The 72,089-nt window shown below is 46.9% G+C and overlaps 2 protein-coding genes and 1 pseudogene across 2 annotated transcripts in view; 1 reads left to right on the top strand and 2 right to left on the bottom strand.

The window, feature by feature from the left end:
• LOC130115323 (segment polarity protein dishevelled homolog DVL-3-like) overlaps positions 1 to 32,913 on the bottom strand; it is a 34,022-nt gene extending 1,109 nt beyond the window's left edge. Inside the window, exons 1-14 of the mRNA XM_056282930.1 lie at positions 32,529 to 32,913; positions 24,619 to 24,688; positions 20,483 to 20,598; positions 19,715 to 19,758; positions 19,329 to 19,497; positions 16,152 to 16,242; positions 15,743 to 15,812; positions 15,431 to 15,570; positions 13,979 to 14,055; positions 9,214 to 9,281; positions 8,877 to 8,954; positions 7,340 to 7,474; positions 3,471 to 3,638; positions 741 to 929 (exon numbers count right to left, since the gene is read on the bottom strand). Coding sequence (XP_056138905.1) covers positions 741 to 929; positions 3,471 to 3,638; positions 7,340 to 7,474; positions 8,877 to 8,954; positions 9,214 to 9,281; positions 13,979 to 14,055; positions 15,431 to 15,570; positions 15,743 to 15,812; positions 16,152 to 16,242; positions 19,329 to 19,497; positions 19,715 to 19,758; positions 20,483 to 20,598; positions 24,619 to 24,688; positions 32,529 to 32,689 — 1,576 coding nt within the window. The 5' untranslated portion in view covers positions 32,690 to 32,913. The remainder of the gene's footprint in view (positions 1 to 740; positions 930 to 3,470; positions 3,639 to 7,339; positions 7,475 to 8,876; positions 8,955 to 9,213; positions 9,282 to 13,978; positions 14,056 to 15,430; positions 15,571 to 15,742; positions 15,813 to 16,151; positions 16,243 to 19,328; positions 19,498 to 19,714; positions 19,759 to 20,482; positions 20,599 to 24,618; positions 24,689 to 32,528) is intronic.
• Positions 32,914 to 41,278: 8,365 nt separating this feature from the next.
• rnpepl1 (arginyl aminopeptidase like 1) lies at positions 41,279 to 67,507 on the bottom strand. The gene is made up of 11 exons (XM_056283287.1): positions 66,722 to 67,507; positions 66,229 to 66,369; positions 61,709 to 61,860; positions 58,881 to 58,997; positions 57,417 to 57,652; positions 56,345 to 56,458; positions 52,839 to 52,951; positions 52,353 to 52,461; positions 48,606 to 48,833; positions 46,097 to 46,239; positions 41,279 to 41,555 (listed from the first exon to the last, which is right to left on the bottom strand). The coding sequence occupies exons 1-11, from the start codon at positions 67,193 to 67,195 to the stop codon at positions 41,304 to 41,306; spliced, it is 2,079 nt and encodes a 692-aa protein (XP_056139262.1). The 5' UTR covers positions 67,196 to 67,507; the 3' UTR covers positions 41,279 to 41,303.
• Positions 67,508 to 67,907: 400 nt separating this feature from the next.
• Positions 67,908 to 70,655, top strand: LOC130115322 (uncharacterized; annotated as a pseudogene).
• The last annotated feature ends 1,434 nt before the right edge of the window (positions 70,656 to 72,089 follow it).

Raw genomic sequence — 72,089 nt, 5'->3', positions numbered from 1 at the left:
GATCTGGCCAACAGGAGTGGACCGCCCGAGTGCCATCATTCCACTCGGTATGTGGGCTGGATGAAAGTGTCGGGTGAGGGACAGATCCAGGCCACAGCAATTTAGCTATCTGGGGCGGGACTTCCTGATCCTGATTTCAGTGGAAATGCTAATGGAAACAAACCACAAGCATGCAGACGACCCCTCAGCGATATGACAGAATTAATGAAAGCCACTTTATCTGACATTGTGTTCGTACAACGAATTGTATTCTTACAATGAAATGTGTTCTCTAACCCATCCTATTGTATAGGGGCAGTGGGCAGCCGCAGCACCCAGGGACCAACTCCAGTTCTTCTTTCCATTGCCTTGCTCAGGGGCACAGACAGGAGTATGAACCCTAACATGCATGTCTTTTTGATGGTGGGAGGAAACCGCAGCACCCGGAGGAAACCCACGCAGACACGGGGAGAACATGCAAATGCCACACAGAAAGGACCTGGGATGGCCTGGGTTTTGAACCCAGAACCTTCTTGCTGTGAGGCAACAGTGCTAAGCACTGGGCCACTGTGCCACCATGACGTGGTGCATGGCAGCCTCGTTATGACTTCAGTACGATAACGGGAAAAAAGGCCATTGTCTCATTCGGTGTTTGAATAAAAGGTGAATTTCTGTTTGTTTTCCTCAGAAACACCAAGTTACAGTGAAAAGCTGAATGACTGACATAAAGTAGAAAAGGAGAAAGGAGGAGGCGCTCTCACCCTCACTGTGTTGGCTTCCTGCTGCTCCCCAATGAGGGAGCGTGTGTGAGAGGGGGAGGGGGTACTGGTAGGGGAAGGCGGGGGGCCAGGGTGGGGCAGCAGCTCCAGGATGGGGAAGAGGAGCCAATATGTCCTGGTCACCTCCAACGGAACCTCCTTCAGGATCAGCAAGAGACAGGAGCCCCATGCCTGAGAGGAGATGGGCATTTTTTATTGTCAGGTTGTGCAAGTCATGTATCTCGGTCTGTGTTTCCGGCTGCAGTTTCTGAGCTCAGACTCTGGACTTAATCTCTTTACATTTCTTGTTCAACACCACAGTAAAGCACGGACAACACAGACAGGATGACAGAATGTGATCGTTTAGTCCGTTTCAGATCAGTGTGAGCATTACAAGTTGTTTCATAGTCCTGGTGTGGTTTGTAGCTCTATAATGTTATTTAATCAGTTTGTAAAAACGTGTAATCTGAATACGGAGGACGGGGAAAATAATTCAAATTTCTTTATTGAGCTTTATGTGAAATTTGGAATCAGAAATCATAATTACATTAATCAACTCTAATGTTCCCATGTTCTCCGTCAGGCATTTTCAAGTGTATTCACATGTGTTCAGGTATGTTTGTGTCTATTTCCTTGTGTTCAGGTGTGTTCACATGAGTTTGGGTGTGTTCAGATGTCATCATGTGTGGTTGGGTGTGTTCGGTGTGTTCAGGTGTGATCGTGTGCGATCAGATGTGTTCAGGTGTGTTCATGTGTGTTCAGGTGCATTCGGGTATGTTCAGGTGTGATCGTGTGTGTTCAGGTGTTACCATGGGTGTGCAGGTACATTCGGGTGTGTTCAGGTGTCATCATGAGTGCTTGGGTGTGTTCAGGCGTGATCATGTGTGGTCCGGTACATTCGGCTGTGTTCAGGTGTGATGATGTGTGTTCAGGTGTGATTGTGTTCAGGTGTCATCATGTGTGTTCAGGTGTTTTAATGGGTATTCAGGTACATTCGGGTGTGTTCAGGTGTGATCATGTGTGTTCAGGTGTGATTGTGTTCAGGTGTCATCATGTGTGTTCAGGTGTTTTAATGGGTATTTAGGTACATTCGGGTGTGTTCAGATGTGATCATGTGTGTTCAGGTGTGATTGTGTTCAGGTGTCATCATGTGTGTTCAGGTGTTTGAATGGGTATTCAGGTACATTCGGGTGTGTTCAGGTGTCATGTCTGTTCAGGTACATTCGGGTGTGTTCAGGTGTCATCATGAGTGTTCGGGTGTGTTTAGGTGTGATCATGTGTGTTCGGGTGTGTTCAGGTGTCATCATGAGTATTCGGGTGTGTTTAGGTGTCATCATGTGTGTTCAGGTGTTATCATGGGTTTGATCATGTGTGTTCAGGTGTGATCATGTGTGTTCAGGTGTGATCATGTGTGTTCGGGTGTGTTTAGGTGTCATCATGTGTGTTCAGGTGTTATCATGGGTGTGATCATGTGTGTTCAGGTGTGATCATGTGTGTTCAGTTGTGATCATGTGTGTTCAGGTGTCATCATGAGTGTCCGGGTGTGTTTAGGTGTCATCATGTGTGTTCAGGTGTTATCATGGGTGTGATCATGTGTGTTCAGGTGTGATCATGTGTGTTCAGTTGTGATCATGTGTGTTCAGGTGTCATCATGTGTGTTCAGGTGTTTGAATGGGTATTCAGGTACATTCGGGTGTGTTCAGGTGTCATGTCTGTTCAGGTACATTCGGGTGTGTTCAGGTGTCATCATGAGTGTTCGGGTGTGTTTAGGTGTGATCATGTGTGTTCGGGTGTGTTCAGGTGTCATCATGAGTGTTCGGGTGTGTTTAGGTGTCATCATGTGTGTTCAGGTGTTATCATGGGTTTGATCATGTGTGTTCAGGTGTGATCATGTGTGTTCAGTTGTGATCATGTGTGTTCAGGTGTCATCATGAGTGTCCGGGTGTGTTTAGGTGTCATCATGTGTGTTCAGGTGTTATCATGGGTGTGATCATGTGTGTTCAGGTGTGATCATGTGTGTTCAGTTGTGATCATGTGTGTTCAGGTGTCATCATGTGTGTTCAGGTGTTTGAATGGGTATTCAGGTACATTCGGGTGTGTTCAGGTGTCATGTCTGTTCAGGTACATTCGGGTGTGTTCAGGTGTCATCATGAGTGTTCGGGTGTGTTTAGGTGTGATCATGTGTGTTCGGGTGTGTTCAGGTGTCATCATGAGTGTTCGGGTGTGTTTAGGTGTCATCATGTGTGTTCAGGTGTTATCATGGGTTTGATCATGTGTGTTCAGGTGTGATCATGTGTGTTCAGGTGTGATCATGTGTGTTCGGGTGTGTTTAGGTGTCATCATGTGTGTTCAGGTGTTATCATGGGTGTGATCATGTGTGTTCAGGTGTGATCATGTGTGTTCAGTTGTGATCATGTGTGTTCAGGTGTCATCATGAGTGTCCGGGTGTGTTTAGGTGTCATCATGTGTGTTCAGGTGTTATCATGGGTGTGATCATGTGTGTTCAGGTGTGATCATGTGTGTTCAGGTGTCATCATGAGTGTTTGGGTGTGTTTAGGTGTGATCATGTGTGTTCAGGTGTTATCATGGGTGTGATCATGTGTGTTCAGGTGTTATCATGGGTGTGATCATGTGTGTTCAGGTGTGATCATGTGTGTTCAGTTGTGATCATGTGTGTTCAGGTGTGTTCATGTGTGTTCAGATATAATCTCAGTGTGGGTAAGTCTCACTCACTTGCACAGAGATCTCCAAAGACATAGTAGCACTGCTCAGAGAAGGTGATCTTGTTGACGGTGTGTTTGATGTAACCCGCCTTCAGCAGGTTGCTGGCATATTTTCGTGCCTCACGCCGATCGGTGAATCCTTCGAGGTGGCGGTGCAGCCAGTCCACAACGTCAGAGCCTGAGGAAATACCACAAAGCAGCTGTTCAACAAAAACGTTTACAAAGCAGCTTCACAGATTGAATTAAACCTAATAGAATTTATCTACAGGGGATATTAAAAGTCTACACCCCTGTTAAAATGGCAGGCTTTTGTGGCGTAAAAAAATGAAACCGAGAGAAATCATGTCAGAACTTTTTTCATTCTCTTTTTTTTCTTTTGAAACTGCAACCTATAAAAGTGGAAAAACAATCAGAAACATTTTAAGGGGGAAAAGTACAAAACTTACAATAACCTGGTTGTATAAGTGTGTACACCCTTTTATAATTGGGGGCGTGGCTATGTTCAGAATGACCCAATCACATTCAAACTCATGTTAGATAGTAGTTAGCATACACCTGCCATCAGTTGACGTGACTGTGATTAACCCAAATGAAGTTCAGCCGTTCCTGTAGGAGTTTTATGACATCTTCTAGGCTGCAAAGGCCATGGTCCACATGGTCCACAAAGATCTTACAAAGCATGAACGGGTCTCATTGTTGAAAGATATCGATCAAGAGAGGAGTACAAAAGCGTTTCCAAGGCATCAGATATACCATGGAACACAATGAAGACCATCATCAACAAGGCATTAGATCTACCATGGAACACAATGAAGACCATCATCAACAAGGCATTAGATCTACCATGGAACAGAGTGAAGACCATCATCAACAAGGCATTAGATCTACCATGGAACACAAAGAAGACCATTGTCAACAAGGCATTAGATCCACCATGGAACACAATGAAGACCATCATCAACAAGGCATTAGATCCACCATGGAACAGAGTGAAGACCATCATCAACAAGGCATTAGATCTACCATGGAACACAAAGAAGACCATCATCAACAAGACATTAGATCCACCATGGAACACAATGAAGACCATCATCAACAAGGCATTAGATCTACCATGGAACACAGTTAAGACCATCATCAACAAGGCATTAGATCTACCATGGAACACAGTGAAGACCATCATCAACAAGGCATTAGATCTACCATGGAACACAGTGAAGACCATCATCAACAAGGCATTAGATCCACCATGGAACAGAGTGAAGACCATCATCAACAAGGCATTAGATCTACCATGGAACACAGTGAAGACCATCATCAACAAGGCATTAGATCTACCATGGAACACAGTGAAGACCATCATCAACAAGGCATTAGATCCACCATGGAACAGAGTGAAGACCATCATCAACAAGGTATTAGATCTACCATGGAACAGAGTGAAGACCATCATCAGCAAGGCATTAGATCTACCATGGAACAGAGTGAAGACCATCATCAACAAGGCATTAGATCTACCATGGAACACAGTGAAGACCATCATCAACAAGGCATTAGATCTACCATGGAACACAGTGAAGACCATCATCAACAAGGCATTAGATCCACCATGGAACAGAGTGAAGACCATCATCAACAAGGTATTAGATCTACCATGGAACAGAGTGAAGACCGTCATCAGCAAGGCATTAGATCTACCATGGAACACAGTGAAGACCATCATCAACAAGGCATTAGATCCACCATGGAACACAGTGAAGACCATCATCAACAAGTGGAGGAAATCTGGCACAACAGTGACATTACCAAGAACAGGACGTCCCTCCAAAATGGATGAGAAGACAAGGAGAAACCTGGTCAGGGAGGCTGCCAAGATGCCTACAGCAACATTAAAGGAGCTGCAGGAACTTCTGCCAAGTCCTGGTTGTTCCCTACATGTGACAACAATCTCCTGTATTCTTCATATGTCTGGGCTATGGGGCAGGGTGGCAAGACAGAAGACTCTTCACACGAGAAAAAATCCCATCCAAGCCCAGTTAAATGCTGCATAAAGATACATCCAGTCTTCCAAAACCATGTGGAAAAATGTGTTCTGGTCTGATGAGGACAAGGTTGAACTTTTTGGCCATAATTCCAAAAGGTATGTTTGGTACTAGAACAACACAGCACGTCAGCAGAAGAACAGCAGACCCACAGAGAAGCATGGTGGTGGTGGAGCATCAGGCTTTTTTGGCTGCTTTTCTTCAGCTGGAACTGAGGCTTTAGTCAGGGTGGAGGGAATCATGAAGAGCTCCAAACACCAGTCGAATCTGGCTAAAAACTGTCAGGTGTTTACTAGAAGGATGAAGCTGAAGAGGAATTTCACCTTTCAGCACGACAATGAGCCAAAGCACACATCCAGATCCACAGAAGGAATGGCTTCACCAAAAGAATATGGTTTTGGAAAGACCCCGCCAGAGTCCAGAACCTGAATCCAACTGAAAATCTGTGGGCTGACCTGAAGAGGGAGGGCTGTGCACAGGACAGGCCCTCACAATCTGGTGGCTCTAGAACGTTTTTGCAAGGAAGAGTGGGAAAATATTGCCAAGTCAAGACGTGCCAAGCTGAGAGACTCTCACCCAGAAAGACTGAGTGCTGTAATAAAACCAGGAGGTGCTTCAACAAAGTAATAGTTTAGGGGTGTGCACACAGGAGTGAGCATGTTAATAAAGTTCACATTTTAATTTGGGTTTACAGGTTGGTTCATTTCACTGAACCGAGTGGAGAACCAACAGCAAGGTTTTAAACTTTATCTGGGAGGTGAATGGGAGTCGGTATAAAGACACAAATAGACATCTTGTCCAGTTAAAAACCACACACACAGCATGAGTCCAGGCTCTTCACAGGGGTTGGGCTACGTGGACTCAGAGACCAGAGTGTGTTATAATGGTCTAGCTGGGAAATGACTAGTGTGGTCCAACACCATTGTCTTGTTAACAATGCCCCTCAACTCTACTCGCTCTATTTGCTTTTCCATTGGGTAAAAGTGAGGGATAGCACCTGGTACCAGGTACTATTTTTTTTTTTTGGTATCACCTCCGTCGAGGTTCCAAGTGAGCTGAGCCGATACTAAAAGGTGACATGAAAATACCGCTATAAATAAATAAATAAAATAAAATAGAAATAAATGCACGTATATGTATATTTATTTATATTTATTTAAATATAAATAAAATCTTAGAAAATAAATAAATACAAATATTCAAATGTAAATATAAAATAGAAATAAATAAAAAAATGTAAACAAAAATATAAATAAAATGTATTTATATTCATTTAAATCTAAATAAAATCTGACCACTGGTTGGTCAGAGAGAAAGTGAACAGCTGTGTTTATAACAGGAAATGCCAGAGTGAGTCTTATGAAGCCTGTGTTATAGCTGATCATGTGTCCATGTCAAACATGAATCTCTTAGTTACACTAATACTGTTCATGGGAACCCACATTTAGAGTCAGTCTTGCTGATTTTTGTGAAAATAAAACACTGGTGTGTGTGTGTGTGTGGAGGGGGCTGGTAGACAAGGGAGGACAAACTAGTCAACACGCCCACAAATGACCAGCGGGGCTTCACCGTGAGGGGGCGCTATCTGCAGTGGACAACCACATCCCATCACATAAAGCCAGTAGAGTCGAACAGAGTAGAGTCCAGCTGAGCCGGTACCATACAGGGGAAGAGGGCATCAGTCTGGTTCCATGGTGTTTGTACTGCTCAGAAAACCTCCTCGTGGTAGCAGGAAGTCCCTGGTTTGATTTCCTGTTGTGCTGGTGAGGACGGGTGGGGTTGCTGTAATGACTGGGTGGGGGTGGACAGGCTGGACAGGGTGTGTGTGTGTGATCACCTATGAAGGCGTTAGGAATGGTAATTTTCAGCCACATCCGGTCTCGCACCTCCAGCCCAGATGCTGGATTGGCCATTGCCTTAGCAACGGTCGCCATGTCACTGTGGATGGTCAGATGATAGTCTTCCTGTAAGTCTGAAAAAATGAGAAACCAAGAGAGGTTAGTGGCTGATCTCTGGAGGCAGCGATGAGGACAGGCGGATGGGGTGATGGAGCTCATGATGTAGTATATCTGGTGCGCTCAGGGTGGTGCACAGCTCCAGGAAACCAGCGCTGCAGGATCAAACGAGGGGTTTATTTACACATCACATCACCGAAAAGGAGCAGGGAGGCGGAAATCTTATTTTGCCTGTCCCTCAAAATATAAATGCATCCACCCACTGAAGAATAAGCACTAAGCCTTATAACGCTACAGCGACAAACACGTGGTACTCGCCATAAAAAGGGAAAGGGTGGACGTTGAGTCTCCAACTAATAAACAATCCATATATCGGCCCCAAATATCGGCCCCAAATATCGGCCCCAAATATCGGCCCCAGATATCGGCCACCGGCCCCCATCACTTACCGATAACCAGTATCAGCCCTGACAAAAACCACATCGGTTGTCCCCTATCTAAAACAATCCACATATCGGCCCCAAGTATCGGCCCCAAATATCGGCCCCAGATATCGGCCACCGGCCCCCATCACTTAGCGATAACCAGTATCAGCCCTGACAAAAACCACATCGGTTGTCCCCTAATTTAGACACCATTAACTCGGTGTTGAGCCGAGTGACAAGGTAAACAACAGAAACAGGGGCGCCCGGGTGGCGCGGCGGTCTGTTCTACTGCCTCCCAACACGAGGAACTCAGGTTCGAGTCCCCGTGTTGCCTCCGGCTTGGTCAGCCATCCCTCCAGACACAACTGGCCGTGTGTGCGGGTGGGAAGCCGGATGTGGGTATGTGTCCTGGTCGCTGCACTAGCGCCTCCTCTGGCCAGTAGGGGCGCCTGTTCAGGGGGGAGGGGGAACTGGGGGGAATAGCGTGATCCTCCCACGCGCTATGCCCCCCCTGGTGAAACTCCTCACTGTCAGGTGAAAAGAAGCGGCTGGTGACTCCACATGTATGGGAGGAGGCATGTGGTAGTCTGCAGCCCTCCCCGGATCGGCAGGGGAGGTGGAGCAGAGACCGGGACGGCTCGGAAGAGTGGGGTAACTGGCCGGGTACAATTGGGGAGAAAAAGGAGGAACAATTCCAAACCCCCCCCCCCCAATAGAAACAGATGATAAATACTTTATCGGTGTGTGTGTGTGTGTGTGTGTGTGTGTGTGTGTGTGTGTGTGTGTGTGTGTGTGTGTGTGTGTGTGTGTGTGAAGAGGCATGCTCGCAAAGCTACCCCCCCCCCCAGCACCACTTTTACATGCCCGGTCTGCAACCGCAACTGTGCATCCAGGATCGGACTACTCAGCCACCAAAGGACCCACAAACAGAAGAAGATGGTCGCCATCGGGCACGATGGACAACCAGCTAGCAAGCAAGTGTGTGTGTTCTTACCATAGTGTGGAGCAAGTCCTGTCAGGGCTGCCGTGTGAGACACCCAGGCAGCAGGATCAATGGGCCGCACTGGCTCGCCTGACACACAACCACGCACACACCACGCACACGCACACACACACACAGAAACACACACACAGAAACACAAGAGCACCTAAATCCATACAGTGATAAGGGTGTGTGTTTATTTGTTTCGCCATCTGTGTGTGTGTGTGTGTGTGTATGTGTGTGTGTGTGTGTGTGTGTGTGTGTGTGTGTGTGTGTATGTGTGTGTGTGTGTGTGTGTGTGTGTGTGTGTGTGTGTGTGTGTGTGTGTGTGTGTGTGTTGCTGACTCACTCCTAGGGAGCGTGAAGCAGCCTCGTGGGTTTGGGTCCCAGCACTTGGCCACCGTCAGTGTGACAGACCTGAAGCAGACACAGATCATCATCATCAGACACTCCATATGAACATTTACAGTCTTTATTACACTTTACTACAAGATCTCACAGTCTTTATTACACTTTACTACAAGATCTCACAGTCTTTATTACACTTTACTGCAAGATCTCACAGTCTTTATTACACTTTACTACAAGATCTCACCGTCTTTATTACACTTTACTACAAGATCTCACAGTCTTTATTACACTTTACTACAAGATCTCACAGTCTTTATTACACTTTACTACAAGATCTCACAGTCTTTATTACACTTTACTACACGATCTCACCGTCTTTATTACACTTTACTACAAGATCTCACAGTCTTTATTACACTTTACTACAAGATCTCACAGTCTTTATTACACTTTACTACAAGATCTCACAGTCTTTATTACACTTTACTACAAGATCTCACAGTCTTTATTACACTTTACTACAAGATCTCACCGTCTTTATTACACTTTACTACAAGATCTCACAGTCTTTATTACACTTTACTACAAGATCTCACAGTCTTTATTACACTTTACTACAAGATCTCACAGTCTTTATTACACTTTACTACAAGATCTCACCGTCTTTATTACACTTTACTACAAGATCTCACAGTCTTTATTACACTTTACTACAAGATCTCACAGTCTTTATTACACTTTACTACAAGATCTCACAGTCTTTATTACACTTTACTACAAGATCTCACAGTCTTTATTACACTTTACTACAAGATCTCACCGTCTTTATTACACTTTACTACAAGATCTCACTGTCTTTATTACACTTTACTACAAGATCTCACAGTCTTTATTACACTTTACTGCAAGATCTTACTGTCTTTATTACACTTTACTACAAGATCTTACTGTCTTTATTACACTTTACTACAAGATCTCACAGTCTTTATTACACTTTACTACAAGAGCTTACTGTCTTTATTACCCTTTACTTCAAGATCTCACAGTCTTTATTACCCTTTACTACAAGATCTCACAGTCTTTATTACACTTTACTACAAGATCTCACAGTCTTTATTACACTTTACTACAAGATCTCACAGTCTTTATTACCCTTTACTACAAGATCTTACCGTCTTTATTACACTTTACTACAAGATCTCACAGTCTTTATTACCCTTTACTACAAGATCTTACCGTCTTTATTACACTTTACTACAAGAGCTTACTGTCTTTATTACACTTTACTACAATATCTCACAGTCTTTATTACACTTTACTACAAGATCTCACAGTCTTTATTACCCTACTGTCTTTATTACACTTTACTACAAGATCTCACTGTCTTTATTACACTTTACTACAAGATCTCACAGTCTTTATTACACTTTACTACAAGATCTCACTGTCTTTATTACACTTTACTACAAGAGCTTACTGTCTTTATTATCCTTTACTACAAGATCTCACAGTCTTTATTACACTTTACTACAAGATCTCACAGTCTTTATTACCCTTTACTACAAGATCTCACTGTCTTTATTACCCTTTACTACAAGATCTCACTGTCTTTATTACACTTTACTACAAGATCTCACTGTCTTTATTACACTTTACTACAAGATCTCACAGTCTTTATTACACTTTACTACAAGATCTCACTGTCTTTATTACACTTTACTACAAGAGCTTACTGTCTTTATTATCCTTTACTACAAGATCTCACAGTCTTTATTACCCTTTACTACAAGATCTCACAGTCTTTATTACCCTTTACTACAAGATCTCACAGTCTTTATTACCCTTTACTACAAGATCTCACTGTCTTTATTACCCTTTACTACAAGATCTCACAGTCTTTATTACCCTTTACTACAAGAGCTTACTGTCTTTATTACCCTTTACTAGAAGATCTCACTGTCTTTATTACCCTTTACTACAAGATCTCACAGTCTTTATTACCCTTTACTACAAGATCTCACAGTCTTTATTACCCTTTACTACAAGATCTCACAGTCTTTATTACCCTTTACTACAAGAGCTTACTGTCTTTATTACCCTTTACTAGAAGATCTCACTGTCTTTATTACCCTTTACTACAAGATCTCACAGTCTTTATTACCCTTTACTACAAGAGCTTACTGTCTTTATTACCCTTTACTACAAGATCTCACAGTCTTTATTACACTTTACTACAAGATCTCACCGTCTTTATTACCCTTTACTACAAGATCTCACAGTCTTTATTACCCTTTACTACAAGATCTCACAGTCTTTATTACCCTTTACTACAAGATCTCACAGTCTTTATTACCCTTTACTACAAGATCTCACAGTCTTTATTACCCTTTACTACAAGATCTCACAGTCTTTATTACCCTTTACTACAAGAGCTTACTGTCTTTATTACCCTTTACTAGAAGATCTCACTGTCTTTATTACCCTTTACTACAAGATCTCACAGTCTTTATTACCCTTTACTACAAGATCTCACAGTCTTTATTACCCTTTACTACAAGATCTCACAGTCTTTATTACACTTTACTACAAGATCTCACTGTCTTTATTACCCTTTACTAGAAGATCTCACTGTCTTTATTACCCTTTACTACAAGATCTCACAGTCTTTATTACCCTTTACTACAAGAGCTTACTGTCTTTATTACCCTTTACTACAAGAGCTTACTGTCTTTATTACACTTTACTACAAGATCTCACAGTCTTTATTACCCTTTACTACAAGATCTCACAGTCTTTATTACCCTTTACTACAAGATCTCACAGTCTTTATTACCCTTTACTACAAGATCTTACTGTCTTTATTACACTTTACTACAAGATCTCAGTCTTTATTACGCTTTACTACAAGAGCTCACAGTCTTTATTACCCTTTACTACAAGATCTTACTGTCTTTATTACACTTTACTACAAGATCTCACAGTCTTTATTACACGTTACTACAAAATCTCACAGTCTTTATTACACGTTACTACAAAATCTCACAGTCTTTATTACACGTTACTACAAAATCTCACAGTCTTTATCACCCTTTACTACAAGATCTCACTGTCTTTATTACACTTTACTACAAGATCTCACAGTCTTTATTACACTTTACTACAAGATCTCACAGTCTTTATTACCCTTTACTACAAGATCTCACAGTCTTTATTACCCTTTACTACAAGATCTCACAGTCTTTATTACCCTTTACTACAAGATCTCACAGTCTTTATTACCCTTTACTACAAGAGCTTACTGTCTTTATTACCCTTTACTACAAGATCTCACCGTCTTTATTACCCTTTACTACAAGATCTCACAGTCTTTATTACACTTTACTACAAGATCTCACAGTCTTTATTACCCTTTACTACAAGATCTCACAGTCTTTATTACCCTTTACTACAAGATCTCACCGTCTTTATTACCCTTTACTACAAGAGCTTACCGTCTTTATTACCCTTTACTACAAGAGCTTACTGTCTTTATTACACGTTACTACAAAATCTCACAGTCTTTATTACACGTTACTACAAAATCTCACAGTCTTTATTACACGTTACTACAAAATCTCACAGTCTTTATCACCCTTTACTACAAGATCTCACTGTCTTTATTACACTTTACTACAAGATCTCACAGTCTTTATTACACTTTACTACAAGATCTCACAGTCTTTATTACCCTTTACTACAAGATCTCACAGTCTTTATTACCCTTTACTACAAGATCTCACAGTCTTTATTACCCTTTACTACAAGATCTCACAGTCTTTATTACCCTTTACTACAAGAGCTTACTGTCTTTATTACCCTTTACTACAAGATCTCACCGTCTTTATTACCCTTTACTACAAGATCTCACAGTCTTTATTACACTTTACTACAAGATCTCACAGTCTTTATTACCCTTTACTACAAGATCTCACAGTCTTTATTACCCTTTACTACAAGATCTCACCGTCTTTATTACCCTTTACTACAAGATCTCACAGTCTTTATTACCCTTTACTACAAGAGCTTACCGTCTTTATTACCCTTTACTACAAGATCTCACTGTCTTTATTACCCTTTACTACAAGAGCTTACTGTCTTTATTACCCTTTACTACAAGAGCTTACCGTCTTTATTACCCTTTACTACAAGATCTCACAGTCTTTATTACCCTTTACTACAAGAGCTTACCGTCTTTATCACCCTTTACTACAAGATCTCACTGTCTTTATTACCCTTTACTACAAGATCTCACAGTCTTTATTACACTTTACTACAAGATCTTACTGTCTTTATTACCCTTTACTACAAGATCTCACTGTCTTTATTACCCTTTACTACAAGATCTCACAGTCCTTATTACACTTTACTACAAGATCTCACAGTCTTTATTACCCTTTACTACAAGATTTTACTGTCTTTATTACCCTTTACTACAAGATCTCACTGTCTTTATTACACTTTACTACAAGATCTTACTGTCTTTATTACCCTTTACTACAAGATCTCACTGTCTTTATTACACTTTACTACAAGAGCTTACTGTCTTTATTACCCTTTACTACAAGATCTCACAGTCTTTATTACCCTTTACTACAAGATCTCACAGTCTTTATTACCCTTTACTACAAGAGCTCACAGTCTTTATTACCCTTTACTACAAGATCTCACAGTCTTTATTACCCTTTACTAGAAGATCATTATAGGGCTTTGAGAAGGGATCTTACCCTGGCTGATGGACAACCTCCCGGAGGACTTTGACAGCATCATCGTTACTCATGTTTTCAAAGTTGATGTCATTCACCTGACAGACACACAGTCAGCAACAACAACAACAACTTAGTTTGATCCGACATGTGTCCACAAACAGTGAATGGAGTATGTGTGTGTGTGTGTGTGTGTGTGTGTGTGTGTGTGTGTGTGTGTGTGTGTGTGTGTGGGCAGATATGGGAGGTTTTGTTCATCTTGGTTAAATGTGAACAGTTGTTTTCTGCACTGAGGTGTGTGAGCAGAGCAGCAGCCATGCAGCAGCCATGCAGAGGACACTCAAAAGACATGCAGCTGTCATGCAGTATATATTCAGCAGCCATGCAGAAGACATGCAGAAGACACACAGCAGCCATGCAGAATACACGCAGCAGCCATGCAGAAGACATGCAGCAGCCATGCAGCAGCCATGCAGAAGACACACAGCAGCCATGCAGAAGACACACAGCAGCCATGCAGAAGACACACAGCAGCCATGCAGAAGACACGCAGCAGCCATGCAGAAGACACACAGCAGCCATGCAGAAGACACACAGCAGCCATGCAGAAGACATGCAGCAGCCATGCAGAAGACACACAGCAGCCATGCAGAAGACACGCAGCAGCCATGCAGAAGACACACAGCAGCCATGCAGAAGACATGCAGCAGCCATGCAGAAGACATGCAGCAGCCATGCAGAAGACATGCAGCAGCCATGCAGAAGACATGCAGCAGCCATGCAGAAGACACACAGCAGCCATGCAGAAGACACGCAGCAGCCATGCAGAAGACACGCAGCAGCCATGCAGAAGACATGCAGAAGACACACAGCAGCCATGCAGAAGACACACAGCAGCCATGCAGAAGACATGCAGCAGCCATGCAGAAGACACACAGCAGCCATGCAGAAGACACGCAGCAGCCATGCAGAAGACATGCAGCAGCCATGCAGAAGACATGCAGCAGCCATGCAGAAGACATGCAGCAGCCATGCAGCAGCCATGCAGAAGACACACAGCAGCCATGCAGCAGATGTGCAGAAGATATGCAGCAGATATTCAACAGCCATGCATAAGACACACAGCAGACATGCAGCAGACATGCGGAAGACACACAGCAGACACACAGCAGACACACAGCAGACACACAGCAGACATGCGGAAGACACACAGCAGACACACAGCAGACATGCGGAAGACACACAGCAGCTGTGCAGAAGACACACAGCAGACATGCATGGCTCTCCATCTGGAGGGACAAGTCTGGCTTTTTCATGACTAAACATCAAACCTCCCCAGAGTTCAACTGAGATCTCAGAACACACACACACACACACACACACACACACACACACACACACACACACACACACACACACACACACACACACACACACACACACACACACACACACACACACAAAAACAGGCACCTGAAGTAACATGTCCCCGGGTTCGATGCGTCCGTCTGATGCCACAGCTCCACCCTTCATGATGGAGCCGATGTAGATCCCGCCATCTCCTCTGTCGTTACTCTGGCCCACAATACTGATTCCTAGAAAATTATACTTCTCTGGAGGGAGGGAGAGAGGGAGAGAGAGGGAGAGAGAGGGGGGGAGAGAGGGAGGGGGGTACACACACACACACACACACACACACACAGTGTGGGACTGGTGTGATTTGGTTGGTGGTGGTGTGACAGCAGGCGGAGCAGGCAGGTTATGAGGGAATGAGGTGGGACTCACCCATGTTTAAAGTGACAGTGATGATGTTGAGGGACATGGTGGAGTCAGTGACACTGCTGAGAGACACAGACTGGACAGACACAGAGACAGACAGACGGACAGACAGACAGACAGACGGACAGACAGACAGACAGACAGACGGACAGACAGACAGACAGACAGGAAAACAAAAAGAGATAGAAGAGGGGGGAAATGACCATCAAGTGACAGAAGAAGAAGAAGAGAGAGGAACATGGAGGAAAGGGGGAGGGGAGACATCAGAAATCATGTAACCACAGATATACACAGATAAACACATACAACTTCCTGTTTGGACTATGACGTCATCATGGGCGGTGTGTGTGTGTGTGTGTGTGTGTGTGTGTGTGTGTGTGTGTGTGTGTGTGTGTGTGTGTGTGTGTGCTCTCACCCTCTCCATCCGTGGTGCTTTTGGTTTCCGGCGACGACGGCGTTGTCGTCTGAGGAGGCGCGTGCCGCTCTGCTCCGTTGATTGGCTGATCCTGCCGGGACACCGCAGAAGGTTTAAGCGTTAGCACGACCCTCAGCGCTCATCGGAATATAAACATCTCCATGGCAACCAGGTGTCCTACCTGGAACCTCTGGAACCTCTGGACACGAGCATCAAGCAGACTGCTAAAACGTGGATTCAGTGTTAAAACTCAGAAGAGCTCTGGTAACGTGAAAGGAGAGGAGCAGGAGGCAGGAGGAGTATGCTCTGGGAATGTGAAAGGAGCGGAGTAGGAGGAAGGAGGAGTATGCTCTGGTAATGTGAAAGGAGCGGAGTAGGAGGAAGGAGGAGTATGCTCTGGGAATGTGAAAGGAGCGGAGCAGGAGGCAGGAGGAGTATGCTCTGGGAATGTGAAAGGAGCGGAGTAGGAGGAAGGAGGAGTATGCTCTGGTAATGTGAAAGGAGCGGAGTAGGAGGAAGGAGGAGTATGCTCTGGGAATGTGAAAGGAGCGGAGCAGGAGGCAGGAGGAGTATGCTCTGGTAAAGTGAAAGGAGAGGAGCAGGAGGCAGGAGGAGTATGCTCTGGTAATGTGAAAGGAGCGGAGTAGGTGGAAGGAGGAGTATGCTCTGGGAATGTGAAAGGAGCGGAGCAGGAGGCAGGAGGAGTATGCTCTGGTAAAGTGAAAGGAGTGGAACAGGAGGCAGGAGGAGTATGCTCTGGTAAAGTGAAAGGAGAGGAGCAGGAGGCAGGAGGAGTATGCTCTGGTAAAGTGAAAGGAGAGGCGCAGGAGGAAGGAGGAGTATGCTCTGGTAAAGTGAAAGCAGAGGAGCAGGAGGAAGGAGGAGTATGCTCCGGTAAAGTGAAGCAGAGGAGCAGGAGGAAGGAGGAGTATGCTCTGGTAAAGTGAAAGCAGAGGAGCAGGAGGAAGGAGGAGTATGAAATATAGATTTTAAAGTAGAAGAATGATGGGAAAGAAACAGAAGACCTCCCCCTCCTCCTCCTCTTCAGATGATGCTCTGCACCCAGGACAGATGAGGCATCATCAGGGATGCCTGTGCTCTGCCTGTGTCTGTTAATGATAACCCCGTCCTGGCTGGACAATGCATGCTGCTCCACCATTGGCTGGTTCCCGTCACGTGACCACTCCGAGCCAACTGGGGGCGTGGCCCCACAGAAGCAGGAGGCCATGTCTCTGTACAAGATTACTAGAGCGAATGATCAGAGCAGCTCACCAATGGTGTGTGTGTGTGTGTGTGTCATTGTGTCTCTTTGTAAGGTTTTGTATGTATGTGTGTTGTGTGTGTATGTGTGTGTTGTGTGTGCTGGGTGTGTGTATGTATGGGTGTGTGTTGTGTGTGTATGTATGGGTGTGTGTTGTGTGGGTGTGTGTGTGTGTGTGTCGTGGGTGTTTGTATTTAGGGTGTACATGTGTGTAGGGTGTCATTGTGTGTGTCTTTGTAAGGTTTTGTATGTATGTGTATTGTGTGTGCTGGGTGTGTGTATGTATGGGTGTGTGTTGTGTGTGTATGTATGGGTGTGTGTTGTGTGGGTGTGTGTGTTTGTATTTAGAGTGTACATGTGTGTAGGGTGTCATTGTGTGTGTCTTTGTAAGGTTTTTGTGTGTGTGTGTGTGTGTGTGTGTGTGTGTGTGTGTGTGTGTGTGTGTGTGTGTGTGTTTGTGTGTCAGGCACACACTGAGTTTGATAGTAGATAGGCATCAATTATTTAACGTGCAAAAAATAGTGTAAAATTATTCCTATGATGAAGACATCATCAATACACGTGTATTACAGGTGTATTACAGGTGTATTACAGGTGTATTACAGGTGTATTACAGGTCAGTGAGCGGCAGTCTTACTTGTTCATGTCATAAAGAAACGATGACTATAAGAATACACAACATAAAAATGCATCGACATTTTGATTTACTCAGAAATAGAAAACTTCAGAGGCAGCCTGGAGGCCGGCGGTTCACAGAGGAAACGGAACCCACCGCCTCTCCGGACCAGAGGCTGGGTCAGGCGTCGGTCACACTTCCACCTGCAGGTGGCGCCAAACTAACACGAACGATGCCTGCTTTGAACAAAAATGACGAACGTGCTTCTGTCATTGTGGGAGCACCTGTCCTGACATACCACACGGTGTTCTGCCCACCTGACCAGCTCCAGGTATTAATCAAGTAATTAATTAATTAATTAATTAGCTAGCTAATTGATTTACTTATTGTCTTTTTACCCGTCTCCTTCCCCTAATAGTACCCGTTCAATCACCCACCTCTTCCGAGACGTCCCGCTCTCTGTTCCACCCCCTCTGCTGATCCGGGGAGGGCTGCAGACTACCACCTGCCTCCTCCCATACATGTGGAGTCACCAGCCGCTTCTTTTCACCTGACAGTGAGGAGTTTCACCAGGGGGACGTAGCGCGTGGGAGGATCACGCTATTCCACAATTATGAGGATGAGGGGATGGACGGACGGACGGACTTGTGGGCGTAACTTGATGTGTACAACTTGAAACGCTCCACCCGTGTGCTGGTGGGTGCAGGTGGAGTGTGTGGACAGTTGTGTGCATGTGGTGGACATGTATCCATGGTAACTCTGGCAGGCATCGCCGAAAATAGGCCATTGTCAACGGCACACGCCGACAAACAGGAAACTGATGTGACCGCTGCAGTAGAAACCGGAAGTCGGCGGGCCACATTTTATACACAGAGCCGATTGTGTCTGTGTACACCCGACCAAGCCGGAGGTAACACGGGGATTCGAACCGGGATCCCCGTGTTGGTAGGCAACGGAATAGACCACCACGCCACCCGGACGCCCCCGAGGTCTCTATTTATAAAGACAACACCATCCTAACGTCTTTTCTATTTCTGTACGCGTCTATGTGCACGTGTATAAATGTGTATAGTAGCGAATTCGAGGGGCAGCCCGGGAACCGCCGCAGCCAGGACGCGAACCAGCATCTCCCGCACCACGGGCCACAACGTTAACCAGTCGGCTAAAGGGTCCGAACCGTTTGCCAAAGGCTAGCGAGTCTATTTATCCGCGATCGTTACAGTATGTGTGTAGGTGTGTGTGTAGGTGTGTGTGTCTGTGTGTGTGTAGGTGTGTGAGTCTGTGTGTAAAACTGTCTCACCTGCCTCCTGAGTCTTCCTCGTCAGAATCGCAGAAGCTCGTCGTCTCTAATTCGCTGCTCTGCAAGGTTGACGAGCTGTCGTAACCAACCACCTCCGTCCCTTGACCCGCCCTCAGACCCGCCCCGCTCTCATCGATTGGCTGAGGGGCGTGTCCATTCAACCTCCCGTCTGTAGGGGTTGGACACAAAGTGGCGCCAACGTCAACAACGTCCATGAGGTGCCAGCAGACAGGAAGTGTTATAGAAAGTAAGTTGAGGTTGAAATGAGAGGAGGTACTGCTGTTTCACCGACAGTTGACTGACAGAAGCTATCACACAGAAGCTGTCAGACAGAAGCTGTCAGTCAACAGAGTGGTTCTCTCTCCGCAGACAAACACCCGACTCACCCTCCGACTTGTCCAGCTCGTCCTGGCGGATGACAGCATTGCCACTGAAAGAGACAGACAGGCAGACGGAGTGACAGACAGACAATGGGATAAAAATGTGAGGACTGATTTCAAATTGTCTTCGTGCAAGTTTTGGGTCCAGAGCCATGCTTTGGACCCACGCTGACTACGTTTACATAATCTATTGTGTTAGTGCGACTAAACCGGGACTTTTAAAACACACGTGAAGATGTTAGTCCGACTGAAATCCTGCTACATGGACTTTCTGGGAGTGGGACTAACACACTAGATGATGCGGTTGGGGGTGGATGTACTCTGGCATGTATACGCTTCAATCGGCCCCGAACTGGCCTAGGCGTTCTGCGCATGCTCCATAGTTCCCGCGGCGGTCTTACGTCCAATAGCAACCAGCTGAAAGGGGGCATATCGCCACCTACCGTACCGGGGTGGGACATACTTCTGTCAATAAATCGATTCTCCCCCGGTTCTTGTGTACCGGGACAACGGCAGTAGTCATCACCCAGTCTCCTAATGAGCTTCACACTTGTAACAACGTCTGCTAACTCATCTGCCACGTGTAGAGGACAGACAGACGGACGGACGGACGGACAGACGAACGGTCAGATAAACAGACAGAAGAACAGAAAGACAGGCAGACAGACATATGGGCACACCGACAGGCATGCTACCACCAGACAAGAGGCAGAAACAGACAGATAGACAAGGACACGGGCAGATGGTCAATTTGAGAGACAGACAGGTACCTACTGGAAAGATGGAGGTCTTGAGTCTCCTATGCCTCCAGTTCTCTCTGTAGAGGGTGGGGCTTCAGCCTGGCTGTCCGGCCCCCCACAGTCTGAGTGACAGCCCTCTGCTGACACCAACTATAGAGAAAGGAGAAAAAAGGAGAGAATCTGGTGGACAGCCGAGACGACACGGATCCATTTATAGTAGAAGTGAATCAGTTTAGGAAGCGGCAGGTTCTTCTAAGGAGGGGGTGGGCCATCTTGGCTGAGGAACTTGATTAGGACACAGGTCTGTAATTGCTTGGTTGGAACAAAAACCTTCACCCACACTGACCCTTTGTAGATAAGATTGCCCACCCCTGTTCTAAGGTATGATAAATTTACTTTATGCATGCTCAGTAATCCAGGTAAGAAAATCCCAGAAAGGTGAATCAGTTCATTGGGACAACGTTTAGTGGTAGAAACGTTTCATCACTCATCCAAGTGACTTCGTCAGTCTCAGCTGACTGCAGGCGTCTCCACCCTTATAAACAATACAGTGGTATAACGACCGAAATCAACCACCAGTTTCATATGCAAATATGGGTGTGACCATTAACTAGAGTTACAGTGTTCATGTGTACTATTCACAGAGGGTTGGGGAATAGTTGCAATCACAGCATTGTGAGATGAGAGTGCACTACATCCTGCAACACCTGACTGTCCAGTGAAATATGCAAGCATCCTGTTTGTGGACTTCAGCTCAGCGTTCAACACCATTCCAGAAATCCTCTCCTCCAAACTCTCCCAGCTCATTGTAAACCTTGCCATCTGTCAGTGGATCACCAGCTTCCTGACAGGCGAGAAACAGTAGATGAGGCTGGGGGACGTCACTTACGGTATGGACAATCAGCACTGTTGCTCCGTAGGAAAGTGTCATTTCCCATTGCTCTTCTCCATCTACACCAACAACTGCAGTTCCAAGGACCCAGTAGTTAAACTCCTAAAGTTTACACTATGGTCATCGGACTCATCCAGGATGGGGACGAGTCTGCATATCGGCGGGAGGTTGAGCGGCTGGTGTTCTGGTGTAATCAGAGCAATGTGGAGCTGAACATGCTCAAGACTGTGGAGATGACGGTGGACTTTAGGAAACACCCCTCAGCACTGCTCCCCCTCACAATATCCAACAGCCCTGTGTCATCCATGGAGATCTTCAAGTTTCTAGGAACTACCATTTCAAAAGACCTGAAGTGGGGGACCAACATCAACTCCATCCTCAAAAAGGCCCAGCAGAGGATATTGCTTCTGTGGTAATTGAGGAAATTTGGTCTTCCACAGGAGCCGTTGAGCCAGTTCAACACCGCAGTCATCACATCTGTCCTGTACATCCATCACGTCCTGGTTAGAAGCAGCAACAAAACAGGACAGGAACAGACAGCAACGAACAGTAAGGACAGCAGGAAAAAAAATCATTGGTGTTGCCCTGCCCACCCTGCAGGACTTGTGCACCTCTAGAGCCTGGAATCAGGTGGACAGAATCAGCACAGACCCCCCCCCCCCCCCCCGTCAGTACTGAACCACAGGCTTGGACTCAAAACGCAGACTCAGTTCACAAAAATCAGTCCTTTTAATCGGAAAGAGGTCGGTACGGCAGGGTCGAAAAGGCAAAAACAGGTCAGGAAACTACAGGGCTCAAGAAACTCACACAAGGGGGGAAATGCCGGAACGCTGTCACAAGGAACAAGACGAAGTGGCACAGAAGGAAGGGGACACTAAGACTATATACTCTGGAGGAGGGGAGACAACGAGACACAAGTGCAACACATTAGGGCAGGGCAGGTAATCACACAGGAGGGAGACACATGAGGGCAGGAGGTAAAGGACCTGAACCGAGACAAGAGGTGAGTATCAAAATAAAACAGGAAGTACAAGACAAAGAACACCGGGAGAAACAAAAGATAACTTAACTATCCAGATGGGGAGTGACAGTACCCCCCCCCCAACACACACACCCAGGACACAGTCTGCTTTTTTTAACACTTTTTCTTTTAGAACATACATGTAAAAAAAACCACACCAACAAACAAACAAAAGAGACGCGAAGGCCACTTAATCCAAGGTAAAGGGGAGCAAACAAACAAACAAACAAACAAAAAAGGAGGCGGGGTGGACACTACCACCCCTACATAACGGACACAGTCCGGTTGAACTCCTATCCTCTGCAAGCACTACAGAGCAATGTGCACCAAAACCACCAGACACAGGAGCAGTTTGTTCCCCACAGGCCATCTCTCTCATCAACACTTAACAGCATGGTGCAAAAATAGACACTTATTATGTAAATATGACACTTTGTAAACAGCCCCCTCTGGTCAAGATGTCTCACCGATAAATCTACAATGTAAACTACCTCTTCAAACCAGACGTGCAATACAAATGCCTGTGCAATACAAATATACAATTGTAAATACACATTCAATACTGGTTAGAAAATATTAATGATATTCTTATAATTATAGCATAAGTACGTATATCTCATCTCATCTCATCTCATCTCATCTCATCTCATGTCATCTCATGTCATCATCAGCCGCTTCTCCGGGGTCGGGTCGCGGTGGCAGCAAGGTAAGTAGGGCATTCCAGACATGCCTCTCCCCAGCAATGCCCTCCAGCTCCTCCTGAGGGATCCCAAGGTGCTTGCAGGCCAGATTGGACATGTAGTCTCTCCATCGAGTTCTGGATCTACCCCGGGGTCTCCTCTCAGTTGGACGTGCCAAGAAAACCTCCAAAGGAAGGCGCCCAGGAGGCATCCTAATCAGATGCCCGAATCACCTCAACTGGCTCCTTTCGACACAAAAGGGCTCTACTCCGACCTCCCTCCGGCTGTCCAAGCTCCTCCTATCTCTATGTTTGAGCCCAAACACCTCCCGGAGGAGACTTATTTCAGCCGCTTGTATCCGCGATCTCACCCTTTCGGTCACCACCCAAAGATCATGACCATAGGTGAAGGTTAGAACAAAGCTTGACTAGTAAATTGAGAGCTTTGCCTTCCAGCTCAGCTCCCTCTTCACCACGACGGTCTGGTACAACGTCCACATTACTGCTGATGCTGCACCAATCCACCTGTCAATCTCCCGCTCCATCCTACCCTCACTCGTGAACAAGACCCCGAGATACTTGAACTCCTTCACTTGAGGCAACAACTCATCCCCAACCCGGAGGGAGCAATCCACCCTGTTCCGGTAGAGAACCACGGCCTCAGACTTGGAGGTGCTGACTCTCATCCCGGCCATTTCACACTCAGCTGCAAACCGCCCCAGTCGTGTTCTGATGAAACCAACAAAACCACATCATCTCTGAAGAGCAGAGATGCAATTCTGAGGTTCCCAAAACGGACACACTCCTCACCTTGGCTGCGCCTTGAGGTCCTGTCCATCAATATGACAAACAGAGTCGGAGACAAGGGACAACCTTGCCAAAGTCCAACACCCACTGAAAACATGCTTGACTTTGTGCTGAGAATGCGGACACAGCTCTCACTTTGACTATACAAGGAGATAGGATGGCTTGTAGCAACTGCCCTGGTACATCATACTCCCGCAGTAACCCCCCCCCCCACAGAGTGCCCCGGGGTACACGGTTGTAAGCCTCCTCCAAGTCCACAAAACACATGTAGACTGGCTGGTCAAACTCCCAAGCCCCCCTCAGCACTTCAGCAAGGGTGAAGAGTTGGTCCGTTGTTCCACATCCATGACGGAATCCGCATTGTTCCTCCTGGATCCGAGGTTCGACAATCGGTCGGAGCCTCCTTTCCAGCATCCTAGAGCAGACTTTACCAAGGAGGCTGAGTAATGTGATGCCCCGATAACTGGAGCACACCCTCCGGAGCACACGGGAGAATGCTCTGGTTCTGATTTCCACATTCATACATTTGTGTTAATATAAGTTATGTTGACAGTGTCGGTAAACTGTAATGCTAGCGAGCATCATGCCACCATGACTAGCAGATGGCTAGTGGTAAGTAGCATGCAGACAGGTGTCGCTCTGCAGAGGAAACTGCAACCAAATGCTGATCAGACAGACAGGCAGACAGACCGATATAAAGACAGACAGGCAGACAGATATAAAGACAGCAGACAGACAAACAGACAAACAGTCAGATAGTGTGTGTCTGACCCAGGAGATAACTCGTCCGTTGTAACATGGCAGAAGCGTGTCATCATCAGAGATTTCTTCTTTAACCACCCTGAGAAAAACAAGACAAAACAAACAAGACAAAACCAGTTGGTATAGACCAGTACAGAGAAGTACAAACAGAGTTTCCCACTCATAGGTTGCCCCTGTCATCGGTTTTCTGAGAGGGCACGGTAGTTACTGGACAGATACCTAGTTAACAGAACCACATCTGGACTGATAAGGAACCAGGAAGAACCACACAATCCTTTAAAGGCAGGTTCACATTCTGAACCGTACTGTGGAGAAAACCACTGACGGCAGGAAGAAAAACGTTTCTTCGTTCCACATCAGAGGTTTGGTGTTTTTTCCCTGTTCTCTCTTTGGTTTGAGGACGGCAGGTTTTATTCAGAAGTAACTGACTTCATGAAACCCAGCGGATCTAGTGAAGCTTAATCTGATTTCAGAATCACAAAAGACCATCCAGTCAGCTACCCTACGCCAGACAGTTAAAGACCATCCAGTCAGCTGCCCGTAGGGCCAGACAGTTAAAAGACCATCCAGTCAGCTGCCCGTAGGGCCAGACAGTTAAAAGACCATCCAGTCAGCTACCCTACGCCAGACAGTTAAAGACCATCCAGTCAGCTGCCCGTAGGGCCAGACAGTTAAAGACCATCCAGTCAGCTGCCCGTAGGGCCAGACAGTTAAAGACCATCCAGTCAGCTACCCTACGCCAGACAGTTAAAGACCATCCAGTCAGCTGCCCGTAGGGCCAGACAGTTAAAGACCATCCAGTCAGCTGCCCGTAGGGCCAGACAGTTAAAGACCATCCAGCCAGCTGCCCGTAGGGCCAGACAGTTAAAGACCATCCAGTCAGCTGCCCGTAGGGCCAGACAGTCAAATATACTGACCTTTCATCTACATATATCTATAATGCACCTGCTATGATCTGTACCTATACAAAGTTATGTATAATCTATACTTATCAATACTAAATTATACTCACATCACTGACAGGTCGAAACAACAAAGTCAGCGACGAACATGTAAACACGAGAAACATGTATAAACATGTAAACATGAAGACATGTATAAACATGTAAACATGAGAAACACGTATAAACATGTAAACATGAGAAATTGTAAACACGTATAAACATGTAAACGCGAGAAAATGTATAAACATGTAAACACGAGAAAATGTATAAACGTGTAAACATGAGAAACATGTAAACATGAAAAAATGCGTACACATGTAAACACGAGAACATGCATAAACATGTAAACACGTGTAAACATGATAAAATGTATAAACATGTAAACAGGAGAAAATGTATAAACGTGTAAACATGAGAAACATGTAAACATGAGAAAATGTATAAACATGTAAACATGTGAACATGTACACACATGTAAACATGTATAACATGTAAACAAGATAGAATGTATAAACATGTAAACACGATAAATTGTATAAACATGTAAACATGAGAAATGTATAAACGTGTAAACATGAGAAACATGTGAACGTGAGAAAATGTGTAAACATGTAAACATGTGAACATGTATAAACATGTAGACATGTATAAACATGTAAACACGATCAAATGTATAAACATGTAAACACGAGAAAACGTATGAACATGTAAACACGAGAAATTGTATAAACGTATAAACGCGTATAAACATGTAAACGCGAGAAATGTATAAACATGTAAACATGAGAAAATATATAAACGTGTAAACATGGGAAACATGTAAACATGAGAAAATGTGTAAACATGTAAACACGAGAACATGCATAAACATGTAAACACGTATAAACATGTAAACATGATAAAATGTATAAACATGTAAACAGGAGAAAATGTATAAACGTGTAAACATGAGAAACATGTAAACATGAGAAAATGTGTAAACATGTAAACACGATAAAATGTATAAACATGTAAACACGAGAAAATGTATAAACGTGTAAACATGAGAAACATGTAAACACGAGAAAATGTATAAACATGTAAACATGTATAAACATTTAAACACGATAAATTGTATAAACATGTAAACACGAGAAAATGTATAAACGTGTAAACATGAGAAACATGTGAACGTGAGAAAATGTGTAAACATGTAAACATGTGAACATGTATAAACATGTAGACATGTATAAACATGTAAACACGATAAAATGTATAAACATGTAAACAAGATAAACTGTATGAGCATGTAAACACGAGAAAATGTATAAACGTGTAAACATGAGAAACATGTAAACATGAGAAAATGTGTAAACATGTAAACATGAGAAAATGTATAAACTTGTAAACATGCGAAACATGTAAACATGAGAAAATGTGTAAACATGTAAACATGAGAAAATGTATAAACTTGTAAACATGAGAAACATGTAAACATGAGAAAATGTGTAAACATGTAAACATGAGAAAATGTATAAACGTATAAACATGAGAAACATGTAAACATGAGAAAATGTGTAAACATGTAAACATGAGAAAATGTATAAACGTGTAAACATGAGAAACATGTAAACGTGAGAAAATGTATAAACATGTAAGCACGAGAAACATGACATGAGCAAAGGCAGGCTGGAATTAGTGGGTAGCTCTCTGTCTGTCTGTCTTTCTGCCTGTGTTTATATCTGTCTGTCTGTCTGTCTTTCTGCCTGTGTTTATATCTGTCTGTCTGTCTGTCTTTCTGCCTGTGTTTATATCTATCTGTCTGTCTGTCTGTCTTTCTGCCTGTGTTTATATCTATCTGTCTGTCTGTCTGTCTTTCTGACTGTGTTTATATCTGTCTGTCTGTCTGTCTTTCTGCCTGTGTTTATATCTGTCTGTCTGTCTGTCTGTCTTTCTGCCTGTGTTTATATCTGTCTGTCTGTCTGTCTTTCTGCCTGTGTTTATATCTGTCTGTCTGTCTGTCTTTCTGCCTGTGTTTATATCTATCTGTCTGTCTGTCTGTCTTTCTGCCTGTGTTTATATCTATCTGTCTGTCTGTCTGTCTTTCTGACTGTGTTTATATCTGTCTGTCTGTCTGTCTTTCTGCCTGTGTTTATATCTGTCTGTCTGTCTGTCTGTCTTTCTGCCTGTGTTTATATCTGTCTGTCTGTCTGTCTTTCTGCCTGTGTTTATATCTATCTGTCTGTCTGTCTGTCTTTCTGCCTGTGTTTATATCTGTCTGTCTGTCTGTCTGTCTGTCTTTCTGACTGTGTTTATATCTATCTGTCTGTCTGTCTGTCTTTCTGCCTGTGTTTATATCTGTCTGTCTGTCTATCTGTCTGTCTGTCTGTCTGTCTGTCTGTCTGTCTGTCTGTCTGTCTGTTTTTATATCTGTCTGTCTGTCTGTCTGTCTGTCTGTCTGTCTTTCTGCCTGTGTTTATATCTGTCTGTCTGTTTTTATATCTGTCTGTCTGTCTGTCTGTCTGTCTTTCTGCCTGTGTTTATATCTGTCTGTATATTAGGTCTGTGTGTGTGTGTGTGTGTGTGTGTGTGCGTGTGTGTCTGTGTGTATCTGACAGGCAGTCTCTCACTGACTGTTGTTTAAACATTAAAATGTGTTTGTGTGTCTGTATGTGTGTGTGTGGGGGTGCTTAAAATGTCAACTAGCCTGACCAACATGACCTTTGAACTTGGCAGTAGTATAGAGAAATCAGAGTTCAGCCTATCGAGTGACAGGATTTGACTTGTCTTATTATTCATCCAGAGTAATCCCTGCAACCACGACACCCATCTGGACCACCGCATGTGTGTGTGTGTGTGTGTGTGTGTGTGTGTGTGTGTGAGACCTGACTAATTCCTATATGGAACAAAGCACAGGCCTCTATCCATCAGATAGGAGCTATGGTCACACACACACACACACACACACACACCTCCTCTCTGTCCATCAGCCCACTGTCTGCTCCTCTTCCTTTAACCATACTCAACAGACAGACACACAAAGACAGACAGATATAAAGACAGACAGAGACAGATATAAAGACAGACACAGACAGACATAAAGACAGACAGATATAAAGACAGACAGACAGACAGACAACCAGACATAAAGACAGACAGAGACAGATATAAAGACAGACAGACAGACAGACAGATATAAAGACAGACAGACAGACAGACAGACAGACAGACAGACAGACAGACAGACAGACAGACAGGCAGGCAGGCAGGCAGACAGAGGAGGTTGTGGTCTATACAACTGGCTCTAGTGTCCTAGATGTCTCAATGTCACCAGCATGTGGTTCTGCAGTGGGCAACAGGCTCACGTCCTACACTACCTCTTCATTACCCGTCCTACATTACCTCTTCATTACCCGTTCTACATTACCTCTTCATTACACGTCCTACACTACCTCTTCATTACATGTCCTACATTACCTCTTCATTACACGTCCTACATTACCTCTTCATTACACATCATACGTTACCTCTTCATTACCCGTTCTACATTACCTCTTCATTACACGCACTACATTACCTCTTCATTACCCGTCCTACACTACCTCTTCATTACCCGTCCTACATTACCTCTTCATTACATGTCCCACATTACCTCTTCATTACACGTCCTACACTACCTCTTCATTACATGTCCTACATTACCTCTTCATTACACGTCCTACATTACCTCTTCATTACACGTCATACGTTACCTCTTCATTACACGCACTACATTACCTCTTCATTACACGCACTACATTACCTCTTCATTACACGCACTACATTACCTCTTCATTACACGCACTACATTACCTCTTCATTACACGCCCTACATTAACTCTTCATTATGTCCTACATTACCCTTCATTACCTCTTCATTACATGTCCTACATTACCTCTTCATTGCCCGTCCTACATTACCTCTTCATTACCCGTCCTATATTACCTCTTCATTGCACGCCCTACATTAACTCTTCATTACCCGTCCTATATTACCTCTTCATTGCCCGTCCTACATTACCTCTTCATTACCTGTCCTGCATTAACTCCTCATTACACGCCCTACATTACCTCTTCATTAACCGTCCTATATTACCCTTCATTACCTCTTCATTACATGTCCTCCATTACCTCTTCATTACATGTCCCACATTACCTCTTCATTACATGTCCTCCATTACCTCTTCATTGCATGTCCTACATTACCTCTTCATTACCCGTCCTACATTACCTCTTCATTACAGGTCCTACATTACCTCTTCATTACATGTCCCACATTACCTCTTCATTACATGTCCTCCATTACCTCTTCATTGCATGTCCTACATTACCTCTTCATTACAGGTCCTACATTACCTCTTCATTACATGTCCTACATTACCTCTTCATTACAAGTTCTACATTACCTCTTCATTACAAGTCCTACATTACCTCTTCATTACATGATCCTACATTACCTCTTCATTACATTATCCTACATTACCTCTTCATTAACCGTCCTACATTAACTCTTCATTATGTCCTACATTACCCTTCATTACCTCTTCATTACATGTCCTACATTACCTCTTCATTGCCCGTCCTACATTACCTCTTCATTACCCGCCCTATATTACCTCTTCATTGCCCGTCCTACATTACCTCTTCATTACCTGTCCTGCATTAACTCTTCATTACACGCCCTACATTACCTCTTCATTAACCGTCCTATATTACCCTTCATTACCTCTTCATTACATGTCCTCCATTACCTCTTCATTACATGTCCCAAATTACCTCTTCATTACATGTCCTCCATTACCTCTTCATTGCATGTCCTACATTACCTCTTCATTACCCGTCCTACATTACCTCTTCATTACAGGTCCTACATTACCTCTTCATTACATGTCCCACATTACCTCTTCATTACATGTCCTCCATTACCTCTTCATTGCATGTCCTACATTACCTCTTCATTACAGGTCCTACATTACCTCTTCATTACATGTCCTACATTACCTCTTCATTACAAGTTCTACATTACCTCTTCATTACAAGTCCTACATTACCTCTTCATTACATGATCCTACATTACCTCTTCATTACATTATCCTACATTACCTCTTCATTAACCGTCCTACATTACCTCTTCATTACCCGTCCTATATTACCTCTTCATTACAAGTCCTACATTACCTCTTCATTAACCGTCCTATATTACCTCTTCATTACAAGTTCTACATTACCTCTTCATTAACCGTCCTATATTACCTCTTCATTACAAGTTCTACATTACCTCTTCATTACAAGTCCTACATTACCTCTTCATTACACGGGCTAACAAGCTGACAGCATCCACAGCCCACCTTCACCTCTGCTGTCCAACAATCTGAGTCCACCCTGGGTCAAGACCCCCGCTGGTTTACAGAGGAGGCATGACTGAAGACCACTGATGAAGATGACAGGAAGACTCAGGGGGACTTCCTGACTGCTCTCATCTTACTCTCAACACCCCTGTGTTGACAGTAAAACACCACTAGAATAGATCATCATCGTCATCATCATCATCATCATCATCATCATCATCATCATCATCATAAATGCTGACTGGCTGACCAGACTCCACTCATCTCCAATGCAGAAGACTTTCATGCACAGCGGCGTCTCCGCGTCTGCTGCGTCAACAGTCGAACAATAAAATATAGACACGAAAACCTTCTGTCCTATCGTACTGTCATGACGCACGTCCGGTTCAGCTGAGATAACGACACACATTAATGACGATAACACGCATTAATGAAGATGACACGCATTAATGACGATGATCCGAGTAAACACAGCAGCTCAGCCTGTTGGTCGTGCTGCTGTGGTGTGGTTCAGTCTGGTCTGACTGAGAGCATCACAGGGATGCTTCCAATGAACACAATGGAACTGTGGAACTAGAGCTACAAATATCTACTACTACTACTAGTACTAGTACTAGTACTACTGTTGTTGTTATTGTTATTATTATTACTGTTGTTGTTATTGTTATCAATGTTGTAGAAACAGATTTAACAAGAATCTTGAAGGCTTCCATCCTTCCCAGGCCTCCTGAATGTTGTTGATGGAAAGATGGATGGATGAATAGGTGGATGGATGGATGGATGGATGGATGGATGGATGGATGGATGGATGGATGGATGGATGGATGGATGGGTGGATGGGTGGCTAGCTGGATGGGTGGATAATGGGTATGGATGGGTGGCTGGATTGATGGATGGATGGGTAAATGATGGATGAATAGGTGGACAGATAGATGGATGGCTGGGTGGGTGGATGGATAGGTGGATGTATAGATGTGTGGATGGGTGGCTGGCTGGCTGGCTGCATAATGGATGAGTGGGTGGATGATGGATGAATAGGTGGACGGATAGATGGATGGTGGATGGATGTTTGGGTGGCTAGCTGGCTGGCTGGATGGATAATGGATAGATAGTTCAGTGGGTGGATGGATGGATGGATGGATAGGTGGATGTATAGATGGGTGGATGGCTGGATAATGGATGGATGGATGGATGGATGGATGGATGGATGGATGGATGGATGGATGGATGGATGGATGGATGGATGGGTGGGTGGGTAGATGGATGACCAGGTTGGTCCATAGCAGAGTGAAGCGCCTCTGATCTCCAGCTGCACCATCAGACACAGAGAGCAACATGACGTCACTTCCGTGGTGTCCATCCTGTAAAGGCTGCATAGATGATATTCATCACCATCCGTCATCCTGCTCTCCGGTCGCGAGCCCGCTGGAGCCTACCCAGCAGCCATATTTGCAGATCATCTTTATGCCGTGGTATCTCCATCATATAGACGCTTGCACATCTTCATCATAGCATATACATACACGCGTGTGGGTGTGGGTGTGGGTGTGGGTGTGGGTGTGGGTGCGAGGGGACAGGCCCGCACCGACCCGCAGAAGGGAAGTCTCACCCGAAGTCATCGTCCACCGACCGGAAAAAGAATTTGTAGTTGGGCTTGTTGAGGACGTTCTTAAAGTCCGCCAGAGTCACTTTGTCCGCCGGGACCGGGACTTTGACCAGGTAGGGGGTCTGCTGGTCGTCCAGGTGGTAGATGATCCGGGTCTCCCCCATGGCCACTCACCGGAGGGGGGAGGAGGACGCATCCAGGCCCGGCGTGATGCTCCTCCGGCCGGCCTGCCTCCGCGCGTCTCCCCGTGCCGCCCCGTCACGGACGGAAGCCGAGAATCGGCATGGACGGGACGCCCAGAAGCACGTGTGTGGCCGTTTATCCGGCACGGGTCCGCGTCTGCTTTTTGTCTGGGTGCAGGGGAAGGTGCAGCTGGTCTGATCCTGGACCGGCGGGTCCGCCGACTGCGTTGCCGCTCCGCGACTTTTCACAATAAAATCTCCTCACAATAACACAGAAACAGTCGCGCGCTCCTCACGCGCATGTGGGAGCCGCTTTACAGCAGAGCAACGAAACCCCCCCGACGGGTCGCACATGCAACCCCCACCCCCACCGATATACGTACCCACATTTATTACCGCCCCATAATAATGATTATTATTATGCTCCGTCACTACCTTGTTCTGACACACCAACCCACTGTAACACCGATACCAAGACTGACACCCTGCACCGACGGACTGCCCTCGTACCGCAACCCCACAGTGTGTAGTAGTCACACCATCCTGGTGACCGATCTACTGAAACCATGTTAAATAGGAACAATACGAGGACGCCGCTCAACGCTGTAATTACAACCTGCCGCCACCAGGGGAAGCAGCGGTCTGGGCTGAGCTGGACTTTATCACACCGTGTAGAGACAATCCTGAAATAACCGTCAGAGACGCGAGCTTTTATTTTGAAAGGCTCGATTGAAACCGGAAGTGAAGTTCGCACATGTTTCCGGCGCCTTGATAGAAGCGGAGCAGCTGGCCCCTCCTAATTGATGCTCCGTCCAGTCCCGGAATGAGACGAACGCTCCGGCCTGGATGGAGCAGTGTGGGAGGAGGAGGAGGAGGAGAGAGCAAAAACATCTTTTTAATTCTCTGAAGTCCACATCGGACCAACAGAACACAACCGCTTCCTTCCCGAAGGGGACTCAGCCAGTCTGGGGCAGATAAACAAAATGATGCCAACAGCAGATACAGCTAGTATGTCAAGATGCATAATCATGATATTCTAACAAACCCATGAGACCTTCCGGAATAACAATTACATGAACAGCAATTCTGCTCAGGAAGCAACCTGAACTGGATCTGTGCGATCTGTGGTGGTCTGGCTTACAGCTGTTTCCTCGCAGGAGATCAAGTCACTACTGTGTTGGAACGTCACGTGAACGTCTCTACAGCTGCCGTCCCGGCCACGGGGGGGCGCTCAGATGATGCCGGACGCGTAGCAACCGGAAGCAGGATGGCGCAGGATCTTGTTAGGCTCACAGGGTGGTTGGTGTATGTGAGGTGACCTCCACTGAATGCTGTGCATAGTGACCGCCACTATGTGGCGCTCAACGGCCTGGGGGTTTTCAGCGCCACCGGACAGCCCGTCCGGCCCGTCCACATCAGCGCCGACCCCCCCCCCCCCGGCCCGGACATCAACATCCTCCCGGCCTGCGCGACAAGGACCTACGTGTGGTTGTCAAGCTGATAGATGGGATCAACCCAGGACGACATGCACCTATGGCTGGCACCCTGCACCACACCAGGGTGAACCCACGTGGTGTTCCTGGACTTCGGAGCAGCCTGCCAGGTGGCCATGATCCGTGTGTGGAACTACAAGTCCCGCATCCATTCCTTCAGAGGGGTGAAGGAGGTGGAGACGCTCCTGGATGGGAGGTGCATCTTCGGGGGGAGGGGGGGTCGCCAAGGCATCAGGGACCCTGTCTGGAGGACTGGACCAGTTTGGGGATACCATCCTATTCACCACAGATGAGGAGATCCTGGAGGCCATGTCTTGTTAGGACGAGACCTTCCAAAGCGAGGGCGGAGGTCCAGACAGCCTGGTGCACGAGGAGGAGCAGCATCCACCATCACTATGGGATATGAAGTGCCAACACATACTCACCACAAACTGGCCAACTCGACTGAGAAAGGCAGATGTGTACAGATGTGAAGACCTGCAACCTGCTGCAGTACCCGGATGGGAGAATCAAACACAGTCCGCCCGGCTGAAGGAGTTCTGCTAGTATATTGTACCTCACATGACCGAGCTGTTCAGTGTGATGGACCTCATTTGGGTTCTTGAACGTGGTATTTTGTACACGTCAACAGACATCATCACACACGCTGACGTCATGGAAGACCAACACATCTGCCTCCCTAGGTGGTCCGTGGTGAGCTGCTACAGAGGAGGCAGCCCAGGTTGCAGGAAGCTCTACCCACCAGGGGAGGGAAGTCTTATCCAGACAGGGCCAGCGCGGGTGGCAGTCCTCCCTCCAACCAAGCACCGTCACCCCTGTTGTCTTGTTGTTTTTATTGTTTGAAAGTTATCTTTACTGTCTTGTTACCACGAGTACTGTCTGCAGTAATGTCGTAACAAACAAAACCCCTGTGCAGGGATAGGCTCCAGCATCCCGCGACCCTGAGAGCAGGATAAGAGGTTTGGATAATGGATGGATAGATGATGGATGGGTGGGTGGGTGGATGGATGTATGGATGGATAATGGACGAATGGATAATGGATAGATGGGATGGATGGATAATGGACGAATGGATAATGGATGGATGGATAATGGATAGATGGGATGAATGGATGGATAGATAATGGATGGGTGGGTGGATGGATAATGGATGGATGGATGGATAATGGACGAATGGATAATGGATAGATGGGATGAATGGATGATAGATAATGGATGGGTGGGTGGATGGATAATGGATGGAGGGATGGATGGATAGATGGATAATGGATGGATAGATAATAGATGGGTGGGTGGATGGATAATGGATGGAGGGATGGATGGATAATGGACGAATGGATAATGGATAGATGGGATGAATGGATGGATGGATAATGGATAGATAATGGATGGGTGGGTGGATGGATAATGGATGGAGGGATAATAGATGGATGGATGGATAGATAATGGATGGGTGGGTGGATGGATAATGGATGGAGGGATAGATAATGGATGGGTGGGTGGATGGATAATGGATGGAGGGATGGATGGATAATGGATGGAGGGATAATAGATGGATGGATGGACAATGGATGGATGGATGGATGGATGGATAATGGGTGGATAATTCTATTGACAATAATTGTCAATCAACATCCTTTTAAATAGTAATATCTAGAAAATTAGGCCTATAGTTATATAATAACACTAATACCTTTACACTAACATGTTATGCTAATGTAGGATACTACGTAGATGCTAATTCTAGCATACCATAATATATACACACACACACATATAAAATATATACGTATATATAATATATATACACACGTTATACACACACATATATATACATAATATATATTATGAATATGTGTGTGTGTGTGTATATATATACACACAAACACATACATTACACACACACATATTCATAATATATATTATGTATATGTGTGTGTGTAATGTATCAGGATGGGGATGAGGATTCCCATCCTGATAATGAGGATCCTCATCCCCATCCTTACCATGAGGATCCTCATCCCCATCCTGATAATGAGGATCCCCATCCCCATCCTGATAATGAGGATCCTCATCCCCATCCTTACAATGAGGATCCTCATCCCCATCCTGATAATGAGGATCCCCATCCCCATCCTGATGAGGATCCTCATCCCCATCCTGATAATGAGGATCCTCATCCCCATCCTGATAATGAGGAGCCCCATCCTGATAATGAGGATCCCAAACCTGACAATGAGGATCCTCATCCCCATCCTGATAATGAGGATCCCCATCCCCATCCTGATGAGGATCCTCATCCCCATCCTGATAATGAGGATCCTCATCCCCATCCTGATAATGAGGAGCCCCATCCTGATAATGAGGATCCCCATCCCCATCCTTACAATGAGGATCCTCATCCCCATCCTGATAATGAGGATCCTCATTATAAAATGCATGTCAACATGTTAGCTCGACTGAAATCGAAGTTGTAATAGTGGGACTAACACACCCAGATAACGCGATTGGAAGTGGATTTACTTCTGCATGTATACGCCTTAGTCGGACTGGAGCTGGTCGAGGCGATCTGCGCACGCGCTAACTTTCCGCGCGCCAAGTCTGACCCGGAAGTCGAACAGCGTAAACAGAAGAAGCGGGGGACACAAGAAGAGGAAGCCAGTAACCGCAAACATGGCGAAAACATCGAGAGCTCATTTTTGGACGGATGAAGAGTTGAAAGCGCTGAACCGCTTCTTCTTCGTCTTCTTCGGAGGGGTCGCTAACTTCCTAGTTCACTACGACGATTGTTGTGCTCTGCGTGTGTGACGTAATAGGTCAACCGGTAATGGCTCAATACGAACAAGCTGAAAGAGCGCATATCGCCACCTATCGTAGCGGAGCCCACATGACTCCCTCAGTAAATCGAGTTCCCTCCCGCGCATGCGTACTGGGACCAAAGTCAGTAGTCGGACTAATGAACTAATCGAGCTCGACTAAACTGTGCATGTAAACGTACTGAGTGAGGAGTTTCACCAGGGGGAGCGACCAGAGGAGGCGCTAGTGCAGCGACCAGGACACATACCCACACCCGGCTTCCCACCCGCAGACACGGCCAATTGGATCCTCATCCTCACAGGGACGCCCGACCAGGCCGGGGGTAACACGGGGATTCGATCCGGCGAGCCCCGTGTCAACAGAACAGAGCGCCACGCTAGCTGGACGCCTTGAGCAGATTTTGTGATAAAGACATGACGTCATATCACTGCTGTACTGTCACGGCCAACACGCCACGTCCGCTCAGACCACACCACATCAGACTACATGGAGCACTTTGTATTTGTTGTTAGAAGCTAACGAAAACAAATCTGTCTTCATCGCTTGTCTAACAAATGTCTGCTGTCAGTACAGCGCCCCCTGCTGGTGACAGTAAGAGGAAGGGTTTAGAGCGAGTGATTCATGGTTGAGTCGCTACACTTCCTGACAGCCTTTCTATCAGGCACACGTGTGGACCAATGGGCTGAAACGGATGATCAACCTTTTTAAACTGGCCATATTAATTTAAACTAGAAATATCATTTTAAACTGGCCATATTAATTTAAACTAGAAATATTATTTTAAACTGGCCATATTATTTTAAACTAGAAATATTATTTTAAACTGGAAATATTATTTCAAACTAGAAATGTTATTTTAAACTGGACATATTATTTTAAACTGGCCATATTAATTTAAACTAGAAATAATATTTTAAACTGGCCATATTTAAATTGGCCATATTAGTTTAAACTGGACATATTATTTTAAACTGGAAATATTATTTTAAACTGGACATACTTAAATTGGCCATATTAGATTAAACTGGAAATATTATTTTAAACTACGAATATTATTTTAAACTGGACATGTTAATTTAAACTGGCCATGTTAATTTAAACTGGAAATATTATTTTAAACTGGACATATTAATTTAAACTAGAAATCTTAATTTAAACTAGAAATATTATTTTAAACTGGCCATATTAATTTAAACTAGAAATATTATTTTAAACTGGCCATGTTAATTCAAACTGGAAATATTATTTTAAACTGGACATATTAATTTAAACTAGAAATCTTAATTTAAACTAGAAATATCATTTTAAACTGGCCATATCATCTGGATCTATGGCGTCGTCTTTATGTCTGAACGCCTGAGGAGTCCTGCGGGACCTCAGATCTGTCTGGTCCCCAGTGATCTCCACAAACTCATCAACAGACAACAGCCAGGGTGGGAGCCATCAGTACTGGGTGAAATCTGAAGGGTGGCCATTTTAAATCCAGATTATCCAGATGCTTCTCGTGAAGCGGTTTACCGGCCGGCTGCGGAGGAACGAGTCAAACTGCAGAGACGAGTTCTGAGGATTTTATTTCCTGATAAACATTCAGAAGAATACAAATCCCCCTCAGCATCCTGGTCCTCTTATCCTTATCCCATGTGAGGGTCTAAGGACAGGAGGCTGTGTTGCTGTAAGGCCCCCCTTGTCGGTTGTGATAATACAAATAAAACTGACTCGACTCTTGTGCACACACAACTGCACGCGAGTGTTGAGTGAGGATGAGCAGCAGGAAGATACTGAGGGTTTGAACGTTTTTCGTTCCGTTTCTTAGGTTTCTGGTCTGTCCTGTGGCGTTCCAGGAGTGACTGTAGATGTGTTGTTGTCTGGGTGGGGTGGAAGGGGTTTAAGGCCACTGAGGTGCATGAAGGCTGGCTGGCTGGCTTCAGGGATTATTGCTGAGGGAAGATTCCTGGCATGTGGAATAAATAAAGAGAAACTTGGCGTTCTTTAAACATGTCAGTGACGCTGGGATCAGGGCTGTCTTTCCCATATGGCAGCCAGGGTCCATGTCTCCAGCCAAGCAGTAGTCACCACATCTAGAAACTCCAGAAACACTCAGAGGAGGGCTGTGGAGTCTTCCTCCACGCATAAATAAACTTTAGATCCAAAGAGAGAAAATCTGTACCACGAGGCGTTAACGCCTCGCTCTAACAGCTACAGGCTTAGCATCCTGACCGAGGTCCCCTGCAGGTTCAGTTTGGTTCCTGACCTGGTGAAGGCCTCGCCATAGTTCAGGAGGGACCTGCTCAGAAAGACCGGCATGTTGTCAGACACGGTTCTGGACTCTCTCCACACAGACGACCAGCAGCATAAAACAAAGTCCCCGTCTTAGAACATGAGCAGGTCCGAAAACTCAGCGAGCGTCCAGATAGTTTAAAAACACAGTGATGGCGCCACACGCTGTCGCCCACACACAGCAACCACCCAGTGCCCAGCTCGTAGGGGTGGGCCCCATCCCACGGGATCCAGTACAGGCTCCTCGGCCTGAGAAGCCTGCTGCTCTGCAAAGTGAGCTGAATTCCCTCCCTGGTTACCAACAGTCTTCTGAGCTGGTGAACAGGTAACACACACGCACACGCGCGCACACACACACACACGCACACACACACACACGCGCGCACAGCTACATTCAAAATGGTCGCTCCTCGTTCCATTCTGGAGACAAAAATGGCTATGGGTTCTGCTACCTCAACATTCCCCGTGACTCTTTGCTGATGACATGAGCATCTTCTCTGACTCCCAGGTTCACTTTATAAAGCGACACAAGATTATTTGTTAAAAAACGAATTTTACAAACAAAGCCGCTTTCTGAGCAGGTGGCTGGAATTTTCATGAGTCTATGTGTAATTCATCCTGAATGCTGCCATCTGGTGTTCAAACATGCAAATAACAACAGTAAATCCGAATGGACAGGAAAAAGTAATTTAAATAGAAAGGTAGCGAGACAGTCCTTCAGTAGAGACCAGTTTTAGACCAGTTTACTGATTCAGCCGGTCTGGTTCCTGTGTTTTGTTTGTGTTGTGTTTTGGACCCCCCCCCAACCCCCCCTTTTCTCCTCAATTTTATCCAGCCAATTACCCCACTCTTCCAAGATGTCCCGGTCTCTGCTCCATCCTCTCCGGTGATCTGGGGAGGGCTGCACGCTACCACATGCCTCCTCCCATACATGTGGGGTCACCAGCCGCTTCTTTTCACCTGACAGTGAGGAGTTTCACCAGGGGGATGTAGCGCGTGGGAGGATCAAGCTGTTCCCCCCAGTTCCCCCTCCCCCCTGAACAGGCGCACGACCGACCGGAGGAGGCGCTAGTGCAGCGACCAGGACACATACCCATATCCGGCTTCCCACACGCAGACACGGCCAATTGTGTCTGTAGGGACGCCTGACCAAGCTGGAGGTTACACGGGGATTTGAACCAGCGATTCCTGTGTTGGTAGGCAACGGAACAGACTGCCACGCTACCTGGACGCCCTGGTTCCTGTGTTTTTAAATGGAAAAATCTGTCTCGTTTACTTTGGTTTAATCAGTAGCACCTATGGATATTTACTAGTTATATCATATTTACTAGTCCTATTATGTTTACTAGTCCTATTATGACAGTTGCTGGTCATATTATGATGTTTACTAGTCCTATTATGTTTACTAGTCCTTTTATGACGGTTGCTGGTCATATTATGATGTTTACTAATCCTTTTATGAAGGTTGCTGGTCATATTATGATGTTTACTAGTCCTATTATGTTTACTAGTCCTTTTATGAAGGTTGCTGGTCATGTTATGATGTTTACTAGTCCTTTTATGAAGGTTGCTGGTCATGTTATGATGTTTACTAGTCCTATGATGGTATTTATTAGATATTTCGTTATTTACTTGCCCTGTTGTGCCATGTAGTAGTTTCACATTTCCTGGATGAATGATATTTCCTCATCACATCACGCTCCAGATGAGCTGACATATTACACATAGAACCTTTAAAATTTCAAGCACCCGTCACTCCATGAGCCCCCAGGGAATGTCGTAGGACCGAGCCGTGTCAGCCGGAGCGGTCGCATGACTCGGCCTCAGGTTCCAGAAACCTCGGATCCGACAGTCTCCACAATTTCTGCAGCTTTTCCTCACAGTGTGTTGGCACCTCTACGATCAGCTGTCCATCGCCATGACGACAAAGTTAACAAGCTTGTCTCCAGGGCCGAGCTCGACCGTGAGTCACGAGGTTGGCCGACGTGGTCGTAGGCACAGCGGTGTTTTCAGGCGGAGACGTTGACGTCTCGCAGAGCGACAGGAGGCGTGGTGGCGGCGCTGGGTTGGGGTTGTGGAGACTGTGGGGAGGGGGGCAGCACCGCCGGGGCGGGGCCACTCTGGAAGAGGATCTGCTGTAAGGTGCGTCTCAGGTTGGGGTGGAGGCGGCCGTGCGTCTGGTAGAATATCTCCACGGCGACACACTTCATCACCCCGGCAACCAGCTCCTCGTAGAGAGGCACAGTGTACATCCTTGACGTCTGCGGACAGAGAACATACCGACTAAACAAACACACAGGCTGGAGAGCTGTTCTACAGGGGTGGGACGGTACCGGGCCGAAGTCCGAACCGTTCGATACGGTCTTCACGGCTCGCGGCGCTCCCCATTTCGCCACATCGCGTGTCATTAACGCCGGAACGACCGGGATTTCACTCCTACCTAAAACGACCAAGGGCGGTCAAAATGACTGCTGTGGTTTTAAACTCTATATTGTGTCAAGATAAATACCCAGCTGAGATATTACTGCATCACACGTGTTAGTGTGTCTGTTATGAAACTAGCTGACACCAACATTAACATGTTAACAACTTTAACACTATTTTTAAACAATTTAAACCTCAGAGAGACGTGGTGGAACTGGAATAGCAGAACAGAAAGAGTGAAAACATTACCTGAAGAACAAAACGGAAAACACAACCTGCTGATCTACCACACGCAACAAGGCCTGTAACACGTGACACGTATAACAACAACTGAAGGAAATGATGCGACCAACACGTCATAAATACTGACGTGACGCACACAATGACGCACAAGTTACAGGCCGTCATGTTGACCACGAGACGTATCAAACCACGAGACGTATCGAACCACGAGACGTATCGAACCACGAGACGTATCGAACCACGAGACGTATCGAAACACGAGACGTATTGAACCACGAGACGTATTGAACCACGAGACGTATCGAACCACAAGACGTATTGAACCACGAGACGTATCGAAACACAAGACGTATTGAACCACGAGACGTATTGAACCACGAGACGTATTGAACCACGAGACGTATCAAAACACGAGACGTATTGAACCACAAGACGTATTGAACCACAAGACGTATTGAACCACAAGACGTATCGAAACACGAGACGTATCAAACCACGAGACGTATCAAACCACGAGACGTATCAAACCACGAGACGTATCGAACCACGAGACGTATCGAACCACGAGACGTATCGAACCACGAGACGTATCGAAACACGAGACGTATTGAACCACGAGACGTATTGAACCACGAGACGTATCGAACCACAAGACGTATTGAACCACGAGACGTATCGAAACACAAGACGTATTGAACCACGAGACGTATTGAACCACGAGACGTATTGAACCACGAGACGTATCAAAACACGAGACGTATTGAACCACAAGACGTATTGAACCACAAGACGTATTGAACCACGAGACGTATTGAACCACAAGACGTATCGAAACACGAGACGTATTGAACCACAAGACGTATCGAACCACGAGACGTATCGAACCACGAGACGTATTGAACGTATTGAACCACGAGACGTATTGAACCACGAGACGTATTGAACCACGAGACGTATTGAACCACGAGACGTATTGAACCACAAGACGTATCGAACCACGAGACGTATTGAACGTATTGAACCACGAGACGTATTGAACCACGAGACGTATTGAACCACGAGACGTATTGAACCACGAGACGTATTGAACCACAAGACGTATTGAACCACAAGACGTATTGAACCACAAGACGTATCGAAACACAAGACGTATTGAACCACAAGACGTATTGAACCACAAGACGTATTGAACCACGAGACGTATTGAACCACGAGACGTATTGAACCACGAGACGTATCGAACCACAAGACGTATCGAACCACAAGACGTATTGAACCACGAGACGTATTGAACCACAAGACGTATTGAACCACAAGACGTATCGAACCACAAGACGTATCGAACCACGAGGTTTGTGAATCGTGCCACCCCTAGTGTGTTATGTCTGTGTTCTATGTGTTTCATGTGTTCCGTGTGCTCTGTGTTCCGTGTGTTCTATGTGTTCTGAGTTCTATGTGTTCTGTGTGTTCTGTGTTCTATGTGTTCCGTGTGTTCGGTGTGTTCTGTGTTCTATGTGTTCCATGTGTTCGGTGTGTTCTATGTGTTCTGAGTTCTATGTGTTCTGTGTGTTCTGTGTTCTATGTGTCCAATGTGTTCGGTGTGTTCTGTGTTCTATGTTCTATGTGTTCTGAGTTCTATGTGTTCTGTGTGTTCTGTGTTCTATGTGTTCTATGTGTTCTGTGTGTTCTGTGTTCTATGTGTTCCATGTGTTCGGTGTGTTCTGAGTTCTATGTGTCCCATGTGTTCGGTGTGTTCTGAGTTCTATGTGTTCTGTGTTCTATGTGTCCCATGTGTTCGGTGTGTTCTGTGTTCTATGTTCTATGTGTTCTGAGTTCTATGTGTTCTGTGTATTCTGTGTTCTATGTGTCCCATGTGTTCGGTGTGTTCTGTGTTCTATGTGTCCCATGTGTTCGGTGTGTTCTATGTGTTCTATGTGTTCTGTGTGTTCTATGTGTTCTGTGTTCTATGTGTTCCATGTGTTCGGTGTGTTCTGTGTTCTATGTTTTCTGTGTGTTCTGTGTTCTATGTGTTCTATGTGTTCTGTGTGTTCTGTGTTCTATGTGTTCTGTGTGTTCTATGTGTTCCATGTGTTCGGTGTGTTCTGAGTTCTATGTGTTCTGTGTGTTCTGTGTTCTATGTGTTCGGTGTGTTCTGAGTTCTATGTGTTCTGGGTTCTATGTGCTCCATGTGTTCGGTGTGTTCTGTGTTCTATGTGTTCTGTGTGTTCTGTGTTCTATGTGTTCTATGTGTTCTGTGTGTTCTGTGTTCTATGTGTTCCATGTGTTCGGTGTGTTCTGAGTTCTATGTGTCCCATGTGTTCGGTGTGTTCCATGTGTTCGGTGTGTTCTGAGTTCTATGTGTTCTGTGTTCTATGTGTTCTGTGTGTTCTGTGTTCTATGTGTTCTGTGTTCTATGTGTTCTGTGTATTCTGTGTTCTATGTGTCCCATGTGTTCGGTGTGTTCTGTGTTCTATGTGTCCCATGTGTTCGGTGTGTTCTATGTGTTCTATGTGTTCTGTGTGTTCTATGTGTTCCATGTGTTCTATGTGTTCCATGTGTTCGGTGTGTTCTGTGTTCTATGTTTTCTGTGTGTTCTGTGTTCTATGTGTTCTATGTGTTCTGTGTGTTCTGTGTTCTATGTGTTCTGTGTGTTCTATGTGTTCCATGTGTTCGGTGTGTTCTGAGTTCTATGTGTTCTGTGTGTTCTGTGTTCTATGTGTTCGGTGTGTTCTGAGTTCTATGTGTTCTGGGTTCTATGTGCTCCATGTGTTCGGTGTGTTCTGTGTTCTATGTGTTCTGTGTGTTCTGTGTTCTATGTGTTCTATGTGTTCTGTGTGTTCTGTGTTCTATGTCTTCCATGTGTTCGGTGTGTTCTGAGTTCTATGTGTCCCATGTGTTCGGTGTGTTCCATGTGTTCGGTGTGTTCTGAGTTCTATGTGTTCTGTGTTCTATGTGTTCTGTGTGTTCTGTGTTCTATGTGTTCTGTGTTCTATGTGTTCTGTGTGTTCTGTGTTCTATGTGTTCCATGTGTTCGGTGTGTTCTGTGTTCTATGTTCTATGTGTTCTATGTGTTCTGTGTGTTCTGTTTATGAGGTTGCAGAAGAAATGGAGACAACTTTTGAAGAGAGGCTCACTCTGATGATGACGACGTGTTGAACTAACACTCTCTCTCTTCCTGTCTCTCTTCCTGTCTGCCTGTCTGTCTGTCTGTCTGTCTGTCTGTCTGCCTGCTTTGTATATTAAGCGGTCTCATGTACCACTTCCTCACCATCCTTTTTGGCACTGCTTTGGACACAAAAGAACTCTTGTCTCTGTTGATTCTTCTTCATGAAATCTTCTTTGTGTGCCAGATCTCATGGGAAAGATAAAGCCCACCTTCATCCTGGCTGCCTGTCTACACATACATGTCTGTTCCCTGCTGTCACCGCTCTGGAAGCACCTCTATTTCCACACTTATCCCCCCCCCTCCCCCTTGTTCTCTCCAATTGTACTTGGCCAATTACCCCACTCTTCCGAGCCGTCCCGGGCTCTCCTCCACCCCCTCTGCCGATCCGGGGAGGGCTGTGGACTACCACATGTCTCCACTGACACACGTGGAGTCGCCAGCCGCTTCTTTTCACCTGACAGGGAGGAGTTTCACCAGGGGGACGTAGCGCGTGGCAGGGTCACGCTATTCCTCCCAGTTCCCCCTCCCCCCTGAACAGACGCCCCGACCGACCAGAGGAGGCGCTAGTGCAGCAACCAGGACACATACCCACATCCGGCTTCCCACCCGCAGACACGGCCAATTGTGTCTGTAGGGACGCCCGACCAAGCTCGGGGTAACGCGGGGATTTGAACCGGCGATCCCTGTGTTGGTAGGCAATGAAATAGACCGCTACGCTACCCGGACGCCCCCTTCCTCACTAACTCTATAAATCATTTCGGCTTTGAATGTTAAACATGTTCACATCATGCCAGCCGACATCTGATGACGAGATCCTATCCCATTGCTGTGGCGGTGACCTTTGACCTCTTCACTACCGGACATTAATGAGGTTGTTTAAACATATTCTACCTGTTGGTTTATTGACCTGAACAGGACCACGATGATCAGATTTAATGTCAGGGAAGTAAGAGAGGTGGATTGGCTTACGTGTTTGTGCAGGAAGCTGCGGACCCGGGGCAGGTCCGGGTAGAAGCTGTTTCGGACCACAATCTGGAGCCAGCGGATCCGGACCTCAGCATTCATCTCATCACAGAGAGAAGAGTAACAGCCTGAGAGACACACCATCACTTCTACAGAGAGATGAACAGACAGAGAGAGACAGACCATCACATCCCACTCTCGCTCTCTCACACACACACACACACACACAAACACACACACAGAGCAAGACAGACACACACACAGACACACACACAGAAACACACACAGACAGGCGGGAAGCCTCAGAGACTCTCTGCAACCATGATGAGGTCAAGGTCCCCAAAGGATGCTGGGTAATGTGATCAGTCCCTGGACATTCCAGTGTTCCTGTGTGACGTAAAGCTGTGCAGAAACCAAAATCCAGCAGGTGAAAATAACCTCTCACAGTTGAAAGACTGTTAAGCCTTCACTTTACCAGCTTTCTGTTGGTGGTATTAATAGTATCAGTATGATAAGAGTATCAGTATGATAGTAGTATCAGTGAAAATACTACTATTAGTAGCAGTAGTTCTAGTGTCTTGATGCTGCTCAGTAATCCAGGGAAGGGAGTCAATTGCTGAATATGGAGCTGCCAGGGAAGAGGAGAAGAGGAAGGCCAGAGGAGGTTTATGGATGTGGTGAGGGAGGACATGCAGGTGGCTGGTGTGACAGAGGAAGACGCAGAAGACAGGAAGAGATGGAAACAGATGATCCGCTGTGGCGCCCCCTAACGGGAGCAGCCGGAAGTAGTAGTAGTAGTAGAGAAGTCAAAGAAGGTTGAATCAGTTCATCTGGACACAACGTTTATTGACAGATACGTTTCATCATCATCTAAGTGACCTCTTCAGTCTCACCTGACTGCAGGTGTCCCCACCCTTATAAACAACACAGTGTCCTCACCTGACTGCAGCTGTCCCACCCTTATAAACGATACAGTGGCATAACGACCCAAACCAATGACCAGTTTCATATGCAAATAGGCGTGACCATTAACCAGAGTTTTAATAGCCATGTGCACTATTCACAGAGGATTGGGGAATAGTTGCAATCACAACATTGTAAGATGGCAGCAGATGTCCTATCCAGGGACACCACCTAGCCACTGGTTCAGATTTGTGGACGGCACCTGGGTTAAAGTTAAATCTCAGGGTGTAGCACATTTCACCACCACATGAACTCTGTGGACTCAACATCAAGTTCACCAGGGAGGATGTGGAACATGACAGGGTAGTCTTCTTACACTGTGAAGTTGCAGTTGGTGATGGGGGACATTTGATTGTTGATGTTTACTGTAAACCAACACATACTGATCAGTACTTAAGGTTTGACTCTCATCATCCACTGCAGCACAAACTAGGAGTCATCAGGACGCTGGACCACCGAGCTGACCACGTCCCCACCAACACAGCAGCCGGGGAAGAGGAGAAATCCCACATTAAACAGGCCCTGGTTAAGTGTGGTTATCCTAACCAGGACAACGTCCAAACAGTGCACCAGTGGATCGAAAAGAGGAAGAGGACAACAGCTGTCTAAGTGTAAACCAGTGGTGATTCTGTATGTGGTGGGAGTGTTGGAACAGTTGAGATGCATATTTTCCAAACACCGCGTCTCAGTTGCTTTCAAACCCCAAAACACGCTGCACCAGAAGTTGGTCCACCCCAAGGATCAGGTCCCCCGGCACAAACAGAGCAATATAGTGTACCTGTTAAGTGCCAGGAGGATTGCCGTGACTTGTACGTTGGGGAAACCAAACAGACGCTGGCCAAGAGGATGACACAACACAGGAGAGCTAACACGTCAGACCAGGACTCCACAGTCTACACCATCAACAGACCAGGACTCCACAGTCTACACCATCTACAGACCAGGACTCCACAGTCTACACCATCTACAGACCAGGACTCCACAGTCTACACCATTAACAGACCAGGACTCCACAGTCTACACCATTAACAGACCAGGACTCCACAGTCTACACCATCTACAGACAACTGGTCACTCTTTCAAGGATGAGGATGTGCACATCCTTGATAGGGAGGAACTCTGGTTTGAACAGGGAGTCAAAGAGTCCATCTATATGAAGAGGGAACCACCATCTCTGAACTGGGGGGGGGGGGCTAAGAGTACATTTGTCGCCATCTTACAATGCTGTGATTGCAACATTCCCCAATATTCTGTGAATAGTACACATGACCATTGTAACTCTAGTTAATGGCCACGCCTATTTGCATATGAAACTGATCGTTGGTTTCGGTCATCATTATACCACTGTATTGTTTATAAGGGTGGGGTACCTGCAGTCAGGTGAGACTGAAGAGGTCACTTAGATGAGTAATGAAATGTTGCTGTCAATAAAGACTGTATCCAGATGAACTGATTCAACTTTCTTTGAAGTAGTTCTAGTGGTTGTACCATTGGTAGTAGCAGAAGTAGTAATATTAGCAGTATTTATTAGCAATGTATTAGGATTGTGTACCATGTGAGAGTGGAGAGCGGTCCAGCATTCGGTCCAGAAACAGAACGGTCTGGAAGGTGCTCCATGAGGAGAGGTCAAAGGTCTCCAAAGCCTGGGGGTTGGGGGGGTCACTGGAGCCCCAGAGGTCACACAGGTTCTGGACAGGGCGAATCAGAACCTCCCCAGCAGACAGATCAGGCTCACACAGTGGAGGTCCACATCCGTTCAGCCAGCGGTCAAACTCCAGACCTGCACACAGGATGTGATGTCATCAGTCTGGGGGTTCTCAATAACTATAAACCAAATGCAAACCTACCTTTCATTTGCAAATTTTTGGGAAGAGTTGTAACTAATCAATTTTCAGCCTATCTTTCCAATAGCAATCTCTTTGAACCAGTTCAATCTGCATTTAGAGCCTATCATTCCACTGAAACTACACTCACAAAAGTGGTGAACAATCTTTTGCAACGCGATGGATTCCAATTCCACATTAGTGCTACTGTTGCTTGATCTTAGCGCAGCTTTTGACACCACTGATCATGGTATATTTTTGGACCGCCTTGAGAATTACCTATGTGCTTCAGGTCTGGCTCTGTCTTGGCTTTAGTCTTGCTTATTTGATAAAACACAGTGTGTCTTCCATGGTAATGTTACATCTGACTTCTCTGCAAGTGAAATATGGTATACCCCTGGGCTCAGTTCTTGGTCCTTTGTTATTCTCCCATTACATCCTTTACATTTCTCCTCTTGGCCATATTATACGGAGCTGTGGAATAAATTTTCACTGCTACGCTGATGATGCCCAGCTGTATGTACCTGTCAAGTCAGATAATCATTCTCATATCAGAAATCGAGAGGCATGCTTATCTGCAGTGAAAAAATTGTCATCTGGCGACCGGGTAGCATAGTGGTCTATTCCGTTGCCTACCAACACGGGGATAGCCAGATCAAATCCCCGTGTTACCTCCGGTTTGGTCGGGCGTCTCTACAGACACACTTGGCCATGTCTGTGGGTGGGAAGCCGGATGTGGGTATGTGTCCTGGTCACTGCAGTAGCATCTCCTCTGGTCGGTCGGGGCGCCTGTTCGGGGGGCGAGGGGACTGGGGGGATAGCGTGATCCTCCCACACACTACGTCTCCCTGGCAAAACTCCTCAGTCAGTTGAAAAGAAGCGGCTGGCAACTCCACATGAATCGGAGGAGACATGTGGTAGTCTGCAGCCCTCCCTGGATCACCAGAGGGGGTGGAGCAGCAACCGGGACAGCTCGGAAGAGTGGGGTAATTGGCCAGATACAATTGGGGAGAAAAATGGGAAAGAAAATTGTCATCTAATTTCTTACTACTTGATTCTGAAAAAAGTGAGATGCTGGTTATCGGCCCTGCAAGACAGTCACCTTTATGACCCAGAAACAGTACCTCTTGACAACTATGTGATCTCCCAGTTACACAGCCAAAAATCTTGTTTTGGTTTTTTCCAATCAATCCCTATCTTTTGAATTTCACTTTAGAGGAATCACCAAAACCTCCTTTTTCCCACCTATGAAACACTGTCAAAATTTGGTCCTTTCTGTCCATGGCTGCTGCTGCTTAGATCTTGATCCATGCTCTTGCTTCATCCAGATTAGATTACTGCAACGTCCTTTTTTCCGGCCTCCCACGCACTAGCACTAAAAACCTTCAGCTGGTTCAAAATGCTGCTCCTAGAATCGGCATGGCCCCCCATTCATGCCAGACCGGACTTTAAAGTGCTACTTTTAACCTATAAAATACATAACGGGCTTGCCCCCTTGTTATTTGTCAGATCTTATACAGCCTTGTGTACTGTTCCGTGCCCTCCGTTCTCAAGGTACAGCCCTCCTCTGTGTCCCTAGAATTAAAAAGAAGTCTGCAGGCTGCAGAGCGCCCCCTTTCTCTGGAAGAATCCCCCAGCCACCATCACAGAATCTGACTCTGTAGACTCTTTCAACTCTAACCTGAAAACCCATCTGTTCTCACTAGCTTTCAACTAGTTGTTTTACTTCTTTGGTAGTTTGACTTCCTTCTGAGCTTTGTCACAGCTACCTTCTTTTGGGAGGCTCTCAGTCTCAATGTAATTGTATCTGTAGGTCTTAGCAGTAATCTCTTGGTTTTGTCCAGCCGATGAGAATGTTCCTAAACTTTCTGAACGCATCGCACCATTCTACTAACCTTCTGTTTGTATCTCTGAGCACGTGTGCCCATGTTGTGTGCCTGCCCCCCTGCCCCGTCTCTCTTGTCTCGCTTTCCAGAACAAATCCTCTACCTTTATGGACTATCTGATGACCATGGACCATCGCCCTCTCTCTCTTTCAGCTGCTTGATGACATCAGAGCCTGTTTATGATGCGTCCTGTTTTCCCACCGTCCTGGAGATTTATACTATCTTTGCACTGTTCACCTTTAAAATCGGTTTTATACATTTGTTTTAGCTACGACAACTCCAGCATCACTCTCATCTAGTCTTCTTTGTCTCAGTGTGAATGCTGTGTCAGTTTGGCTCGCCTCTTGTGTGCATGTGAACTCTGTTCTCTCTGCAGGACTCCACTGAGCAGAGCTGGTTTTGTCCCGTCAGCTCTTGACTGAATCTCTGTGGGGTTCCTGACGTTGTCTCGGATGGTCACAGATTCACTAAATTTCATTCTCTTTACTTTTATTATCCAGCACATTTGAATTTGCTAAATTCCTTCGTCTCATCTCATCATCAGCCGCTTCTCCGGGGTCGGGTCGCGGTGGCAGCAAGCTAAGTAGGGCGCTCCAGACGTCCCTCTCCCCAGCAACGCCCTCCAGCTCCTCCTGGGGGATCCCAAGGTGTTCCCAGGCCAGATTGGACATGTAGTCCCTCCAGCAAGTTCTGGGTCTACCTCGGAGTCTCCTCCCAGTTGGCCGTGCCCGGAAAACCTCCAAAGGAAGGTGCCCAGGAGGCATCCTGATCGGATGCTCGAATTTGCTAAATTTGTAGCATTAACTATGTATTCTAACCTTGCTCTGTGTAATCTGTGATGTTACATGATAATGATTATTATTATTTTCTGCATTTTCTGCATTTGACACCTATTGCATGTCTGTCCATCCTGGAAGAGGGACCCCTCCTCTGCTGCTCTTCCTGAGGTTTCCCCCATGTTTTTTTTTTCCTGATAAGGTTTCTTGTTTCTTCTCATTCGGTTCTAGGGTCCTAGGTTAGAGGGCGCCATATGCCATATACTGTCGTGTTGTACAGCCCTTCGGGACAACCTTGTGAATGCTGGTCAGACAAAAACTTGGCTGACAAACTTGACCAGTGTGTGTGGACAAACTGGTGAGTGTTTCAGGTGCGGCGTGAACGTGTTCCAACACGACAGCAGCACAACCGAGGGTGGCGCTCCTGAAGCGCTGGTATAAATGATGTTCCACCGGTTTAGAAAGACAAGAAACTTTTGACACCGAGCATGTACAGATGCCCATGTCCTCACTGGGAAGTGCCGACACTTTCTGTTGGTATACTGACTGGTTACACCGGGACCAATGAGTTCTGTCATGTCAGTCAGTCAGTCATTCAGTCGGTCAGTCATTCAGTCAGTCATTCGGTCAGTCAGTCAGTCAGTCAGTCAGTCAGTCAGTCAGTCAGTCAGTCAGTCAGTCAGTCAGTCGGTCGGTCGGTCAGTCAGTCAGTCAGTCAGTCAGTCATTCAGTCGGTCAGTCGGTCAGTCATTCAGTCAGTCAGTCATTCAGTCAGTCAGTCGGTCAGTCGGTCTCTCTCTCTCTCTCTCCTCACCTTCTCGTTGGGCTACAGAGGTTTCTTTCAGTTCAGGGAAGAAATCCAGGAAGTAGTCGATCAGATCCTGAGCGATCACGCTGCTGAACTTGAACTCCGAGATATAGGCCTGCAAATACACACACACACACACACACACACACACACACACACACACACACACACACACACACACACACACACACACACACACACAGACCATAAACTCTGACATTAAGGCCTACAAACACAGACATATACTTCCATTTACCATCACAATAGCTGAAGGAGGGGTGTCCGGGTGGTGTGGCGGTCTATTCCGTTGCCTACCAACACGGGGATCGCTTGTTCGAATCCCCGTGTTACCTCTGGCGCAGAGACCAGGACGGCTCAGAAGAGTGGGGTAGTTGGCCAAGTACAATTAGGGAGAAAAAGGGGGGAAAACAACAACAACAAAACACCATCACTGAAGGAGGCTTCGTGTGTGTGTGTGTGTGTGTGTCTCACCCTGAGAAAGCTGTCGAAGCGTCTGGTGTCTCCACAAAGCTGAGAGAGGTAGGACACAAAACAGAAGCCTTTCTCATATGTGAAGAGGTTCATCAGAGAGCTGGGGTTCACACCTGCGAGAGAGCGAGAGAGATGTACACTCATACAGTGAGGAGGTGTGTACACGTTTGAGGTGGTTACAGTGTAAGTGTCGTGTGTAAAGTGTGATGAGTAGTGTGTGTGTGTGTGTGTGTGTGTGTTATTTACCTGGCTCACACCCAATTAACAAGAAGAAAGAAAACCCAATTAAAACAAATGACACCTTTCCATTTATTTACTGAGCAAAATGATCCAACGTTAAATATGTGACTCTGCCTTCAGCAACTGGCGTGACCCCCTTCAGCAGCACTAACGCCAACCAGACGTTCTCGGTGACTGATGATCAGTCCTGCATGTCGGCTCGGGAGGAATTTGGCCTTCTCTTCTCAATATACACCACCTCACTTGGTGCACCACCTCACTTGGTGCAATCATCCGCTCCCATGGTCCCTCATACCGCTGCTATGCTGATGATACCCAGCTCTTCCTACCAGTCCCACCAGGTGACCTCACAGCCTCGGCACGATATCGTCATGCCTTGCTGATATCTCTGCATGGATGAAAGAACACCACCTTCAGCTTAACCTATCTAAGACTGAGCTCCTTGTCATCCCAGCCAGTCCATCCTTACAACAACAGGTCAATATCCAGCTCGGATCAACCCAACTCATGCCCACAAAGTCTGCCCCAAACCTGGGTGTCATGGTTGATGACCAACTAACCTTTAAGGTTCACGTGGCCTCGATTGCTCGGTTGTGCCGATTTGCCCTGTACAACATCAGGGAAATTAGACCCTTCCTGTCTGACTATGCAGCACAACTCCTGGTACTGGCTCTTGTATTATCACACGCTGACTACTACAACTCCTTACTGGCAGGTCTCCCTGCATGCATTTTCATACCTCTGCAAATGATCCAGAACGCGGCGGCAGGTCTGGTCTTCAACCACCCCAGAACAGCACATGTCACTCCGCTGTTCATATCACTCCGCTGTTCATATCCCTCCACTGTTCACATCCCTCCACTGGCTCCCAGTTACTGCCCACATCAAATTCAAAACCTTAATGCTCACTTACAAAACAGCAACTAAAACGGCTCCCGCCTACCTGAACTCCCTCATTCAGGTCTACACTCAGTCCTGATCACTACGCTCTGCCAATGAAAGGTGCCTGGCACTTCTGCCACAACAGGGCCCTAAGTCACTAGCCAGACTCTTCTCTTCTGTAGTTCCCCTGCGGTGGAACGAGTTACCAAACTCCATTCGATCTGCTGAGTCCCTCCCCATCTTTAAGAAGAAGCTAAAGACCCAGCTCTTTCTCCAACATCTCCACACCTGATGGTGTTAATAAAACACAAATTACCCCACTCTTCCGAGCCGTCCCGGTCTCTGCTCCACCCCCTCTGCCAGGCCGGGGAGGGCTGCAGACTACCACATGCTTCCTCCAATACATGTGGAGTCGCCAGCCTCTTCTTTTCACCTGACAATGAGGAGTTTCACCAGGGGGACGTAGCACGGGGGAGGATCACGTTATCCCCCCCCCCCGTCCTTTCCCCCCTAAACAGGCACCCCGACCGGCCAGAGGAGGCACTAGTGCAGCGACCAGGACACATACCCACATCCTGCTTCCCAACTGCAGACACGGACAATTGTGTCTGTAGGGACGCCCGACCAAGCCGGAGTTAACACGGGGATTCGAACCGGTGACCCCTCTGTTGGTAGGCAAGAGAATAGACCGCCATGCCACCCGGACACCCCTGAACCTCATTTTTTGGCACTTAATTGCACTGTTGTCCCCTGACTAGATCCTTGCTTGTGTTGTATTGACTCTTCAGATGTACGTCGCTTTGGATAAAAGCGTCTGCTAAATTAAATTGTAACAGTGCAATAACGATTGCTCATTTGTTGCCATGGCTGCTAACGCTAGCATTGCTAATTCATCTTTGCTCCCCAAGACGAGTCTGACCTCTTCTATCTCGGCGCTGTTTGATCACGGTGGGTCTTCTCAGAGTCTCTCAGATATTACACCTAATTTTTAACAGACCCGAGGCCCGCAGTAATAGAACAGGACCCGACCAGGACTTGACTGACCATATAAAATGTGAATTCTAACATATACGGGTCTTGGGTCCAAGGGTTCCGGTGGATCTGGGACGACCTCTACTCAGCAGCTCAGGTTCTGGATGGTCCCTGCTGGCCATATCCTCTTGCTAGGCTAATGCAGCAGCAGTCTCAGCCTCTCTCCGCTGCATTTCTTTGGTCGTATACTATGGCTCGAATAAATACGGTATAATATCCAAGTCAGCGAAAACCCTGTAAAATGTGTCCTGATTCTCTGCACTCATTTTCTGGGAAACCATTTTCACTGTTGGAAACGTAACTAGTTTGCAATATAAGGTGAAAAGAACAAGGAAGTTTTGTTTTGAGTGGCACCTAGAGCACGTCCCTTAGCTGAGGCACAGGTGGAGACTAGAAATCCAAGCTGAACTTGCCCATAATGACGTTCCTATGTTTGAATGCAGTGTTTGATTTTTACCAAAGATAACGCTTCTCGTTTAAACCAAAAAGTCTTATTTTGGACTCCTCTGTTCACAGAACATTATTTTGGACTCCTCCGTCCACAGAACATTCTTTCAATAGCCTTCTGGTTAATCCATGTGCTTTAGTAAACTTTAGATGGGCAGCCATGACCTTCTTGGAGAGCAGGGGCTTCCTCCTTGCTATCCTGCCTTGCACACTGTTCTTTTCAGTGTTTGCCTGATGGTGGACTCATGAACACTCACCTTAACCAACGCAACAGAGGCCTACAGAGCCTTAGCTGCTACCCTAGGGTTCTTTGTGAAATCCTGGAATATTATGCGCTTTGCTCTTGGTTTGATTTTTGTTGGACAACCACTCATGGGGAGAGTAACAACGGTGTTGAATTTCTTCCATTTGTAGACCATCTGCCCAACAGTGGATTCCTGGAGCCCAAACTCTTCAGAAATAGTTTTGCAAGCTTTTCCGGGCAGAAATCTCCTTTGATCAAGGCATTGCAAACTTCTACAAACCTGTGTGGTGAAGACCAAACTTTGACAGTGAAGTCCCAGGTAATGTTGTTTCAGTAGGGCGGGTTCTGCTAAACTGACACCCGATTGTTACTCCATTGATTGAAACCTCTTACTCCAATTACCCCTTTAAATGAACTGATAATCCTAGAGGATCAAATACCTTCTCCAACAAAGACATTTAACTCTTGGATAATTTTGCTAAATGGATAAATGAAAAAGTACTTTTTTGTGTTATTTGTTTAACTGGGTTCTCTTTAGTAGTCCTAGTTTTAGGACTCAGATTTTAGGTCAAATTTTATGCAGAAATTCAGACAATCTAAAGGGTTCACAAACTCTCTAGCAGCATTGTAGTAGTATGAATGTGTGTGTATGTTTTTTTACCTGGCTCCAACTCGACCTGCAGTTTGCTGACAGGATTGTTGTCTCCTAAGAGGCGCAGCTGTCTGTGAAGAGCGTCCAATCGGAACACAGTTTCCAGACAGGTGAAGGCCTCACCTGAGCGAGGAGATGGCAGATAGGTCACAACAGAGTGTGTGTATGAGTCGATGCTGACTGCACTCTTAGTTTTACTGCAAACCATTTCATGACTTCAAGAATCACTACTAGTACCTTTAATGTCAGGAGCACCACAGAGGTAATGATAATATAGTTTAGGGGTTTTCAAAATGTGAGGCCTGCCTCCCCTGGGGGACGCCAAAGAGTTTCAAAGGAGGTGCAAAAAAAAAGTAGGGAATTACAAGAAATGGTCTGAACCCAGCAGAAAGCCCAGACACTTCGATGATTCCCCCCCCCCTTTTTCTCCCCAGTTGTACCCATCCGATTACCCCACTCTTTCGAGCCGTCCCGGCCGCTGCTCCACCCCCTCTGCTGATCTGGGGAGGGCTGCAGACTACCAGATGCCTCCTCCCATACACGTGGAGTCACCAGCCGCTTCTTTTCACCTGACAGCGAGGAGTTCCTCCAGGGGGACGTAGCGCGTGGGAGGATCATGCTATTCCCCCCAGTTCCACCTCCCCCTGAACAGGCGTCCCGACCAACCAGAGGAGGCGCTAGTGCAGTGACCAGGACACATACCCACATCCAGCTTCCCACACACAGACACGGCCAATTGTCTGTAGGGACGCCTGAACAAGCCGGAGGTAAAACGGGGATTCGAACCGGCGATCCCCGTGTTGGTATGCAACGGAATAGACCGCTACACTACCTGGACACCTCAACCCTTTATTTTAAAACAGAGTGGATTAATTATTATTATTATGCCTTTCATTAAATGGGGGAGGCCGTGGTGACTTGATGCTCTCTGAAGGGACACTCCCGGTCCTACCCACTGAAAACTGCTGGTACAACTGGTACTTCCCCTACGACAGCACACCGACTCTGATAGGCCTCAGTAATACAAGTGTTAATAGCAGTTTTAAGAAGCAGTGGTAGTAAATAGGAGTCGTTTTCCTACCATAGCTCTCAGTAGTAATTCTCCTCTGGGCATAGGTGGCCAGCCCTTCGCTCAGCCACATTTCCTCCCATGTGGCGTTGGTGACGGCGTTGCCAAACCAGCCGTGAGCAATCTCATGAATGACGTCAATCAACAGGAAGTCCCGGCTCTCAAGGATGGAGGCAATGATGAATGTCAGACACGGGTTCTCCATGGCAACGATGGGGAAGGAGGGGGGGAGGAACACAATGTCACACCTGTGTGGGAGGAATCAATCAATGAGTCTACTGATCAGTGCATCCACCAATCAATCAATCTATTGATCAGTGCATTCCTCACTGAGTCTTCTGACTGGTACCTCCATCAGTTGGTCAATAAACAGATCAATACACATCAATCAGTTCATTAATTTAAAGATTTACCAGTGAATCAGTCTATTGATCAATACAGTCTGTTGATAAGTACATACACCAATCAATAAGTCTATTGATCGGTTAGTTCATGGAAATTATTAAGTTTTAGCAGGTTTTCTGTGATTCTTTTCCAAGTACAGAAATATTACCGAGTCAACAGGTGATCAATGAATCCTTGTTAAGAGTCACTAAGACAGCATCCACTTACACACACACACACACACACACACACACACACACACACACACACACACACACACACACACACACACACACACACAAAAACTAGGCAGATAAGGTAGAGGGCTTTTGTTGGATCCCCCCCCCCTCTTTTTTTCTCCTCAATTGTACTTGGCCAATTACCCCACTCTTCTGAGCCGTCCCGGTCTCTGCTCCACCCCCTCTGCTGATCCGGGGAGGGCTGCAGACTACCACATGCCTCCTCCCATACATGTGGAGTCGCCAGCCGCTTCTTTTCACCTGACAGTGAGGAGTTTCACCAGGGGGACGTAGCACGTGGGAGGATCACGCTATTCCCCCCAGTTCCCCTCCCCCCCGAACAGGCACCCAGACCGACCAGAGGAGGCGCTAGTGCAGCGACCATGACACACACCCACATCCGGCTTCCCACCCGCAGACACGGTCCAATTGTGTCTGTAGGGATGCCCGACCAAGCCGGAGGTAACGCGGGGATTCGAATCGGCGACCCCCGTGTTGGTAGGCAACGGAATAGACCACCACGCTACCCGGACGCCCAAATAAGGTAGAGTTTAGACTTCCCCCTGACCGTAGACAGACAGACAGGGTAATGGACAGAGTGAACGGAGCTGCAGACACAGCAACAGTGTTCCTCACATACCTAGTATCACCTCCAGAAAATTAACATCCCTGGCTAATCTAATCTAGTCTGCCCCGAGCCACAAGACCGAGCTCTGTCTTAATGACACCAACGCCAAGGACAAGCAGAGTCCTCCACTGGCTGACACTGGGAGCTGACCAGTACAACCACAGTCTGACGGGGATGAAGTGCCTTGCCAAAGGGCAGGTTGTTGTTGGTGTGAGGGCAACTGACCTCCCCCAGAGGTAGGGCCCAAACAGGTCCTCAGCCACGGCCAACCAGCGTTCCACACTGCTCCCTAGTTTGTTCACTGCACACGGCAGCAGACATGGCTCCGCCCACACCCGGCTCCTGAAAGGGGATTGGAGAAGAGGAGGTTTAGAACAGACTCAAATGACGCAGCATGTCATGTACAGTGGATATAAAGTCTACACACCCCTGCTAAAATGTCAGGCTTTGGTGATGTAAAAAAATGAGATATGATGTCATATAACTTTTTCCACATCTGATGTGAAAATGCAACCGAGGAAATTCGGGTGAAAAACAAACAAACCTTTTACAGAAAAGAACTATTACTTTGTTGAAGCACCTTCTGGTTTTATTACAGCACTGAGTCTTTCTGGGTGAGAGTCTCTCAGCTTGGCACATCTTGACTTGGCAATATTTTCCCAATCTTCCTTGCAAAAACGTTCTAGATCCATCAGATTGTGAGGGCATGTCCTGTGCACAGCCCTCCCTCTTCAGGTCAGTCCACAGATTTTCAACTGGATTCAGGTTCTGGGCCCCAGCTGGTCCTTTTCAAAACCATCTTCTCTTGGTTAAGCCATTCTTTTTGTGGATCTGGATGTGTGCTTTGGCTCGTTGTCGTGCTGAAAGGTGAAATTCCTCTTCAGCTTCATCTTTCTAGTAAACGCCTGACAGTTTTTAGCCAGATTCGACTGGTGTTTGGAGCTCTTCATGATTCCCTCCACCCTGACTAAAGCCTCAGTTCCAGCTGAAGAAAAGCAGCCCCAAAGCCTGATGCTCCACCACCATGCTTCACTGTGGGTCTGCTGTTCTTCTGCTGACGTGCTGTGTTGTTCTAGTACCAAACATACCTTTTGGAATTATGGCCAAAAAGTTCAACCTTGTTCTCATCAGACCAGAACACATTTTTCCACATGGTTTAGGAAGACTGGATGTATCTTTATGCAGCATTTAGCTGGCCTTGGATGGGTTTTTTTCTCGTGTGAAGAGTCTTCTGTCTTGCCACCCTGCCCCATAGCCCAGACATATGAAGAATACAGGAGATTGTTGTCACGTGTAGGGAACAACCAGGACATGGCAGAAGTTCCTGCAGCTCCTTTAACGTTGCTGTAGGCCTCTTGGCAGCCCCCTGACCAGGTTTCTCCTTGTCTTCTCATCCATTTTGGAGGGACGTCCTGTTCTTGGTAATGTCACTGTTGTGCCAGATTTCCTCCACTTGTTGATGAATGTTTTCACTGTGTTCCATGGTAGATCTAATGCCTTGTTGATGATGGTCTTCACTCTGTTCCATGGTGGATCTAATGCCTTGTTGATGATGGTTTTCACTGTGTTCCATGGTGGATCTAATGCCTTGTTGATGATGGTCTTCACTGTGTTCCATGGTAGACCTAGTGCCTTGTTGATGATGGCCTTCACTGTGTTCCATGGTAGATCTAATGCCTTGCTGATGATGGTCTTCACTGTGTTCCATGGTGGATCTAATGCCTTGTTGATGATGGTCTTCACTGTGTTCCATGGTAGATCTAATGCCTTGTTGATGATGGTCTTCACTGTGTTCCATGGTAGATCTAATGCCTTGTTGATGATGGTCTTCACTCTGTTCCATGGTAGACCTAATGCCTTGTTGATGATGGTCTTCACTGTGTTCCATGGTAGATCTAATGCCTTGCTGATGATGGTCTTCACTGTGCTCCATGGTGGATCTAATGCCTTGTTGATGGTGGTCTTCACTGTGTTCCATGGTATATCTAATGCCTTGTTAATGATGGTCTTCACTGTGTTCTATGGTAGATCTAATGCCTTGTTGATGATGGTCTTCACTGTGTTCCATGGTAGATCTAATGCCTTGTTGATGATGGGCTTCACTGTGTTCCAAGGTGGATCTAATGCCTTGTTGATGATGGTCTTCACTGTGTTCCATGGTAGATCTAATGCCTTGCTGATGATGGTCTTCACTGTGTTCCATGGTGGATCTAATGCCTTGTTGATGATGGTCTTCCCTGTGTTCCATGGTGGATCTAATGCCTTGTTGATGATGGTCTTCACTGTGTTCCACGGTATATCTAATGCCTTGTTGATGATGGTCTTCACTGTGTTCCATGGTAGATCTAATGCCTTGTTGATGATCCATACCTTTCAACAATGAGACTCCTTTCATGCTTTGTAAGATATTGGTGACCATGGCTTTTGCAGCTGGATGCAGCCAAGAAGATGTCAGGAAAACCCTACAGGAACAGCTTAACTTTATTTGGGTTAATCACAGTCACTTCCGCTTGGCAGGTGTATGCTAACTACTATCAAACATGAGTTTGAATGCGATTGGTTCATTGTGAACATAGCCACGCCCCCAATTATAAAAGCGTGTACACACTTCTACAACCAGGTTATAGTAAGTTTTGTACTTTTTCTCCCCTAAAATGTTTCTGATTGTTCTTCACTTTAGTTTTATCGGTTCCAACTTCACATTAAAGGTGCAAAAAGTTCTGTCATGGTTTCTCTTGGCTTCATTTTTTTTACATCACAAAATCCTGCCATTTTAGCAGAAACCTGCCATTTTACCAGGGGTGTGTAGCGTGTTTATATCCACTGTATGCTGCCATAGAAACAGGCGATCTGATCTATCAAAGTCAGATCCCAACTCTGACATTCTGTTAGCGAGTATTAATGGGCCGCTGTGTAGTGATCATTAATACTTCCTCCCTGCTTTTACTCTTTAGTCAGAGCTCCTGTATGCTGCCAGCAGTTGGAGGAAACACTAAAAGCCAGGCGGAGCTCTGGGACTCTGTCAGGGTGGATGTGAAATACTGAATACACACCGTGGGCCCACGTCCACATGCTGCAGCTCTCCTGCTACAAGGGCCACCAGGTAAGCCGGGACCGGGAACTCCATGGAGAACTGGAAGACTCGGTCCTGCTGAGAATATGAACTCCGGGAGGCGCTCATCAATACGGTCACTCCGTCTGGAACCTGCAAACCACAACCACAACCACATTGAGACGCCTGCAATCATCATGTGATCTTATCAAGTGATCTGGATAATGAACAACGCCGTCACATCCTTTGGGTTTACAGCTGGTGTTTCTATGTTGTCTGCATTGTGTCCATGTTGTGATCACACCAACAAAACCAGTCGGTGTGACGATGGAATGTCTGTTGTCATGAGAAACACAAATAAAAACAGATATCCACATCTAACTGATGGGCGTTACAACCACTGACATCAAAAACAGGAAGTAGTGTTAAGTTCTTGCATAATCTGGAGCATTTTAACTGCCTTGTTTGTCCACGTTGAGCAGGCGTGGAGTTATTTCCACGCTGAGCGGGTGTGTGGAGTTATTTCCACGCTGGGCGGGTGTGTGGAGTTATTTCCACGCTGGGCGGGCGTGGAGTTATTTCCACGTTGAGTGGGCGTGGAGTTACTTCCACGCTGGGCGGGCGTGGAGTTATTTCCACGTTGAGCGGGTGTGTGGAGTTATTTCCACGCTGGGCGGGTGTGTGGAGTTATTTCCACGCTGAGCCGGTGTGGAGTTATTTCCACGCTGGGCGGGCGTGGAGTTATTTCCACGCTGAGCGGGCGTGGAGTTATTTCCACGTTGAGTGGGCGTGGAGTTACTTCCACGCTGGGCGGGCGTGGAGTTATTTCCACGTTGAGCGGGTGTGGAGTTATTTCCACGCTGGGCGGGCGTGGAGTTATTTCCACGCTGAGCGGGCGTGGAGTTATTTCCACGTTGAGTGGGCGTGGAGTTATTTCCACGCTGGGCGGGTGTGGAGTTATTTCCACGTTGAGCGGGTGTGGAGTTACTTCCACGTTGAGCGGGTGTGGAGTTATTTCCACGTTGAGCGAGCGTGGAGTTACTTCCACGCTGAGCGGGCGTGTGGAGTTATTTCCACGTTGAGCGGGTGTGGAGTTACTTCCACGCTGAGCGGGCGTGTGGAGTTATTTCCACGTTGAGAGGGTGTGGAGTTATTTCCACGCTGGGCGGGTGTGGAGTTATTTCCACGTTGAGCGACCGTGGAGTTATTTCCACGTTGAGCGGGCGTGTGGAGTTATTTCCACGTTGAGCGGGTGTGGAGTTATTTCCACGCTGGGCGGGTGTGGCGTTATTTCCACGTTGAGCGAGCGTGTGGAGTTATTTCCACACTGGGCGGGGGTGGAGTTATTTCCACGCTGGGCGGGTGTGTGGAGTTATTTCCACACTGGGCGGGTGTGTGGAGTTATTTCCACGTTGAGCGGGTGTGGAGTTGTTTCCACGCTGGGCGGGTGTGTGGAGTTATTTCCACACTGGGCGGGCGTGTGGAGTTATTTCCACACTGGGCGGGCGTGTGGAGTTATTTCCACACTGGGCGGGTGTGTGGAGTTGTTTCCACACTGGGCGGGTGTGTGGAGTTATTTCCACACTGGGCGGGGGTGTGGAGTTGTTTCCACACTGGGCGGGTGTGTGGAGTTATTTCCACACTGGGCGGGTGTGTGGAGTTATTTCCACACTGGGCGGGCGTGTGGAGTTATTTCCACGCTGGGCGGGTGTGTGGAGTTATTTCCACACTGGGCGGGTGTGTGGAGTTATTTCCACGTTGAGCGGGTGTGGAGTTATTTCCACGCTGGGCGGGTGTGTGGAGTTATTTCCACACTGGGCGGGTGTGTGGAGTTATTTCCACACTGGGCGGGGGTGGAGTTATTTCCACACTGGGCGGGTGTGTGGAGTTATTTCCACACTGGGCGGGTGTGTGGAGTTATTTCCACACTGGGCGGGGGTGTGGAGTTGTTTCCACACTGGGCGGGGGTGGAGTTATTTCCACGCTGGGCGGGTGTGTGGAGTTATTTCCACACTGGGCGGGGGTGGAGTTATTTCCACACTGGGCGGGGGTGTGGAGTTATTTCCACACCCACTTCATTGATGTGTAACCCCCCCCGCTATGTAGAATGAAAGGGGATCATAAGGCCTGGTTGACAGTGCAGCTGTCAGAAGTCCTTCAGGAACGTGGTAACCCAGCACGGGCGAGGCAGGCGAGTCAGGACTACAGAGTCAGGACTACAGAGTCAGGACTACAGAGTCAGGACTACAGGCTGACTGCTTTCCTTCTGGACAACTGAGAAATAAATGTGTCTCCGTCCTCTGAAAAGCAGAAGCAGAATTTTAGTTGTCCTTGACTTTTTGTTGAACGTGTGTTGCTGCTGTTCTCAGCCAGGTCTCCTTTGTAACTGGTCTCAACGGGACAAACCTGGTTAAATAAAGGCTAAATTTAAAAAAAGATTAAAAAAAAGAATGGGCCCAGTATGGGCCCAGTATGGGTCCAGTATGTGTCCAGTATCGGTCCAGTATGCATCGCACTTGCGTCCAGTGTTGCTCAGTATGGGTCCACTATGGGTCCAGTATGGGTCCACTATGCGTCTACTATCAGTCCCCGATGCGCCCAGTACATGTCCAGTATGGGTCCAGTATGGGTCTACTCTGAGTCCACGATGCACCCAGTGTATATCCAGGATGTGTCCATTATGGGTCAGTATGGGTCCACTATGGGTCCAGTATGGGTTAGTATGGGTCCAGTATGGGTTAGTATGAGTCCACTATGGGACCAGTATACGTCCATTACGGGTCCCTCATGGGTCCAGTATGTATCTACTCTGAGTCCACGATTCACCCAGTGTATATCCAGGATGTGTCCATTATGGGTCAGTATGGGTCCACTATGGGTCCAGTATGGGTTAGTATGGGTCCAGTATGGGTTAGTATGAGTCCACTATGGGACCAGTATACGTCCATTACGGGTCCCTCATGGGTCCAGTATGTGTCTACTCTGAGTCCACGATGCGCCCAGTGTATGTCCAGTATGGGTCCACTATGGGTCCAGTATGGGTCCAGTATGTGTCCAGTATGGGTTAGTATGGGTCCACCATGGGTCCAGTATGGGTTAGTATGAGGCCACTATGGGTCCAGTATGGGTCCCGTATGGGTCCCGTATGTGTCTACTCGGAATCCACGATGCGCCCAGTGTATGTCCAGTATGGGTCCACTAAGGGCCCAGTGTGGGTCCAGTATGTGTCCAGTATGGGTTAGTTTGGGTCTAGTATGGGTTAGTATGGGTCCAGTATGGGTCCAGTATGTGTCCAGTATGGGTTAGTTTGGGTCCAGTATGGGTTAGTTTGGGTCCAGTATGGGTTAGTATGGGTCCAGTATGTGTCCAGTATGGGTACAGTATGCGTCCAGTATGGGTTAGTAGGAGTCAAGTATGGGTCCAGTAAGGGTTAGTATGTGTCCAGTATGGGTCCAGTATGGGTCCAGTATGTGTCTACTCTGAATCCACGATGTGCCCAGTGTATGTCCAGTATGGGTTAGTTTGGGTCCAGTATGTGTCTAGTATGGGTCCCGTATGGTTCCAGTATGGGTCCAGTATGGGTCCAGTATGAGTCCAGTATGGGTCCCGTATGGTTCCAGTTTGAGTCCAGTATGGTTCCAGTATGTGTCCAGTATAGGTTAGTATGAGTCCAGTATGGGTCCCGTATGTGTCCAGTATGAGTCCAGTATGAGTCCAGTATGTGTCCAGTATGGGTCCAGTATGAGTCCAGTATGGGTGCCGTATGTGTCCAGTATGGTTCCAGTATGAGTCCAGTATAGGTTAGTATGAGTCCAGTATGGGTCCCGTATGGTTCCAGTATGAGTCCAGTATGGGTCCAGTATGGGTCCCGTATGTGTCCAGTATATGTCCAGTATGGGTCCAGTATGTGTCCAGTATGTGTCCAGTATGGGTCCAGTATGTGTCCAGTATGGGTCCAGTATGAGTCCAGTATGTGTCCAGTATGTGTCCAGTATGTGTCCAGTATGAGTCCAGTATGGTTCCAGTATGGGTCCCGTATGTGTCCAGTATGGGTCCAGTATGGGTCCAGTATGAGTCCAGTATGTGTCCAGTATGGGTCCCGTATGGGTCCAGTATGAGTCCAGTATGGGTCCCGTATGTGTCCAGTATGGGTCCCGTATGAGTCCAGTATGGGTCCAGTATGGGTCCAGTATGAGTCCAGTATGTGTCCAGTATGGGTCCAGTATGAGTCCAGTATGGGTCCAGTATGGTTCCAGTATGGGTCCCATATGTGTCCAGTATGGGTCCAGTATGGGTCCAGTATGTGTCCAGTATGGGTCCAGTATGGTTCCAGTATGAGTCCAGTATGAGTCCAGTATGGGTCCAGTATGTGTCCAGTATGTGTCCAGTATGGGTCCAGTATGGTTCCAGTATGAGTCCAGTATGGTTCCAGTATGAGTCCAGTATGGGTCCAGTATGTGTCCAGTATGAGTCCAGTATGGGTGCCGTATGTGGCGGAGCAGCGGGTGCAGTGACACTCACCCTGACGGTGGCGCTGTAGGTGCTCTTCACAGCAGGCGTGTCGAAGCAGGGGAAGAAGGAGCGGTTACACACCGAGTGACCCTGAGTGAAGACCAACGGCCGAGTCCGTCCACACGTCAGCTCAGCATCTAACCACCACATCTAACACACACACACACACACACACACACACACACACACACACACACACACACACACATATCATAAGTACACACATCACGGACACACACACATCACGGACACACACATCACGGACACACACATATTATGGATACAAACACGTCATAAATATACAAATCTAACACACGTGTTACGCACAACATACACACACACACAGACGTCACAGATACACACACATTATATACACACACACACACACACACACGGGGAGACACGATGATGATGATGATGATGATGATGATGATGATGATAGTCATTTTCTATTCCTCCACCACACACACACACACACACAGACACACACACGCCCACTCACCGCGGGTCCGTCCGTGCTGGTGAAGCGGACGGTGATCTGGAAAGACCGGTTCGGATCCAGCAGGGCCGCCGGCAGCGTGACGTTCAGGGACGAGCCGTAGTCGCTGAACGGGTCCACTCGATAGGTCAGCGACATGACGGGGCCGTCCTGCTCGGACGCGGACCCCGACCCGGACCCGGACCGTACCCGGCAGTCGACGGAGTGGATAAGGAGGGACGGGTGCGTGTCCAGGACCAGAGTCTGGAGTCCGGACCGTAGCGGAACCAGGTCCAGCACCTGCCAACCCGTCACCTCCTTCACGGCGAAGTTCAGCCGCAGGTCCAGGTGGAAGTGGCTCAGCTGAAAGCAGTGGAAGTTGGACGCCGAGGCCACGTCGACCAGGTGACACCGGGACCGGAACCGGAATCCGCCGGGGAGCGGCGGCGCTCTGCGGCAGCAGCACAGCGCCGCGGGTCGCTGTTGGGACTCTGCCATAACGGACTCCCGGTTTAAAATCCGATCCGGAGCCCGAGTTCGGCTCCCCTTTAAGCGGGTCCGTCCCGTTGAAAGCACGAGGCTCAGATGAGAAGTGGGACGAGCTCAGAACAAAGTCTATGTAAAATCCATCGGGACGGGGGAAGTAGACGGACGTTCGGCTCCTCCAGGTTCGAGTTTTCTGTTCTAGAGAGAATATAAAGGTACGTGTTGACACACCACGACCCGGACCCGGACCCGGACCCACCACGGCGACAAGAAAGACTTGAAGTGAAGGAAGGACCGTCTCTGGACGCCCTGCACAAAACAGGAAGTAAGAGAGGAAACCAGTCGGCCAGAAGAAAGTTTTGCTACTCGCACAGGGGGCGCTGTGGAGCAGCTGCCAGCCAGCCGGACAGGGGGCGCTGTGGCGCAGCTGCCAGCCAGCCGGACAGGGGGCGCTGTGGCGCAGCTGCCAGCCAGCCGGACTCCCCACCAAGCGCTTTAACTAACGGACGAGTTTAATAACTCCGTGTTATGTGTTGGGTAACTTGATCTTACAAACACAAAGCTGTCTGGGCTGACGGTAGTTAGCTTCTTCTTCTGCTTCTTCTTCTGCGTCTTCTGCTTCTTCTGCTTCTTCTTCTGCTTCTTCTTCTGCTTCTTCTTCTGCTTCTTCTTCTGCTTCTTCTTCAGGGCTTCCTCGTTAGTGAGGGTTGCCAGCACCACCAGGATGACGCGCTTCCCAAGCAAGTCTCCTCCAGTTCTCTCTGTGCAGCCTGTATATGGAGGGAGTGGAAGAGAGGCTGTGGCGTCCTGTCCGGGGACACCACCTGGCCCCCGGTTCTGATGTGTGGACCACACCTGGGTTAAAACTACACCTCAGGACGTAGCGCATTTCACCACCACATGAACTCTGTGGACACCACGTCCGGTCCACCAGCAGGATGTGGAAGTGACAGGTCAGTCTTCTTGGTGATGGGGGACATGTGACGTTTACTGCAGACCCTGTGGTGGTCTGGTGGTCTGGTGGTCTGTCCAGGGTGTCTCCCCGGGGGCCTGCCGCCCAATCACTGCTGGGGTAGACTCCAGCATCCCCCTCCCCCCACCCTGAGAGCAGGGTGAGCTGTTTGGATAATGGATGGATGGACGGATGGATGGATGGAAGGATGGATGGATGGATGGATGGATGGATGGATGGATGAAAGGATGGATGGAAGGGTGGATGGATGGAAGGACGGATGGATGGACGGATGGATGAAAGGATGGATGGAAGGGTGGATGGATGGAAGGACGGATGGATGGACGGATGGATGGATGGATGGATGGATGGATGGATGGATGGATGGATGGATGGATGGAAGGGTGGATGGATGGATGGATGGATGGATGGATGGATGGATGGACTCATCAGCCGTCTGTTGTCTGCTCTCGTTTCTGCTGCTTAGAAAAATTAATCTGCTGTCTTGGCAGGTTTTTCCTTCCTTTCTCAAACACCCAGTTCCACCCAAACACCCAGCTCCACCTAAATACCCAGCTCCACCCAAACATCCAGTTCCACCCAAATACCCAGTTCCACCCAAACATCCAGTTCCACCCAAATACTCAGTTCCACCCAAACACCCAGTTCCACCCAAACACCCAGCTTCACCCAAACATCCAGTTCCACCCAAATACTCAATTCCACCCAAACACCCAGTTCCACCCAAACACCCAGTTCCACCCAAACACCCATTTCAACCCAAACACCCAGGTCCACCCAAATACCCAGCTCCACCCAAATATCCAGTTCCACCCAAACACCCAGTTCCACCCAAATACCCATTTCAACCCAAACACCCAGGTCCACCCAAATACCCAGCTCCACCCAAATATCCAGTTCCACCCAAACACCCAGTTCCACCCAAATACCCAATTCCACTTAAATACCCAGGTCCACCCAAACACCCAGTTCCGCCCAAATACCCAGTTCCACCCAAACACCCAGTTCCACCCAAACACTCAGCTCCACCCAAATATCCAGGTCCACCCAAACACCCAGTTCTACCCAAATACCCAGCTCCACCCAAATACCCAGCTCCACCCATTTATCCAGGTCCACCCAAACACCCAGTTCTACCCAATACTCAGGTCCACCCAAACACCCAGTTCCACCCAAATACCCAATTCCACTTAAATACCCAGGTCAACCCAAACACCCAGTTCCACCCAAAAGAACCAGTTCTGCCCAAACACCCAGTTCCACCCAAACGCTCAGCTCCACCCAAATATCCAGGTCCACCCAAACACCCAGTTCCACCTAAATACCCAATTCCACTTAAATACCCAGTTCCACCCAAACACCCAGTTCTACCCAAATACCCAGGTCCACCCAAACACCCAGCTCCACCCAAATACCCAGGTCCACCCAAACACCCAGTTCCACCCAAACACCCAGGTCCACCCAAACACCCAGTTCCACCCAAATACCCAGTTCCACCCAAACACCCAGTTCCACCAAAACACCCAGTTCCACCCAAATACCCAGTTCCACCAAAACACCCAGTTCCACCCAAATACCCAGTTCCACCCAAACACCCAGTTCCACCCAAATACCCAGTTCCACCCAAACACCCAGTTCCACCAAAACACCCAGTTCCACCCAAAGACCCAGTTCCACCCAAACACCCAGCTCCACCAAAACACCCAGTTCCACCCAAAGACCCAGTTCCACCCAAATACCCAGGTCCACCCAAATACCCAGGTCCACCCAAATATCCAGTTCCACCCAAACACCCAGTTCCACCAAAACACCCAGTTCCACCCAAAGACCCAGTTCCACCCAAACACCCAGCTCCACCAAAACACCCAGTTCCACCCAAATACCCAGGTCCACCCAAATACCCAGCTCCACCCAAATATCCAGTTCCACCCAAACACCCAGTTCCACCCAAATACCCAGTTCCACCCAAACACCCAGTTCCACCAAAACACCCAGTTCCACCCAAATACCCAGTTCCACCCAAACACCCAGTTCCACCAAAACACCCAGTTCCACCCAAAGACCCAGTTCCACCCAAACACCCAGTTCCACCAAAACACCCTGTTCCACCCAAAGACCCAGTTCCACCCAAATACCCAGGTCCACCCAAATACCCAGCTCCACCCAAATACCCAGTTCCACCCAAACACCCAGTTCCACCCAAATACCCAGTTCCACCAAAACACCCAGTTCCACCCAAATACCCAGATCCACCCAAACACCCAGTTCCACCCAAATACCCAGTTCCACCCAAACACCCAGTTCCACCCAAACACCCAGTTCCACCAAAACACCCAGTTCCACCCAAACACCCAGTTCCACCAAAACACCCAGTTCCACCAAAACACCCAGTTCCACCCAAATACCCAGATCCACCCAAACACCCAGTTCCACCCAAACACCCAGTTCCACCCAAACACCCAGTTCCCCCCAAAGCAAAAGAAACTCACCCCAACATGAATGGTGTGTGTCCTTCCAGTGAATGCTTCAGATTTGAGAACAATGGATGTGTTTTGTGTAACGGGGATGTTGAAGAAGACAGGATCTCTTTGTCTCTTGTCCTCATACCCGCCTGTCCTGGCAGCAGCTTATGGAATTGTTAAGCAGTAAAACCACAACAACACACATTATGGATCATAACGGGCTCCGTTCTGCTGTCTTACTGGAAGGCCACACATGATGGTCATGTTTTACTTCTTTTAGCCACATGTTTTATTCTTAAGGCTGAATTTATTAAGACTCCTCCCATCTTCACGTGCTACATTTATCAAGACTCCACCCATCTTCACGTGCTACTATCTTCACGCGCTACATTTATCAAGACTCCACCCATCTTCACGTGCCGCTATACTGAAACTCAACTTTGTATGAAGTCCCTGAACATGACCTGACCAACGTCATATCTTAAAAACTATCAGTCGTGTAGTCATCCTTATTTACCATTTAGCTATTGTGCACTTTATCCTGCGGAGTTGATCTATTTTATGCCTTTCTGTGTGCTTTGTGCCCACGTGTTACCTCTCGTTGTTTTCCAGAGGATGAAAAGTTCTCAGTTGTAATATTTGTCTTATTGTTGTAAATTTATCGTTTGAATAAAAAAATAAACAAGTTTTTTTTTCCTTCCTGTTTTCTGAGCTGATGAATGAGCTTCACAGTCTGCTGAACAGTGCTGCACTTATTCTGCTGAACAGTGCTGCACTTATTCTGCTGAACAGTGCTGCACTTATTCTGCTGAACAGTGCTACACTCATCTGCCACTCTTCTCACACCGACACATCCTGGCAACACCTTTGGAGACGTGTCATCGATCATCTTTTGAAAGGCTTTGTGTTATTGTGGGAGAACCCTGGGGTTGTGCAACCTTGGGGGTCGTCTCGGGTCGTCCTCTATGTGGGGTTGGCACGTTCTCCCCGTGTCTGTGGTGGGTTTTCTCCGGGTGCTAAGGTTTCCCCCCACCATCAGAAAGACATGCATGTTAGGGTTAATACTCCTGTCTGTGCCCCTGACAAGGCATGGCAAGATGAACTGGAGTTGGTTCCCGGGTGCTGCACAGCAGCTGCCCACTGCGGCTAGCTACACAGCTTGGAGGGCTTACTTACCCCACAGGGATCAATAAAGTATATTTGCCTCTATTTCATAATAAATGTTGTTGCAACGACTTCAGTTTTCACATCACATAATGCACATAGCACCACGTGGTAAATGTGTTTCTCTTGTGTCTGTTTGTTGTGTTGGGAATGGTAAACGGTGGCCTGCATCTCACCCGTAACTCTGCAGGTCAGACAGAGTAACTCTGCAGGTCAGACAGAGTAGCTCTGCAGGTCAGACAGAGAAACCCTGCAGGTCAGACAGAGAAACCCTGCAGGTCAGACAGAGTAACTCTGCAGGTCAGAC

Source organism: Lampris incognitus, chromosome 7 (genome assembly GCF_029633865.1).
Source record: "Lampris incognitus isolate fLamInc1 chromosome 7, fLamInc1.hap2, whole genome shotgun sequence".
In the NCBI taxonomy this organism is placed as follows: domain Eukaryota; kingdom Metazoa; phylum Chordata; class Actinopteri; order Lampriformes; family Lampridae; genus Lampris; species Lampris incognitus.
This window is presented reverse-complemented; position numbering and strand designations above follow the sequence as displayed.

Bases quoted from the DNA above. Each gene is read 5' to 3' on its own strand.
- rnpepl1 (XM_056283287.1), bottom strand. From the start codon at position 67,195: ATGGCAGAGTCCCAACAGCGACCCGCGGCGCTGTGCTGCTGCCGCAGA. The intron at 57,653-58,880 runs GTCAGTTGCCCT...CCTCCCACACAG, and splicing joins GGGCCCTACCTCTGGGGGAG to GTGTGACATTGTGTTCCTCC. The intron at 46,240-48,605 runs GTACACAATCCT...ATCTCTCTGTAG, and splicing joins CCGCTCTCCACTCTCACATG to AAGTGATGGTGTGTCTCTCA.